General features: G+C 40.4%; 4 protein-coding genes across 9 annotated transcripts; 3 read left to right on the top strand and 1 right to left on the bottom strand.

Moving 5' to 3' along the window:
• The first annotated feature begins 5254 nt into the window (after window positions 1-5254).
• Window positions 5255-6611, top strand: sfrp2 (secreted frizzled-related protein 2). The gene is made up of 3 exons (XM_073477737.1): window positions 5255-5756; window positions 5997-6077; window positions 6307-6611. Exons 1-3 carry the CDS (start codon window positions 5255-5257, stop codon window positions 6609-6611), a joined length of 888 nt encoding a protein of 295 aa, XP_073333838.1.
• Window positions 6612-12259: 5648 nt separating this feature from the next.
• tnip2 (TNFAIP3 interacting protein 2) lies at window positions 12260-16118 on the top strand. 2 transcript variants are annotated; one of them, XM_073463333.1, is made up of 6 exons: window positions 12260-13154; window positions 13654-13956; window positions 14088-14177; window positions 14366-14629; window positions 14757-14873; window positions 14968-16118. In XM_073463333.1, exons 1-6 carry the CDS (start codon window positions 12837-12839, stop codon window positions 15262-15264), a joined length of 1389 nt encoding a protein of 462 aa, XP_073319434.1. In that variant the 5' UTR covers window positions 12260-12836; the 3' UTR covers window positions 15265-16118. The 2 variants fall into 2 exon arrangements, with proteins under 2 accessions (XP_073319434.1, XP_073319443.1); XM_073463342.1 differs by having other exon boundaries at window positions 12760-13154; window positions 14971-15365.
• Window positions 16119-22556: 6438 nt separating this feature from the next.
• Window positions 22557-42545, bottom strand: fam193a (family with sequence similarity 193 member A). 2 transcript variants are annotated; one of them, XM_073464423.1, is made up of 23 exons: window positions 42195-42545; window positions 40483-40557; window positions 38315-38557; window positions 35602-35777; window positions 35349-35516; window positions 34355-34601; window positions 33739-33863; window positions 33369-33516; window positions 33178-33252; window positions 32994-33068; window positions 32794-32906; window positions 31723-31965; window positions 31434-31590; window positions 31114-31260; window positions 29755-30033; window positions 28299-28521; window positions 27848-28210; window positions 26288-26567; window positions 25975-26158; window positions 25446-25685; window positions 24364-25261; window positions 23094-23175; window positions 22557-22748 (listed from the first exon to the last, which is right to left on the bottom strand). In XM_073464423.1, exons 1-23 carry the CDS (start codon window positions 42414-42416, stop codon window positions 22655-22657), a joined length of 4857 nt encoding a protein of 1618 aa, XP_073320524.1. In that variant the 5' UTR covers window positions 42417-42545; the 3' UTR covers window positions 22557-22654. The 2 variants fall into 2 exon arrangements, with proteins under 2 accessions (XP_073320524.1, XP_073320530.1); XM_073464429.1 differs by having other exon boundaries at window positions 27896-28210; window positions 42195-42512.
• Window positions 42546-42948: 403 nt separating this feature from the next.
• Window positions 42949-58285, top strand: arfip1 (ADP-ribosylation factor interacting protein 1 (arfaptin 1)). Of its 4 annotated transcripts, XM_073464387.1 has the most exons (10): window positions 42949-43171; window positions 44836-45224; window positions 49993-50094; window positions 51650-51758; window positions 52361-52462; window positions 53713-53825; window positions 54135-54356; window positions 54926-55083; window positions 55330-55504; window positions 55599-58285. In XM_073464387.1, exons 2-10 carry the CDS (start codon window positions 44838-44840, stop codon window positions 55752-55754), a joined length of 1524 nt encoding a protein of 507 aa, XP_073320488.1. In that variant the 5' UTR covers window positions 42949-43171; window positions 44836-44837; the 3' UTR covers window positions 55755-58285. The 4 variants fall into 4 exon arrangements, with proteins under 4 accessions (XP_073320488.1, XP_073320504.1, XP_073320496.1 ...); XM_073464403.1 differs by lacking the exon at window positions 44836-45224; XM_073464395.1 differs by lacking the exon at window positions 52361-52462.
• The last annotated feature ends 9136 nt before the right edge of the window (window positions 58286-67421 follow it).

The following is a 67421-nucleotide window of genomic DNA, read 5'->3' as shown; positions in this document are numbered from 1 at the left end:
TCATTATAAGCCATTGGAGTACCAGCTTGACATTTTATTTTGGGAAATATATCTTTTCTCGCCTAGACAGGTCTGGCTGCACCCGTTATCATTCTGCTCCAGGGGAGAAATGCTGCTCTGGCTTGTTTGTATTTCCTTAAATCAATCACATAAAGGATGCAGCAACTGTGCCCTGCAAAATAATGTCAGGGGGAACCTGTTTTGCAAGTGGGAAGGCGAGCACAGGCTTAAAATGGCTAAATCCCCACAAAAGAAAAGATTACAGTTCCTAGTTTAGCTCGGTATATATGAATCTACAGCCAGCAACCTGCAGCTTAGCTTAGCACAGAGAGACTGCAAACACAGGGAATCAATCCCATTTCCAATTTTTACCCCGTCCCTTGTTTTTGAGCTCTTGAACCCTCGCTTCATATTTGTCCACTGCTGTGTACAGTGCTCACATCTCTGGTTGTCCTGAAGTCTGGTAGAGTCGCCTACGTGTCCCACAGCTGCTCTGAAGCCCCATACTGAGTCAATTAGACCTGTACAATAGGAACATCAATTACGCCAAGCAGGCACGATCTATATGACTCTGGAGCTCTAATGAGATTAATTCCTCTTGGTTGGGATAAATTCCTTCCCAAACGTCAATGTAGAAGGAGTGATTGAAGTTAACAAGCTCATTAGTGCACTTCAGGACAATGTTCAGAGCTGAATAGTTGATTCTCAGTTGGCAGTCAAGGGGCCGTGGATGATAAGAATAACGACGAGTGGTCCTAGTAGTGAAGACTCTGGATCTTTTTTCTTTCTGGGCCACTAGATAATCGTTATTTGATCAGGCAAGTTAATGCCAGAGAACACACTTTTTGTAAAGGTGGGACAAATTGCATTTAATGTATTTTATGTCGTAGAGCAAAACATTTAAATATCGTAAGCCTGCAGTAACCGCAGACCTCATTTCAGGCATTTAACAGAAAACTAATTCAAAACCTCATCGACTTTGAGGCGAGGGAACCGGATGTGCAAAAATGCAAACTGATTTCTGTGTTTTAGGACTGCAGACTACACCGCTCTATACTACTGCACTAGAGGGTCTAGAGGGTCACTTTAAGAAGTGATGCTAGAGGGGTAACAACAGCGTCACACTGAGAATCATGGGGCCACGATGAGTTAGAACGAGCTGGTTTTAAATAGTTTTTGGTCATCAGCGGAGGTCTGACACAGAGGCTTTGACTACACAGACGATACTTGTTATGAGGATCACTTCATTGTTGGTTCTGGTCTTTTCATGGAATTTGTTGAAAATAAGAAAAATATCGAATACGACCAGACCAATCCTTTAATCTCTTCTGATCAGATTTTATTTCGTCCAAATCCCAAGATCTTGTATGGAGCTGGGTAGCTTGTCTGCGTAACAACATGGTTGGTTTGGTTTACATTATAGCGGTCCTGATGGCTTTGATGCTCCTCACACTGAGAGATGAGTCTTCGTGAGCATTCAATAAATTGATTCCTTCAACATTTTCTCTATCTTTTGAACCTGCACAACACATTTTGTGATCGTTTCTGACTGCAGCCGAGCCCTTGATTCTTTATGAAAAAGATGAAGGGAAAGGGTAATGGGTTGAGGGGTAGTGGAAGAATGAAGGGTTACTGGGCCACAGATGGACGACTAGGTCCGACAAGCTGTGTCTCATTTTCACACAGAGCTGTAATGAGAACCCACTGGGGTGACTTCAAGCACAGGCCTGGGATCAGCTTACCTCTATCGCAAGCCTTTGACCTTAACTGTCTGTGAAACCATATTGTTAATACAGACTGCTCAGAAGAACTGAAACCTCGTGCCTGCTATTTATACCGTTTATAGCCTTTGTTCTCGGCATTTTAAAAAACAAGCTGAGGTGTCTGAGAAGTTTCACTCTGACTACTTCACCACGTGTTTTGTGTCGATGTAATGCCTCAATGTATGTCCCATAGGAGTGCATCGTGAGCCTGTTTACAGCTGACCACATTCAGTCGCCCAGCAAAAGGTTAGCCTGTGACCTGCCACACCGCAGGTACAGTTTAGCCAGCTGACCTACTGCTCGGCTTAAGAGTCCAGTTGCAGGTTAACAGGGGGCTCGAGCCCTTAAATGGCCTTATAAGTGTTTCTACAGAGACCTGAATAGAATTAACACACTTTGAAGGACAGCGGATGAGAGGGGGAGCGTTGCCCTATAAAAGCCAGTTAAACCTTTGACACAGAATGAAGAACTAGTTAGGATCCTGCTCCAGAGCTCTTTGACAACACTCTGAACGAGGCCAATCTGGTGCAGAAAGAAAAATATCGTCCAGCAACATGACTTCACGAAATCGAATATATGAAAGCACACATTCCTGGTAGATTACTTTTATATTTAATGCCTCATCTCTCACACTTTGCACAGAATTGTACAGCTCTTTCATTTAAATAATGGACATATTGTATTTATTATATAATTTATTGTACATTGTCTATTTATGCTTCTTTACTTGCAGTTCTTGTTTTTTAATCTTTCTGTATATTTTTCTACTTGCTTTGTTTTTTGTTTTCGCTAAACCACCAAGACAAATATGTGTATATCTACTTGGCAGTAAACCTGAGTCTGATGCCTCAAATGTTGCAAAATTGCAGCTTTTGAGAACTTTTCAGTTGTATAATTCTGTCTCAGAGTATTATAATATTATGTTTTTGGCATCTGACAATCCTTCAAACACATGGATCTGTTACTCAAACTGGACTTCCTGGATTATATTTCATGCCTCAGTGCTACCTGAAGCAACACAGCCACACCAACGCAGGCGCTCGCATTATTTTAAAGCTCTGAATGCCAGTTTAATAAGCAGGTCACAGGTTATGTCAAGTCGAGTCCTTAAGCCGAAGGCAAATCAAGTCCCAAGACAAAAAATGTTAAAATACATTAGCGTCTGACTTAAACTTGTACTGTGATGGTGGCAGAAGTTTCAGAGACATATTAGTCATAACCTCTGTAGATCAATCAAAACTGTCTGCATGACGAGACAAAACTTGTAAGTGAGAAAACATGTTTGTAATTTGGGTGAACTGAGCCTTTAAATATAAAGAAAAATCCTCCAAAGTCATCCTGGAAGAAACACCACTGTCAGCGGTTACAGTTACCACATGTACCCTGAGTGATATATATTTCTGTGGATTCACGAGGCAGTACGAGACATCTAATTCAAACTCCTTTGTTCAGGAGTGTAAAACACTTTCTGTATCTTCAGAAGCTGAACAATTCATAAAACATTATTTATACACGTCAGGTTCACCAAATCATTTATAGACTCTGTCTTGTTTTCGTTCGGAAAGAAAAACATGTGAAGGGGGACCTCTTGCCAAAACATTCTCTTTGTTCAGTTCTGCTAGAAAAAAAAACTGGCGCGCGTAGAGCTATAAACTTTCATGGCAGGTTTAATTCAGAGCAAATATACCGAGTCAAATTCTTTTTCCTACGACTTAAAACAGGTGACTCACCACCTTTGTGAATGATTGAAGGAGCTGCTGAGTGGAGGAGGGAGGAGGGACTGAGGGACTGAGTTGTGACAGGAATCAACACACTGCAACGATTGCCGATGAAAACGTATCTGACGTGACTGAAGCCGACACGTTCATGGACGAGGTAATGTTTTAAACTTTTATCTGCGTTTTGTTTAGTCACGGTTCGCCAACTTCCTCCCTCCCTCTCTGACTCTCTCCTGGGAGTTATAGCGACAGGGGACTGAATGAAACGCACTGGAATAAAGTGACAGATTTGATTATTTGAAACATTTTGGATAGTTTAAGTAAACAACAACAATAACATCAACAAAATATGCATGAAAGATGTAGTTGGTTTTAGACATTTTAATGCCAAAATCTCACATATTATATCTTTAAAGGATCTGATATTTAATGTACTTAAGTATCAAAAGTACAAGTAAATATATATATGAATAATATATATATGTTTACATTATGTACAGTAAATATTGTATTATAGGGGTCAACTGATTATTGCCCTGGTTGATTATCAGATCCATTATCAGAATCAGCTGTTTTTTTAAATCTGATTGCTGATAAAATAAATTTAAAGGTGCAATTTGAAAGAAAAGTTTATTTTTTAGTCTCATTCCCAACTCATCAAATAATGACACTAGGATTGTTGGACAGCCACCATCCCAAAGCATCATTGTTTGACGAGTTGGGAATGAGACTTAAAAATAAACTTTTTTTTACACATAGCACCTTTAAAAAATGCACTACTTTGGCTCTGATGCAGCATGCAATCTGCAAAGTAATTAGTAACTAAGGTTATCAAATAAATGTAGTAGGCAGTAAATGAGTAAATGTACTTAGTTACTTTCCATCACTTTCCAAAAGTATCTGAATATCTAAACCACAAGGAGGAAGTGGTAAAATATGTCTCTGTGATTTGTGTGAACTGACCCTTCAAGCTCGAAAAATTCCACAAACATCACATCCAAGATTTAAGTGTTCACTGATTTCAGTGGAGCAGGAGGAAGGTCACCCCTGAGAAGAACCACACCGCTGTCTGCAGACCAGACTGGAGCTCATGGGGGTCTGAGAGCGGACAGGAGCCAGAGCTGCAGAGCAGGAGGAGGCAGATTGGGTTTCACCCCTGGGTGTGCTGGCTGGAGGTCTGCTTCTCACACCAGGGCGAACAATATTTCACCGTGTGGTACGAACCTGCAGACCTGCCCAGAGGATTTCAACACTAAAACTCCTAATGATGGAAAATTAACGCTTCACTGAACTGAGCTAAATGCCCCTACTGACTACATTTCCAAACTATTTACAGCGTGGGTCTAAAAACAGCAACTGAGGGGATCACTCAGGATATGTTTCTGTTGATCTGGGCGTAATGAGGAAACCCTGTCAGACACGTTTTGTTTTTATTTCCACGAAGGGCAGGAGGATGAAATAGAGAGGGAAGCTGTTAGGAAAACGACTGGTGATAAAATACTATGAGCTATAATTAGAAATCAAAAAAGCCTGTCAGACCCAGAGGAGCAACAAGTGAGGAGTCAGATTTGGGTTCACCTGATATGAGGAAACCAAGCGCTGAGTGGAGACGCGGTCTTTACGCACAGACTCCTCCCACACATGCCTGGAAGAAAACCTCTTGTACAGTAGGATCTGGCCACTGGAAGAAGATCCATCCACGCTGACTGATGCTAGACAGCCTCTGACTGATTTTTACGCGTTTAGAATTTGCAGCTTTTACGCGCACACAAAATGAGAGCCTTTATTCCGACAGTGACAGTGCTGTGGGTGATGACATTACCCTGCATGGAAGCTATCCACGGATTGTACAACTTTGGCCAGCATGAATTATTCTACAAAAAGAACAACTGCAAGCCGATTCCTGCAAACCTCCTCCTGTGCCACGACATCGAGTACACAGAGATGCGCCTCCCGAACCTGCTCGGACACGAAACCATGAATGAGGTTCTGCAGCAGGCTTCGTCTTGGATCCCGCTGGTGCAGAAGCAGTGTCACCCCGACACGAGAAAGTTCCTCTGCTCCCTTTTCGCTCCCGTCTGTCTGGACGATCTGGACGAGCCCATACAGCCGTGCAGGTCTCTGTGCGAGAGCGTTAAGAACGGCTGCGCGCCCGTGATGTCCGCGTTTGGCTTCCCCTGGCCGAAGATGTTGGACTGCGAGCGTTTCCCACTCGACAATGACCTGTGCATCCCACCTGCAGGCATCGAGAGCTTCGCGCCAGTCACCAAAGAGGGTTAAGTTTTGTTAAACTTTAAATTTACCATCGCCAAATCTTGTGCGTAAATGGAAAATTAGATTCTTGGCGCATGAATAATATGTGTGAATAGCTTGATTTTTCAGTAATCTGTCCATAATTTGCACCACAATCCACACCTGCCTATGTTGTGTCCCACCTATTCTGCACAGTACATAAAACTGTGTGTTGAATTATGGAAGATTATGTAACATTTACCATGTCTAACTTCTTCTTTAGTGCCCAGAGTGTGCGATGCTTGCAAGGAAACAGATGAAAACGACAACGAAATTGTAGACAACCTGTGTAAGAATGACTTTGGTAAGTCCACCCACCTATTTTATTAAAGCATTAGTTTCCAAAGGTGGAGCTCAGGGGCTCCGAGAGGTCATGACCCTTCAAGTTCCAGGAGGAGAAATTGTGACCAGGATTTCCCTCCTCACTTTAATCATTTATATCACTAAAACAACTGCATATACATAGTTCATAAGCTTCTCAGCTGGTTTTCATTAATACATGTCAACAAATTTTCCCCTCTTCTTGCACCAAGCTCTGAAGATCAAAGTCAAGGAGATCTCCTACATCAACGGCGACACCAAGATAGTGCCAGAGACCAAGAGCAAGACCATCTACAAGCTGAACGGCGTGACGGAGCGTGACCTGAGGAAGACGGTGCTGTGGCTGAAGGACGGCCTGCAGTGCATCTGCGAGGAGATGAACGACATCAACGCTGCCTACCTGGTCATGGGCCAGAAGATGGACGGCAATCTGGTCATCACCTCGCTGAAGCGCTGGCAGAAGGGACAGCGAGAGTTCAAGAGGATTTCCCGCAGCATCCGCAAGCTGCAGTGCTAGGAAGGAAAAAAAGAAAAAGCACTGCATGTGTCGCTGTCGGAGGAAAAGTTTAGTTTAGCTCGTTTCAATTATCCCAGTCAAGTTGTCACACAAGTTGCAGTTATGATTCATAGATTCCTTTCAGCAAAAATGTGTCTCTGACCTTAGAAAACACAAATTCCTCCGTTTTCAAATGGTTTATAGTCAAAAATGTGCATTATCTTGAAAAATAGGAAATATACAACATATCTTGAGCTGGCTAAAGCATTTGTTTGACTCTACAATTATTATTTTCATGGATGTTCATCTTCTAAAAGGTGTTACACTCCGATACACTCGAGCTACATTCGTCAAAAAGGCCACCATTTTTTTAAAAACACGTTTTTAAGTTGCTAAACAACACAGATTGTCCATTTCTTCTGAGCAGGGCACACATTTATGTCTGGCAGACACAGAAGAAAGCAAAAAAAAAAAAAATGACTTAAAGGGTAACTCCACCAATTTCACACATTAAGGTGAGTTTAGAGGTCTTGGGGAGTACGGCTACATATGAAAAAAGTAGTATAAATCCTACTTTGACTCCAGAGGAAGCTGCATGTAATCTGATAAATTGCCTCCAGTGGTGTCACTCCGTGGCTAAGTTGCATTGTGGGTAATATAGGCACCAGGTTTTGTAAAGCAGTCCACTGGGCTTGTATTGCACTACTATTTGGACTCGGTTTGAAAATCAATGCAGCAGAACCACAGATACTGCCTTTTTATTCCACGCATTCCTCTTACTTTTGAAAACCTGGTGTCTACTTTACCCACAATGCAGTTTGGCCATCGAGTGACATTACTGGAGGCACTTTATCAAGACAGGCAGGTAAACACACTTTAATGTGAAAAATTGGTGGAGTTACCCTTTAAATCGTAGCAATGTGAGATTTTATGAAGTTCATCCATTGACTCCCATTCATTTTGCACTTAGTGAGCTCTGGGCGCCCCCTAGTGGTCAGTTTTAAAGTGGTGCGTCATCGCTGTCACCTCATTCATTGCAGTTGATTGCACTCAGAGGGTGTCCAACGTGTGAAGAAATCACTAATTACATGGTTAGAGTGAAAACTGGCAGAGCTTTGAATCCAGGATTAAAAACAGTTGACTCTTAAAAATCATTGACAGATGTGGCCTGCTGTTTAATCCTACGATGGGGGTGAATTTGAGTCATTTTCCTTTTCTCATCTGGTGTTCCCTAGGCTCTGTTTCTGCAGTGATCTGCTTCATAATATAAAAATTAAACTGTTTTTCATGGGCATTCCTCAAACAATGTTAAATCATCCACAGGTGTTTGAGACGACTCAAAACTCCTGCAGGGAACAAAATACAGACGGAGTGCTCAAGGTAGGAGTGGATGATTAAAGTCCTCAAGTTAAATAAAAAGAGCTCTGGTAAGATTTTTTTAGGGGAGTCAAAAATAAAGTATTTGCATTAAAAAACTCTTTTCTATCATAATTCTACAGAAACAAAAATCTAATTCATATTGTGTGGTGCATTTTGAGTGAAGTTGTGATCCCCGTGTGCGTAGTGTGAAGTTCAACGACAAAATAGTATTCGTGTTTTTTTTAATTCATACCGTTTTCTCAAGCAAAAATGAGAGATAGCTGGCTATATTCTCTTCCTGTTCCACATTTTAATATTCTTGGATCTTTTTTGTACTTGAGCCACTGCATACTTTTCTACCACAGTATGATTTAACAAACAAATATTTTTCTACTCCAGACTTTTCATACTTCATTTAAACTTTTTATGTTCCATCTTCATCCTGTTGTTTGTTGAGTAACACGAGTTGTTTTTTTTTTTATTATTATTTAGGTATTTACGTTGAATATCTGAGTTTTGGGTTGGTAGTGTTGATTTGATGAGCAGTAACTTGTTAAGCGCAAATAATCATGTGTTGTATGTGTGCAATGTAAAATATTTTTTTTGAAGTATTACCGTGTAAATATCAAATACTGTCTTTTATTCTTGTATAAAGTTTTCAGCGATTAAAAGCTGCCAACGACATGTTTTGAAATGACTCATTTTATTAGTGTGTGTGTGTGTCTGTGTGTGTCAGGAAACCAATAAACCTACAGTATGTATTGATAAACGGCACCATCTAGTGGAATTAAATGGTAAAATCTGGTCATGGTAAGAATTGGAAGCATATGAGACTTTTTTTTGGTGTGTCTAGTAATATTTAAATGTATTTACAAATACTTGCTGTATTATTCCAATAATAGTCATTAATGTTTTTTGCAACACATCAGATCTGTATTTTGTTTTTGTGTACACAATGTTCCCCCTGTTATTAAACCTAAGTGAAGCTTATAATGCTAAATGAATCTGGGCCTGTAAGCCTTGTGTCACTTAAATGAAAACATGTAAAAAAGAAAAAGGAAAAAAAAAGCCTGTACTTTTATACCAGCTGTTGTACATTTTGCCGACACACTTCTGAGAAACACATGGCACTTTTTGTTCCTGATACCACTTTGTTTTTCAGTACTGGGATTACTGAGGGAAATTCTTGTACTGCTCACAAGCTGTGGGTATGAGTGAGTCCTGAGGCTTTGAAAATATTCCAACAGGTCATTTTATCCAGGAAAAAGATGTCAAAAACTTCACCGGTAAACTTTGAAAGAGTTTATATTTCTCCTTTTTAAATCATCCAATTCAATCTAACTCAGAAAACCTCAAAAAAGATGGGGTCTAGACTAGCTTTATATGAAAAGTGGCATGAGGATAACTTTTGTTGTGTTTAATAACAATTTAATAACATAAAATCTTTATTTACCTTTTACTTAATACCAAAAGCTCCATAAAGCTCCACACTGACAGATTTGAAAACATTAAACTGAGTCTGCCTATTTTTTTTAAGTCTATAAAACGTCAGAAAAATAGTGAAAAAGTTTGCCTGAGGTGAAAGTGTTGTCTTCAAATTGTGTGTTTTGTGTAACCAACAGTTCAAAACTCAAATATTTAAATTATTCAGATTCATAAATGTTGAGAGATGCAGCAAATTCTCACATAAGATGCTGGAACCAGCACATGTGTACCACGTTATTGTTTTATAGATAACCTAAAATGGATTGTGGGCACCTCCATCAATTTTACACATTAAAGTGTGTTAACAGGTCTGCATATGTGGAAAAAGTAGTGTAAAACCTTTTGTGGCTCTAGAGGAAGCTTTGTGTGGCTACATTGCATTGTGGGTAATGTAGGCACCAGGTTTTGAAAAGCAGTCTACTGGTCTGGCATTGCACTGATATCAGAACCAGAGATATCACCTTTTTTATTCCACGTGTTCTTCCTTTTCAAATTCTGGTGCCTACATTTCCCACAATGCATCTTAGCTACTGAGTGACATCACTGGAGGCAATTTATCAGATTACATGCAGCTTCCCCTCGAGACGCAAGAGGCTTTATACTACTTTTTTCCACACATGCAGTCGTACTCCACAAGCAAACTTTAATGTGTTAAAATTGGTGGAGTTACCCTTTAATCAGCTGCTTGCGTTACTACTGACAGGTCTACCCATCAACTCATTGTGTTGTCTTGAAGTAGCCGAATGCAGTAAAATGTGTCTGGGTGGTTTCACCTCAGTCTCCCAGTTGCCGTACTACCTGGATGGCTGACATTACATGCCAAAGTACTCAGGGTACCTACAGTGAGACCTCCCACGAGGAAGGGTCGTTACACTCAGGTATACCTCAGTTGTGACTTCTGAACAGAACTGAAAGTGAATAATGACTGATGAATTAACATACTCACAATGCCACCCTGACCACACCTCATCCTACATACTTCACACTATACTAACACGCTTCACACCTTGAGTCATGTGACTGTCACGTGTGACTGACCTCAATGACTCACCTCCACAGCCCTCATGTGACATTATAGTGTGAATGACCCAGAAATACCTGGGACTCCCCACCGGCCAGTAGAGCTGAGAGTGCCTAAAAAGTTTTTAAGTGTACACCTCCTGTCTAGACAGTAGTTTCATTCTGACCCGGTGCTGGTCTCGTGCTTGTAGTCCAGGTTTTCTAATGCTAATAGGTTATAACATTAAAAGTCAGCGCCACAGCTGCTTATAATTAATCGGTGACATCTATAAGTTTCAACGCTGACACGGACTGTTCCTCATAACGAGTACTTTTACTTTTCTTTGCTTTCTTAAGTAATATTTCAAGTGTCAGACTTTTACTTTTTACTGTATTTTTACACTGTTGTATTGAAACTTTTACTTAGTACAGTACCTGAATAGCCTTCTTCCATCATTGTACTGTGTGTATATATAGATCTTAGATATTTTCCAGTGATGGAAAGTAACTAAGTAGATTTACTCTAGTACTGCACTTAAGTAGTTGTGAGGAACTAGTACTTTACTTATTTATAGTATTTTTACGTTTTCTGCTACTTTATACTTCAAATGTTGTACTTTAACATGTATTAGTTACTAGTTACTTTGCAGATTGCATGCTGCATTAGAGCAAAAGTAGCACATTTTTTCATTTTTTTTCATTATTGACCATCGATTAAAAAAAACCCACTGAAATCTGAAAAAAATCTGAAAAATGCTGAATATTATAATAATTTAGTATAACTCACACTTTTGATACTTAAGTACATTTATTGCCAGAAAATTACTTTTGATACTACGTATATTTAAACATTAGATATTTTAAGACATTACCAAAGTAATATTTTAACACTATATGTTTACTTTTACTTAACTATGACTTTTGGGGACTCTTTAAAACACTCATGTCAACATTGACGGGGGCTATTCTTAATATTGAGCACTTTTAACTTTTCTTTCCTTTTTTTGTAGTTAAGTAATATTGTGAATTCCAGCCTTTTACTTGTAACAGAGTATTTTTATACACTGTTGTATTGATACTTTTACTTAAGTACAGCAGCACAATACTCCTTCCATCACTCTACTGCATACACAGTGCATCTTTATATCTTTATATTTATTTATATCTTGAATTAACTGATTAAATTATGGATTAGCCTATAAATTTAACATCTTCGCACAGGGAAAATCATACTTAAACCAATGCTTATTTCCCTTGTGAAATACCAGCATAATCTTCCAGAATATAATCACTATACAGTATGATATCATGGTTATTTATATATATATATTAATGAGAAAGCTGATATCCGGTAAATTTCAAGAACAATGAGATCACGGTCCCAGCGGATATATTTCTAATTCCAACATTTCAGAAAGCAGAAATGTCCCATACGATTATTAAGAGCCACACAATGGTCAGTCACAGTATGAATCATGAATCAGCTGCAATAGACTCAACACACTCACTGGTTTGGCCACAACTGCGCAATCCAGGCTGCGCAACACAACTCAATTACATCATGAAGAAGAGACGTTTATGGTGCCTTCAGAGCGATGGGAAAAACTGAAACCGTGTGAGCGACATCAACACAAATGACTGGAGTGTATGGGGAATTTGCTGACACTCACCGGCACTGATGTGACGTTTAGGGGGCGGGATGCGTGGAAAACCTTGTAAACTACCGCTGGGAAAATTAATGCCCTTGAATTAAGTATTGTTTGTGATTACTTGCAAAAATATTAGCTAATACTTTAAGGGGGGGGACTTCATGTCTAAGGTTAGGGTTTTTTTTTTTTAAGCTAGTTTCTGTTGAACTTTGGAGTGGAAGAAACAGTGCTGTCATGTCAAAGTCATGTGCCCCAATTTCTAAAAATAAAACAAATTAAAACACTGTTTGTGCGCTACTGCTAATCAAAAGCACAAGCACAAAGCTCTCTGCGATGAGAGAGAGTTGCGAGTTTACGACCGCTATGAACGCACCACCTTTACTTTTTTTTCAGCTGTCGGTGGCAGCAAGCTTAAAAAAGTTAGTGAGCCTCAATTAAACATTTGTGTTTTCTGTGTTTTCTTCAACATTCGTGCCAATAGGCTATAAAACCCCAATTACCTCCCAATGACGGTCGACGGTGAATCTTTAAAAGCGAGCAGAGCTCATTTTGACGAAGCTCAAAAAAGTCCGCGGGGAAGTTCCCTAGGAAATCCCCTGTTCGGGGATATTATTCTCGAGGCTGGTGCACACAGTTGACCTCCTCGGCGCATTTCTAAAAGACACACGGCCGGGAGCAGAGGCGTCAAATGCTGGATTATTAGAGAAAAGACGAATCCTTCCTTTTTTTTTTTAAACACAACAAAAGCCTCGCAATGGATAACGTCAGTATAAACACGGATAACGACGCGCTGAGAGACAAGGTCCGGAGCTACAGCACGCTCAACTCTCTGTATCATGAGACGCAGCAGGAAATCGACCTCCTCAACAAGCAGATCTACGTGAAAGACAATATCATTGCAGATTTAAAGGCGAGGCTGGGGAGGTATGAGAGGATCTACATGTCGCTGGGGGATAAAGAGTCTGTGGTCATCGGGCCGTCCAAGTCTCTGCTGGAGAGCTTGTGTAAAGAGATATGCAAACTGAAACAGAAGAGGAATGACATGGAGTTCAAGGCGTCTCGACAGGCAGAGGTAAATAACGCAGGAAAATGGTGTGAATAATGTTGTTCCGTGCAGATGAGCGATGGAGGAAAGAAGTGTGACATCTCTGTCCGTATGTCTACTTTTAATAACAAACTTTAAACTAGCTTAAACCATTAAATCCACATTGCAATGTTCCACTTTCTCTGTCACAGTCTGTCTTCTGGGGGTGTAAAAAATAGTGTTTTTACATATAAATATATAGTGGATTTATTTAAATTCATTGCTGGACAGGATCACAAATAGATGCATGATTAAAAGACAATAAAAACGCTACTCAGAATTAGTAGCTGAATTTCTATTTTGTGTTTTGTGAATGTTTTTGCACATATATGCACCCATATCCCGATACCCCTAACTCATTTTGAGTAATGAGTAGCAATAATAAGACTCACACATTTTTTTTTCTACGTGTATCCTTAATACATCAATGCACTATAAATAAGATGACCTATAACAAACTCATGTGATCATCTGATTCATCTCTCAGGAGATCCAGAGGCTGACTGTGCAGCTCCGAGAGAAGGAGCTGGAGCTGGAGACCGTCAGGTGTCAGCCGGACCACGAGAAGGACCAGGAGATCCAGAGGCTGCGGTCGGCCCTGGAGGAGAGGAAGCGGTCCGAGGCCACCAGAGCCGTCCTCTGCACATCCCTGGCGGAGGAGGCTGACCAGCTGCGCAGCCAGCTCGGCGCAACGGTGAAGGTGTGCCAGGAGCTGCTGGCCAGGCTGGAGAAAGAGAAGGAAGGGGGAGACGAAGTGGAGGTTGTGGTTCAGCAGCAAAATGCTAAGGAGGTGTGTGAGGATGTGTTTTTGTGTACTTGGGGCTTCATGGGTTGACCGGTGCATTACACATTTAACTGCAGTGTCGGTACATATTCTTTTGGAGGGCTCTGTTGTAACTTTACTTCCACCCTTGTCTTCAGTTGTCAGAGTCTGCTGATGTAAGTGGTGTGAACACCCAAATCTGTCGACTTCAGGAGGAGAATCAACAGCTAAAGCAGCGAGTGGCATATGTAAGTCCTCACCTAGAACAGGTTTACAAGTTGTGTTCATAAAGAAATGTGTATTTTTTGCCTTAAAATCAACCTGGCACAAGAAAAAAACAAATATTTAGACAAGATATTGAGGTGATTTTGTTTAAGAAAATATATTCAAATGCCTTTTTTACACCTTAAACCTTTGTTGTGGTTGCTCCTTTTAGGTTCAAGGTCTGAATTCTCAGTGGCAGAAGTATGATGCCAGCAGGGAGGACTATATCAGAGGTTTATGTCAGAGGCTGAAGGAGACCTCTGGGCCAGGCATGATGCCTGTGCTGGGCTCTGTAAGCACTGGGTTGCTTCATCATGAGATCTCCAGGCTCAACGGCTTACTCGACGAGAAGATGACCGAGTGTGGGCGGCTGGATAGAGAAGTGGAGGACATTAGGAGGCAAGACCGGGAGCGAATCCAGACTCTGGAGCAGCAGGTTGGTGCTACATGGAGGTTGCAGTAGATCCCTGTAGTCTGCTGCGTTTAATCTTGAGATTGCTTTTGTATAACTTGAGCGTAAACAGGATCAAGACGACTAAAGGTTTCTTCTTTTCATCCCTTAGGTGCTCATCTATGCAGAGGACTTTAAGTCTGAGCGTGCAGACAGAGAGCGAGCACAGGGCCAGATCGAAGACCTGAAGGAGCAGGTTCATCAGTTAAAACGGCAGCTACACAAACAGGTGAGACGACAACCAATAAATCAGGTGGATAAGAGCAGCTTTGGGCACATACACTTGCTTGTGCAGTCCTAACAGTGTATGAATGTGACTTCAGCAGGGAGCAAGCAGAGAGAGCAGAGAAGTGGTTCCCATGTGTCGTGTGCACATAGGACACAGGATCTCCTCGAGGCGACATAAGGACTCTTCAGAGCCTCTACTGATGACCACAGCTGAGATGCAGAAACAGCCTGCAGCTGCAGCGGCAACAACAACAACGACAACAACACCGAGCCCCGCCTGGAACGAATGCCCAGGCCTGTCGGAGCTACAGTGCCCGCGGTGCCTCGCCACGTTCAACGACAGGGACGCTGCAGAGTACCTGAACCATTGCGAGGAGTGCGCCAAACTATGAACGGAACAACACTCATTTGGAGAAGACACTTATCTCTCGCTGACAGTAACTCAACACTGAGGAGCAGCACTACACGACAGAAAAACAACTTGAGTGGAGTTTCCAATTCGGAGAGGCTTGACAACAAATGAAACGACTGACTTAAGATGATTGGACACGGTGAAGCAAAACTGTACAACCCAAAGTTCCCCTGTCGCAAGAGAAATGAATTCATCAGGCTAGTCTAGTATAACAAAAAAAAAATCCAGTGTGTGGTTCTTAGTGTTCTCCTGTTGCAATACAGGAGGTTGTTGTGGTGGAGAAGTGGATGCCAATGCAATATATCAAATATAATATACCTCAATGTGTCAAATTACAAACCTATTGCACTTTTTTGACATTTAGCCAAAAATTAATCGTACGATTAAGAGATTCATGACGCATAAGCTTCTTATTTTTGGATCTAGACATCTTAGTTGATAATGTGGTGCTATTAGTTGTTTTTGATTGAACTTTACGTAGTTCTGGTCTGTAAATTATATATTCTTAATAACAGATTTAAAATATATAACTATTCTATTAATATTTATTCTCTTTGCATAGTGATAGGAAGAGGCAAATTATTTTTAGTGCAATGTTTTGTTGCCTTTTTTCTATAAAGCCATGAAATACTTTGTTTTTTTCTGTAAACTTTTTGGGATCAAAAATGTAAAATACATTACAACTGGAGAAAATGTTTGAGATCCACTTCTTTTTGAAACTGTGTTTTTAAAGATTGCATCCCAACTGACGAAATGCTTATTTTTTTTGGAGATCTTTGGTGCTGTTTCTCTTGAGCTGGCACATTATTTTTGTAATAAAAGACTGTTCAGCCTCACTTTATCTTATGGTGATTTATACAGCTTTAAATATGTTTTATAACTGCGTGGTGTATTTTGCTTCTTGAGTCTGCAGCCTGGAGCTGTAACCACAGATCACAGCCTAACCACGAAAATGTTGGCACTACTTAATCTAAGTCTGTGTGCATGTCTTTTTTGTGTGTTTGTGTGTGTCCATCTGTGTCACGTGTATGTGCTTGTGCGCGGTGGAAAACCCCTTCCCAGTGTTGCCTGAATGGGCACGCTGTACTGTGACAAACCATATTCCCAGCTGTTGTGTGGCTGAAGCAAACACTACAGGGGTACTGAGAAGACCAAGTGAAAGATGGTAGCTCAAGTTACATCCCAACGACCCTCAATAACCGCCTGCTGATCACTTGGGGGACCTAAACATTGTGCAGTCAGTCGTGAAGTATCGTTTTGACACAAACGGGCCAACAGTGCTGTGTGGTGAATCAGTTGTCATGGATCTGGTGCAGTAAGAACAGGAAGCTGGACATCCCCTGTTTAAAAGGAAGTAGGCAGTTGCAGTGCATAGAAAAGACGCAGCTTAACTGTGTTCACCGCGACTGAGTGAGCAGCATTGTTATTTTAATCAGATAAAGGTTCATTTAAAGCAAAGCCTCTGGAATTTTGTGAAGACACAACACATGAAACTAAAAGAACAGACATTATTCTTATCAATGAAAAGTTGAATCCATTAGAAATGATTAGATACTCTCAGGGGGTTTGCTTTTAAATCCCATTAAGATAAGGATGTTCAAAAATGGATTATTTGCTTTCTTAAGGGTCAGTTGAGAAGATTGATACCACTCTTGAAGACGTAGGGTAAAAACCAAGCTAATGCGAGCAGTTGTTTATCTTAGCCTAGCTTAGCACAAACACTTAACCAAGTGTAAAAAGCAGAATTCAGAGAAATAGTCCAGGAAATAGCCCCCGTAAAACTTCAAATTGAGGTTTTCTATTACACTTTGTTTTCTGTACAGATTAAACACAAGATGATAAGTAAACTGAATGAGCTACGTTAGCTGCACCGCTAGCTTATGGGCCGCCACTGGAAACTTCACATTTACTGCACAAAATAAGTGTTATCAGTCTTCTCATCTATTTTATTGTTATTTTGTTGTTGTCAGAAACGCCCATAAAATTCAAACTGTTTATTTTTTTTTTTTTGTAAATTAAACTTTTTGTACTGCTCAATCACAAGATATACGTTCATTAGTGATTGGACAGAGCTATGCTAGCTAAGCTTACTAATAGGATGGGCTATATAAGTGCTATCAATCTTCTCATCTAAGTTTTTGCTTGAAACCCTCATATAAGAGCAAGTTGTTTTGTTTTTTTTAACACTTACTCTTTACACTTATTATGTTAATTGGTGATTGGACAGAGCTAGGCTAGCTGTTTAGCTAGCCTATCAGCTGCTAGTAGTAGCTTTGGATTTACCCTGCACACATGAGTAGTATCAGTCTTCTCATCTAACTTTCAGCCAGAAACCACAATAAAATGTCAAATTGTCATTTTTTATCACACGTTGGCATAGATAGTGTACAGATTAAGCACACAAGATATAGGCTACTTTATTTCGTGATTGGACAGTGTGAGGCTAGCAAATGTCGAATCGTCTGTTTGATTTTTTTTAGTACACTTTTGGTTTTGTACAGATTAAATACACAACATATAAATTAAGGACAGAGGTTAGCTGTTAAGCTAGTTTATGCACCCAAGTCCCCAAGCCTACAAATCAGCCTTCAGCTTCAACCTTCAGGCAGCGTCACATGTTAAGTTACTCATCAGCTAACAGGGGGAGATATTGTAGCCGAATTAGTTTCCACACATGTATTTCATTTACATAACACCAGCCTGGCCCCAATTCATTTGCCTACAGAATGATTGGTTCCAATTTTGTGCTTTAAAGGGCAACTTGAGTATCTCGTCTGTAAGCCAACCACATACAGACTGGTAGAAATACACACAGGCCCAAAAAAGGCCACGAGTTGTCTGCTGGGGATTCTCCCCCCGCCAGCACACACCTACGCATACAACAGGGTCTATAAGTGACTGAACTTCCACACACACAAAACGCTCTACCCACCGATCTGAGAGTGGAAAAAATAGGTCACAAATCCCCACCTGAGTGTCTGGGAACTTTTTCTAAGAAAGAAAAGAATTAATGAGAAAAGTCAGGTGACAGCGGTAGACCAGTTCCTGTTTAAAATAAAACAGGTTTCAAAGCATCAGGATGTACCGACGTAGCTGTCATATACTTTTAACAAAGAGGGAAAACTTCAGCCTGACACTTATCCCGACAAACACAGAATGGATAGATGCAGCCTTTAATCTTGTGTGTATCCTAAAAGAATGGGAATTTCCCGCCATCGTGGAGGGAATTCCCAAAAAAAGCAGACGAGTTTATTTGAAAATGTGAGTGCTGTCGACTTGAGCAGATCGTTTTGATTTAAAGTATGTCGGTGGAGGTAGTTGGTATTAATGTTGTTGTTTTTTCAAGGCTTTTCTCTAAGGAAGTCCAAGGTTTCGGCCACCAAAAAAACACTATTGTGGCAAAGTGTAGCCAGGAAACAAGAGGGGGGGGATTCCCTCTTTAGAAGTGTATGTGATCCTGAAGTGCTCCAGGCAAGTTGACAATGAAAAGATCAGCATTCTGATTACAAGCTACAAGGCAGCCGTGATCCCTTTTAATAATCCTATTGGCGCTCGCCCTTGTCATTGTCAGACTGCTCTAAGTGCACCATTGTGTTCCCCTTCATCATCGACCGAGACCATATTTACAGCAAAGGTCGAATCAACAAAGTGTTTTCAAAGGAAACATGATGGAAATGTGTTTAAAGTAACTTTTTATAGACAAAAAGTGCCTTTTATCTGCTCCAATGTTCATGTTTTATTTAGATCACGGCCCACATTGGTCTCAGACATTTCTGCTCGGTGTTTTTGACTCGTCTACGTTCGCGTAGTTTTGTGGGGCATTTGCTCAAATGTGGTAGATCTGATCTTACATCACTGGTGACTGAGAGCGAGCACGTAGAGCTACAAACAGCCCGGCAGTCATTCATACCTGAAATATATTCTGAGTCATATCTGGCTCGGGTGGCTCTCACAAAAACCAAAACCTTTTGCTCCTTTCTACATTTTTACCGCAATTCTCTCATTCATCAAATTTGTAAGAGTGGTAATTTTTCATAGTAAAATCCCGCGGTTTTAAGAAATAAGTGGAAAAAGTTAAGAGGAAGCAGCCACTGTGAACTTTACTGTAACTCACTTCCTCTTCACATTAGCTGTCTGGCTCTGGATGGAAGATATGAACATATTGTACATTTTTTTGAAAGTCCAGTGCTGCTTAAAACTCCAGTGTGTCTGGCACCTCTTTAGGCTTATTTCTTTGTTAAATAAGGGTACAAACTTTCATGGATCTTTTGTGGTTGTGGGTTTGATTCTGGGTTTTTTTTTGTATAACAGTGCCGTCTAAGAAAAACGCTGTTTAGTCTTCAACATATTTGTTTCTAAAAAAAACTTACTGGATGATCTCCCAACATCTTAATGTGCATTTTTGTTAGTATACATCCATATTTCCAAAACAGATAGTAGTAAAATTACAACCCCAACAATCATTGATATCTTACAAAAGTTTATTAAGATTTAATTCAAACCAACTGGTGGAAATAACACCAAGTGAAAGCTTTTACTGCTGTTGATGTACCCAGTGTCCTGTCAGTGCGGCTCAGTCAAAGGTATGTATTAAGTCATCTACATAGATAAGCCAAAGCATGACCTCATTTCGCGCTTGCTTTACCCTGAGGGAATGTACTTGATTTCATAACAGCTTGAAATCAATTTTCCCTCAAGTTTCATGTGCATATATGAAATGGGGCTACATGTAAATGCCTGAAGTAGCCCAATGGCAGCTACCTATGTGGCTTTTAAGTACCTCACATTTGAAACTGAACCTCAGGATCTACATGACTCAGTAACAGTGTCCCTCTACACTGATTATGACTGTCAATTAGTGCATTTCCCAAAAGGAACACGTATTTCAGGGTGTGACTCACCCTGCAACCTCGTCTCGCCGCAGACGTGCAGAGAAGCAACAATGGGTAAAATTCCTGTTTTGGAGGAAGCGGTACATGTTCTTCACCTGCCTCATATGGACAATTATCATGTTGAAGTGAACGGCCTTTAAGGGAAGTTGGGTCTTCTCGATTTTGCTTTCAATAACTTACTCGTACTACGAGGAACTTTTAACTGGTTATGAAACACTCTCGCTTTACTGCTGCTTCTGTATGACCTACATAAGTAAACGAGACCAGAGGCCGAGACTGGATGTCATTGTACTTATTCTTAATGCACGTCACTGGGTCGGATCAGTCAAAATTTAGACAATTTCTATGGCAGGGTGCTGAGGAAAGAAGCTTCTCTACAGTTTGGTCGTACGTCTCATCAATATCATTATAAATGGCTGTTTTTACATAAGAAAAATGGTATTGAATCTTTCACTTCATTTCAATACGAACGCATGTGCTAGCAGATCGAGATCTTTACCACAGTAGGCCATGATGCTCGTACCACTTTTGTCCACAGGGGCTGCCAGAATCAACAAAAAACTAAAGGTCCTTGCAGCTGCTTTAAACTCAAATCTAGCAGGAGTTGGTTAGCTTAGCTTAGCTAGCACAAAGACTGGAAAAACAGAGTAACTGCAAGTGTAGTCTATGCTTACTCATTTCTGGCCATTATCAGGATAGCAAAATATGGATCCCACGTATCACGTGAACCCTTTTCAGCCAGTCATGCTCGGTGTAGGCTTTGATCATGAATGTGATTCACAAGCAACTTATAAGTGGAGCTTGAACTTTCTCACAAAGGCTTGTTGTGGTCGAGCTGTTTTGAATGCACCAATAAGCCCGGTCATTTATTTTAAATGTGTGTCCCGTAAAATTACACATTTACATCCATTTTTTCCTTGTGGTTATGACTCAAGTAAGGTAATTTCCCCCCAAATGCGATAATTTTATGCCTCTGCTGCAATGAGTTAACATTTCCCATCAGGTAACGCTGCCTCTGAAGGCACCTCAACAAGCGATATTTTGTTTGTTTGATCTGTAAAAAAAGATGCCATGTAAACAAGTCTTTTTGCTAAGCTAACTGGCTGCTAGCTCATCTGAAACTCCCCTAAAAACGTGAAGGGCCCTCTCCAGAGCCAGTGTTTGGATTGTCCATTCAGGGCTACTGTAGAAACATGGCGGACCACTCCTCTTTAGATATAAAAGGCTCATTCTAAGGTAATGAAAACAGAAGGATTCTTAGTTCCAGTTGATTATATACACAGTAATGAAAACAAAATTATTAATATTATATTACATTTCTGCTAATAGATCTTCCTAACTCCCGCACCTTGAAAGAAAAGATATGAGTGGCACTGATCTTCTCACAAAACTCTCCCCTGAAAGTGAACACGCTTAGTTCCCCAAAAAATGTTGAACTATTTCTTCACATGTATGTGTGTAGTTTTAGGTGTCCATGTCCTTTATTGGCAATTTCTACTGCATGTAGGAAATAAGGTTTGACACAAGACACATAATCCTGCCATACTACTGTATTCCATCTTTCAAAAAAGAAAGACAAGATTTAATATTACTTAACAATATGTTAAAAGTAGCCAGTTTGGCTGCAGTGTTAATACAATATACACTCTATAACAGATTGATAGTGTGAGTATTGTTCTTTTTCAATTTCATTCTGAAAGTATTCTGATACAAGCTGGCTACAGGTCAAAAAGAAAGAAAACAAAAACTGTAACTGGAACACTTTTACTCAACAGTTTGTTAAACAGTACTTAAAAACCAAAAAAGAACATTGTCAAGTATTACGCTTTCCTCCTTTCTGTGAAATAGGGTGGAGGAGGAGGAGGAGGAGGAGGAGGAGGAGGTGGTGGTGGTGGGTGGGTTGGGGGCAGGGAGTGGAGACCAGCTGACCAAGCCCATTCCCTTGTCAATCATGTGGATGAGATGCCGTGCTAGGAACGGGGAAACGATGGGATAGTAAGCCACAATATCTCAAATACAGCTTTTAATTCATTACATTTCTCATTTTTTTGTAGTTTCCTTTGTCTTTTTTTTTGGGAAGGAAACCATCCAGACATAGTAAGCATCTTTTGACTACAGGTAAAGCCAGTATAAGAAAATAATTTCATACCATGGCTTTTTCGGTCAAGAGAAATGCCCAACTCAGACTAAAAGCACACAAGCACGCAAGGAAAATTAATCAGATGTAAAGTAGCATTTTGTGATTCTTTTTGTGTCATTTCATTTCATTTTTGTTTTAGTTCTGCAGGTGGATCAGTCCAGATGGGTCTGTGTTGGAACCACACAGTGACAAGAACAAAGCAAGGCAGCGTGGGTGTGATTTGGGCACAGCAGGAGAAAAGTTCTGGGAGGACAACAGGGATGGGTGGGGGGAGACCGCGTGGGTTGGTATAGCTGTTAAGGTACTGATTGTGTCCTGACAGTCACTCACTAACACCCTCAGTGTGCAGCAAACGTTGCTTTCTTCAAACTAAAGTTTGACCAGTTGATGGAAAGACGTTGGCGGGTCTGCCGGGCAGAATCCAAGCAAAACCTGCAGAGAAGAAATACAAACACATTCAGCTTCTGGAGAGCCGTACTACCTCTGTTTTAAATCTTTTAAAAAGGTACCCCAAAGAAAGAACAAACGGCAACAAAGAACAAAGTTTTGGAGATTTTAAAACCTACAGTCTTTACTACGGCTAACGGACGCTTCTTTGTTGCCATGGGAACTGTGCTTCACCACATGCATTTTTATGTGTATAATGTACAAGCAATACAAGCTAAATGTATGAAAACATCACTCAATAGTGCCACTAGTTGTCCAAATCTCCACAGGGTACCTCTAAGAGAAAAGATTTCAGAACTATCTCGTCAGTATTTGGCAATATATACGTACCTTTTGAAATATTCAACCTCCCTCTCTGTTTCATCCATTTCAGTGCTATCCAGGTCGATGTCTTTGGGCAAGAATACGTCGTCTGAAACAAAATAACATACAGCCATTTTACTGCAGGGCTCAACGTTAATGATTTTTTTCACTTGTGGGTCAGATGTCTACTTGCTCGAGGCACATTTTTACTTGCCCTGATAAAAATAGTTTTAGATAGTAAGGGTTCATCAAATAACAACAGAGACTGAAGTTATATTTAATGTTTATTCCTATCTGACTTGCTCTCAAACTTCAGAATACATGTGAGATACATAGTTGGACTTTTACGCCACCCAACCAAGCTCCTATTCCCAGGATAATATCAATGTTTGCTTATGCTTCAGCTCATAAACTTCTAGTTCTAGATCAATACTGAGCATGTGCAACTGTCAACTGAGCGAGTTGCTAGATTTACTATTACCCAATGTGACATTTCCTTATTCCTTATTGTTGAGCACTGTAATAGCTCCCATTTCAAACAGATTTATTATTTTGTAGGTGTATCATGAAATTAGTCTTTTAGAGGAACTTAGACACGTACAGTATGTCGGTCTCTTGCATCTCTGAAACTACCACTAGGTGGTTTTTCAACTTCAAGTCAAGTTTTGCTGTCCTCCCACCCGTTGCACCCGTTGTACGTTCAGATGTGTTTGTGTTTTTAGGAAAAACAGAAGGTTGACCTATAAGTCTTTCGAAAGGATGCAGATTTGATTAACAGATTGTTACGTATGTTGTCTGTTCCCTTCCCAAGCCATTTTTTGGTTTGTGTTCAGTGGGTTGAACGGCCAAGTGAAGCTGAGGATGTTTTGAGTTGGAAGTATTACGACCAGTTTCACAAAAAAGCTTTGGTACAGCCACATTTTAAGAGCCGGAGTTCAATACCATTTTTTGTGTCATAAACTCAAGCTACAATAAGGAACTTCCCATACTACCTGTGAATGGCACTGAGAAATAAGTGAGTGCAGCAAACTGCAGTGCACACTTTCACAAACCACGCTGTGATGACGCGGTTATACCACAGAATACCCAAGAGACAAGTGAAGGACTAGATCAGGCAGTCCCTGGTCAGAGGGTTCGGTTTGAGACTCACTTCCCTCATCTAGCATCACTTCTGTGGAAGCACACCAGCTATTTCAGCAGTAAAGCTGGTCAAGAATGAGACTAAGACGAAACTATTGGAAAGATACAGTACTGTCTTGTGGTTAACACACACCTCAACCATCAAATAAATACCAACCTATTGAGCTGTTCATCTTGTCCCCCTTCTTCTTCTTGTTCTTCTTGGTCTTGCCTTTGGGCTGCGGGGACTCTGCACTGGGAGGTTTGCCATTCTGCTGGCTCTGCTCAGACTGGCAGGTTGGAGGGGGAGACGGGGAAGGGTTTGACACAGGTGGACTTCTCCTGTCTTCCTTCATTTGGGTCAGCGGTTGCTGCTGCTGCCTTTTTCCACTGGCGCTTCTGATATTACTCCTGTCCTCCCTCCTTGGTTCGGTGGTCGGGAGAGGAGCCAGGGCCTCAGCAGGCCTGATCCGTGTTGCTTTGGTGTCTGTTGTAGTGATAGGGGTGGTGCCATTAGCTAGCTTTACCGTCACATCTGAGCTCTTGGGTAACTCTGGAGCTTTCTTTACAGCAGCCTCACAAGTGGCCACTTTAACAGACTGCTTGGCCTTAATTTTACTGTTGGCCTCAAGCTGAGGTGTAGAAGTGCCATTGTGGAGGGTGGCTGGAGAGTTGGGGACGTTGGTCTCGGTTGAAAACCCCTTCTCACTTGTGTGTTTTGGGCTGTGCAGTGCGTTGGGCCGGGGTGCGGGGTCGAATCGGGGCTCTTTCTGGTGGGGGAGGCGGATGAGGGTTTGAAGCAGCTGTGACTTTCCATTCTGTAAGTTATCTAGGACGTTCTGAGCTGTCTGTTTGAGGGGCTGTGGGTTGTTTTGAGGGGGAGCGGTGTTTTCCTTTGCTTTCTCTTTCTTTTTCTTCTTGGCAGCACGATGTTGCTGCAGCTCCTGCAGCCGGAGCAGTTCCTTTTGAAGCGCTGCCTCTTCCTCTTCCTGCCGCTGTCGCCGTTGCTGCTCTTCCAATAGCTGCAGCTCCTCCCTTTCGCGGGCCTCCGCCTCCAGACGGGCCTTCTCCTCCATCTGAAGCAGACAGAGACAAACACTTTCAGCATTCAGCACTTACTAGTTGTGGGGTTAGGGTTAGGGTTAGGGCTAAACACCTGTGTATTAAGTACTAGCAGAGTTGTGGTATATCTATATCAATCACTGGAGGCTATTTCGATGATTTTAAAAAGATTTCTCAACAGATTAGAAGGAACGGTACCTTCTTTTGTTTATGCCTGGCCCGTTTGGCTGCCTTAGAACTGGAGGCAGGTTTGCTGTCGGCACTGTTGATGAACTGCAACAGGTCCTCCACCCGCCTGTGGTCCTCCACCCCTCCATCTCGTTCTATTATTGGTTGGTGCTCCTCACGTTTAGGCTGCTCCTCCTTACGCTTTGTCAGACGCAAGCGCAGCTTCTCCCGCATCTCTGCATAGTTTCGACTGGTAGGAGCAGCTGGGGGCTGGAAAAAAAGGGAATGAAGCAATCAATAAGGATACGATGGCTAAATTGTTACACTAAGCACATAAAGAAATTAAATGATACACTAGACATACTTCTGTTTCTTGGTTTACATTAACTACCAGGAATCAAAACCATATGTCTATTAAAATCAACTTATTACATCAATCTTAATCTAATCTGAATGTAAAGTAAACTGAAAGGAACTAGTAATTAGCATCCGCCACAAAGACATGTTAATTTGAGTTGAACATGCCAATTCCAGCGAGTGATAAATGCGTGTCTCTTACCCCGCCATGCCCAAAGAACTCGCAGTAGCAGCAGTCACAGTACTTTCCTTCTTTCTGGTTGGTGGAAGTGGAGGTGGAGGAGCTGTGCTCGGAGCAGCTGTCCTCGTCCTGACTCTCCTCTCCATCGTACGGCTGGTCGTATGCCCCGTTCCCCTCACAGCGATGGCCTTCGCAGTCCGGATCACTGAAAAGAATGATGCTTAAAACTAGTCCCTAGAAATACTTTTGTCATCACAAACAACAGCATCTTCTTTCTAAACTGTCACTGACATTACATTTCATTAATGGGTGTAGAAAATCGTAGTGGTCTCACCTGCAGACACTAGGTGGGGCACTGATAGGACCATCTGCTGAGGAGGCGGGAGGCTCGGCAGGCGGGAGGCACAAACCTTGGTGCGCCTCGAAGTCTGGAGCTGGAGCGGCCATCTTTGGAAAGGGCTGGGATCCCATTGTGGGGAGGTGTGTGGTGGGGGCTGGAGGCAGGGTGGGGCCCGAGAGTGGAGGGAGGGAAGTCAGTCCTGTAGGGCCGTTTCTAGGGGTGGCTGGAGCGGGTTGCCTATGGTCCTCTTTACCTAGATTGTGAAATACATCGTCTAGAGGAGACAAAGATGTATTGGATGAGATCTTTGATTAGTTCTTTGTACTAAAACTAACTCTTTAAAACATGCAGGTATTCACAGAGCTGGCACTCATATTTTTAAGAATAAGATTCACTTAAAGTCGAGCTGAAATTCTTCTTCTTCTTTTTAAATCTGTGTATATATCCTTAGTATGTCTTTGGACTTGAAATTGGTAACTTTGCAAAAAGGAGAAATTCAAGTTTTATCTATTTTTTGGTAGTACTAGCACTTCCTACTTCAGCTTTACAGAACATCTTTGAGACTTAATACAAAAACTGAAAATAAATGAATTATTTCCAGTTTTTCAGTCACTGTTAACTGAGGTTTAAGCAACAAAACTACTTGGTTAGGTTAGGTTTAGAGAAAAGATAATTATTTTGGTTAAAATAAACTTTCTCATAACATAAGCAACAATAAGTTAGAAAGGGTTTTTGGCAGAAATCCCTCAAGGAAAACTTCTTCCGTGTGCAGTAGTTAACCTAGTTTGCTAGTCTGCCAGGCTAATTAAAAGCATTTGATGATGTAAAAAGGGTCAGATGTCTTAAATCAACAACGGTGCATGAGCAATGCTACATGGGCTACACACTATGATGTCCTTCAGTCTGTAGCACAGCACACAAGTTTATATTTTCTCTCCTTACAATGATAAAACGCCCTGCTAAAGGCCTGAAAGATGCCATTTCCACAAATATGTCCAAACTGTTTCAATGGTCTTTTGAAAGATGGAAAATTTTGCACAATAGCTGCAACATAATTATTGTTTATATTTAAGCAATCTTACACAAGAGGGTGTGCTTTACTGTCATTAGTGCCCTATTAGTGCATTAACTGTCCTGTAAGGGGAATTCCTTTCCTTAAGTCACATAAGCAGGCCTGGTATAAATGCCTTTATAGACACTTAACACTGAAAATGGCATCACGCATCCCTCCCACATCCTATCCATTCTAGGACTGAATAGTCCAGGTGGTTCCTATTTAACAAACCCAGAAAAAAACTATTACCACAGAGTAACTGAATGATTATCTTACTGCAATGCTGCTGATGAATAGTGGAACCAACATGACTGAAGAAGAATACAGTCTTGTAACTCACTTTTAAAGTTAAACAGCACAACATTTCCTTGATGAGTTCAACAATGCATGTAACACGCTGTACTAACTCATAACTAGGGGACCCATAATCTACTTATGAAGAAAAACAAATAAACAATCATCAGTACAAACCTAACCACTGCTCCTACATCCTAGATTACCTAAAGAGTTGGGTCTTTTAGATGCTAGGTGGATGGGTGGGTTATTACTTGACTGGACAGTGGTGGCAGTGCAGGACACAGAGGACGTGGAGGCGGATGTGGCCATCACCACTCGGTTGGTCTCCATGAAGGCATCCTGGAAATTGTAGAGACACTTCTTCTTGGCACCACTCTTCTTCTGCTCTTTGGCTTCCGAAGAGGAGCACGATGACGACGATGAAGAGGATGAAGACGATGACAATGACGAGGAAGTGGAGCAGGAAGGGGGCAGAGGGGTGGGCAGCGAGGGGTGTTCCCCTTGGGGGCCGATAGATGATGTTGGAGGGAGGGGCACGTCAGCGAGGGGTGGTCCAAGCATGTCACCTGTTGAGAAATGACACGAGGCGAGTCATGATTTTAACTCTTTCACTTGAGATTCGTTGGTCGTTTCTGCTACGCCAAAGTGGCTCACCTGGCAGGGACTCTGGCAACAGCACAGACGGATTCCAGCTCTTCATCACGGCAGCGTCCCACAGGTTCTCGAACTTGAGTGAGAGGCACTGCAGCGAGCTGTTCCAGTCACCTGCTCCACCCGCACCGCCAAAACAATTCTGGTAAACGTGCTCCGGTAACGATGGGCTGAACGCTGGCTGTTTGGCTGCAGAGTGGTTTGATGCAGGGTTCGGGGGCAGAGGCTTAAGGGAAAAAGACAGGAGTTAGAAAATAAATCATGCCATTAACACAATCTCAATCCTACTAGTTATAGCCCATGTGCGTCCTGCCGATGAGAGTACAACAAATGAAGTGTAAACAATAAACACATCGTTCCCTAGTTTGCTCCTCTGTCTTCTCTCAGCTACTCTATGCTGGACCATCAACCGCCCAGTAACCCGTCTTTCGCCTGGCTGTTGGTCTTATGTTTTACAATTTATACTACGATACAGCACTTAGAATTTTACAACTTATATTTATCTTTTCAACAAAATTTGTACATATTCTGATTCTTTTTGGTAATTTCCTTTCTGTGACCTGTCCTCTTCCAGGTCACCATTGTGGCGAGGAGACCCAAATCCATTGTTACAATACAAGGTCAGCCAATAATAATTATAATAATAATAATAATAATAATAATAATAATAATCAAAATGTTCTATTAGATTCCAAGGACCTCTTCGTTGGAACAGTTTATTAGAAACCACACCAGCTAAAATTATTTAAAGAAGAATACCATTCATTTTTTGTTAGGCCAATTAAGCAGTGTGACAGTCATAATTTTATTCTCTATTCAGTTTTTTTTTTTTTTTACACCTTAGAAACGATGTTTTGTCTTTAGCTGTGTCATATATTTGTTTTTACTCCTTAATTTGTTTGTCTTTATGTTGAATGTTTCACATTTTTTTTACTCTACCTGCACGTTTCTTTCCAAAGTTGTTTTTTTTACTTCCTAATCATTATATACTGTATGTATTTCTTTCTTTTTCATCTATTATGTATTTTCTAAAAGATTTCTTCCATTTTACCCCTTGGTATAAGGGTTTTTTTCTGGGGTAGTTTTCCTTACTCAAATTGAGGGTCTAAGGAAAGACGGTGTCATCCACTTGTAAAACCCCCTGAGGCATTGTGACTTGACTCGATGAGTCTGGGAGTATGAGATGAACTGTTTTAAAGACAGCATACACACAGGTTTTGGATTGCTTTAGACTTCTGACAATGGGTTAACTCTGACCTCTTGTGGCAGTGAATGTAAAAATGACAGTGAAACTAAATGAAACTAGAATACAACTAAGCTCAGTATTGTTCCTGGAACCTTAAAAAAATCCCCAGTGATAAGGAAATGAATCAATTTTCCCTTAAAGAGACGCTCACAGCTATACTTTTACACACTGTAAAAAGCCTTGCGACTGTATGGGCTCAAGAATTATCCTCACCTTGTTGTGTGTGAGTGGAGGACTGGGAGGGTAGAGTGTGGGGTGCAGCAGGGGCCGGGAGAAGTTGTGTAGGGGCAGGTGGCCGTGGATGTGGGGGTAGAGGTGGAGGGCGGGGTGGGCGGGGGGAGTCTTGCTGTCTGTGAAGAACTGGTGTCCGGCAGTGGGAGGAGGTGCAGCATGGAGCCGACTGGGGGGCAAGCATGTGGCAGGGCCCAGGGTGGAGGAGCTGGGGTCCTGGTTGCACACGTGGCACTCGCAGGCATGCTGGACCTGTTCTATCTGAGAGTAGTGACACAAATTCAAAACATGTTACCCAATTTAACTCTGGGGTGTATGATCATCTGCCTTGCACTTTATCATTTCCCCTATTTTCAGGGTTTTGACCAGAACAGATAATTGTAGACGTCACCTTGGAAATTATGTGGACCTATTTTCTAACCTTTAATTGACAAAATATGAATCAGTAATGAAAGTTTGTGTTAGTTGCAGCCTTACAGTCAAAGACCAGGGGACTGTTTGACCTTTTTTAATATTGGTACCATTATGATAGCCGAGTTTCAGTATGAATACCTCACTTGATAAATATAGACTTGTTTTTCTACCAACCCATTTTTTTCCTTTTATTAAGATAAGCTCTCAAATGTTAACCGTCAAACTTTGCCTCAATTAAAGCACTTGAATTTTACTTTTAAAAGGCTGTGAAATATCAGATTATGCTTTAAAGTACCGAAACCAAAAGTGTCAAGACTCTCTAAGCCTTTATCATCACATCTCAATTGTTAGTGTAAAGTTTATAGCAAAAAATAAAGCTTAGAGAATTATCTTACACCAACAGCAATCAATCCATTTACCAGCAGTTCATATTATCTTTGATTGCATGTTTTGAACATGATTATTTAATCCTTGCTAATTCTGACACCAGCAGAGAATAGACAAATATGATTACAGGATCATTTCATTTCAAATATTAAAAGATTGTTGGTTTATGTGATTGTGTAGATGAAACACCAGAATATTTTGAAGCTCAAGGATTATATTCAAATTCAAGCATATATCGATTATATGATATATATATGATTAAATCAAGCAGAATAAATAAAGAAGAGGTTCTGGACAAGGTTGAGAGATTTGTTACTCAGCCCAAATAGCTACTTCTTTCAAAAAGCTCCCTAAACCAAAATGTCCCTTTTCTTGATTATCATATAAAATGATCTTGTGAAATGTGAACAGTGCTGTGATTGCTGTCATTCCTTTTTTCAGCAATTACAGGTGCATGTTCACCGTGTATGAGCAATAGATTCATTCACAAGATTTTCAACCAGTTTTGACAAAGTAAGCTCATTAAAAGTGTTTGAACACCTGTTGGTGGCTGTAAGAAGGTGGAGGACTGTTGGTCTTTCCTGAGGAAAGCTCCTCCTGCTGCCCTCGGGGCTCCCTGCCAACATCACCGTCAGCTTCCTCCTCGTCACCCTCCGATGAACTGCTGCTGCTGGTAATGTGAGGAGACTGAAACAGACGTGTTGAACAAAGAAGACAAGATTAGGAAACAGTCAAGGAACAGTAGACAAAACAGTTCCCCTACTACCAGTAACCCACTAATAATGAACTCCAGATACATCATCCAGAAACTCGGCAGGGAAATTCACAAGTAATCTAAAATACCTCAGTGCAGAACTTACCCCTGCCTTTAGTGCCACGTTCTCAGCTTCCCCGTTGATGTCATTATGGAGGCCGTTCACAGCAGCAGTCACAACACTGTTATCCTCATAACCACTCATGGGGTAGATGTCCCCGAACTTACTGGACAACGGAGGCACTTCGTCATCATCACTAATACTAGCAGTAAACAGAAATGAGTGGTCAGGTTAGGGGGAAGTTAACAAAGGGAAATTGTTGTTTATGGGAAGAGGTGTGTAATTACGACCATCTGACACACAATATCATATCATATGCCTCAAAGTGACTTACAAAGTGTTGGGATCCCCCTCAGGCAGGATGAGCCTGGGATGCTGCTGAATGGTGATGGGAGAACTAGAGTTGGAGCCAGACGCTGAACTGCCGGAGGAGAGGCTGGGAGGGTGCACCTCAGCCAGGTAGTCACGGGGAGGTTCCCCTTGCAGGGGCAGTTTGATGTGGAGGTCCTCGGCGATTGGAGAGTCCATGATGCCGCATGTCAGGATGTGGGAGAGACTGCAGTCATCACATGTACACCTGTTGGTCGGAGTGGGTGATAAGAACGAAATTCATATAACAATAATTATCACAGCATTATGTGAATATTGATATGATATAAAGTCTTCAAAATGACATTGAAGACAGTTATAATTCTACAAAATCTGATAAATTCTTTATTTCTCATTCTTAATTGGATGCTCATTAGCTTCCACAAAAAGGCTGCTTGTCTTCCTGGGGGTCTTATTAACCAGAGGTGCACAATTAGTTGAAATATCATCAAAAGCGGACTATCCAGATCAAAAGAAGCTGCAATTTGTTGATAAAATGACAAATCTTGTTTTCCAGACCTAAGACAACATGTTTTGGTTCAGACTGCAAAAAATGGCGAATCAAGATAATAATACATTTTATTATAAACTTAACAAATCACAAAAACTACAAATTAAAAATTCTACAATCAATTTAAAAAACCTACAATACCCCATAATGGAAACAAACGGCTCATTCTCATCTATGTTAGGTGTCTCGATTAAAGACAGAAGTTGGGAGCAACAACTAAATTTAGATTTTTGTCATAATTACAGATGGAACCATACATGTATCACAAATACCAGCTTCAAAATGTTCTCAGACATTAGCTCACTTATATGAGGCATGGGCATAACATTTAGGGAGGGATGAATTCCCTGACAACACAAAGTTGGTGAATGAAATCTTTAAACAAAAACCATCTGACATAAGGAAATCATAACAACCCTGATCATAGATCAATGAGTATATAAGAATAATAATAATTAAATCAATTTGGAAGCTTCAAAAGTGAAAGTGACACCAAATCCCAGCCCAGAAAATGATATAACTCACCTTCTTCGATAATTGCAGTTTGGACAGTCTGGAATACTCAGACGAGATGAGAGCATCCTCATCGTGTCTGTGAAGTTGTTATCTCCAGTTGGGGACTTCTTACTGTTGGGTAACTATAAAGAAAACAGCAAAAAACTGCTGTGAAGCACAGAAATGCACATTTTAATCTGTCGTGATGGCTCTGTGTTCTTGTTGTGTACCTGTTCTTCTATAAATCTTCTCTGCTTAAAGAACTCCCAGTCCTCCTTCAGCATCCGCTGCTTTGTCTTCAAAGTCTGGAAATGGGCAGGAAAGGAAAAGAACATGAACTTCCATAAATGATATACATTTGAAGATAAGATGAAAAGGCTGACTTTGTGTGGATATAACATTTAAATGTCTTACGTTTTTGCTAATCAAGGACTTGTGTGGCTCTGTTCTTTGGTTGGTGAGACCCTGACCCTCCACCTTAAAAAGCAGCTGTAAAAGAGTCACAACCTGACAGCTTTAATTACTGCTCCTTTGACAAGTACCAAAATTTTATACAAGTACTGTGATTTCCTGGATCAGTGTCTGTTTGTCTTGGATGTGTTTACCTGTTCATCTACATAGTCGTCAATCCTCTTCTCACACTCCTGCCATTCAGCAGCCACCGAAGCCATCTCCTGCTGCAGCTGCTGGTAGCTTTCTAACAAGGTCCTGTACATATCTTCATTGTATGAATCATGGGAGGCTGTGCCATGTCTAAAAATAAGGGTGCAGGATAAAAGACAAGCACAAGCTATTAAAGACACTTGTAGACTCTTAAGAAAGAAATTTGTTGAATTTGTGTTCACGAACAGGTCTTTGAATTTCTAAACTTGTGTGTGCAACATTGGTTTAACTCAGCTCTAAATTAGCAGATTAAGTAATAGTGATGGATGAATATCCCATATCTTTCTTTTAACGAGTAAAACTATATCTTACTTCAGCTGTGCAACCAGTGCAGGTAAACTGCTGTGCAAGATCGGTTCAGAGAACACCAGATTCTCAAAAAGGTGCTTGTTGTGCAGCTCCCACGTCACCTGGAATTTCTGGAGGTGCTCATTCTCCTGAGAAAACAACAAATACAGTAAGACGGGCTGTGACAGGATGTCTGCATGTGTCAGACATTTAAATGTAATGCCTTCAAGATCTTTCAAAGATAATTTTTAACCCAATTTTGAACACATTGCTGGATCTTTTTCTTATTCAAGCATTTAAGGTAAGTATACAGGTACGCAGTATATATGTAATCCCATAGGCTCTATGTGGGAATATGGTTATTAGTGTAAATTAGGTTAATCTGCATTATGCCAACAGGTAAATTCAATTATAAAAGTAAAAATACAGTATTAAGTACTTATTTTGACAAAAAGACATTCAAAGATGAATAAATGAAAATATATACAATGTTTGTGGCAATTAAGATCTCACAAATTGAAATGTAAGACACATGACTTAAAGCATTAAATCTATAAGACTGAATTGAACACATTTTAAGTTGTAGGATAGCTAACACAGTATCTCTTTGCAAATCTCACTACACCAAACGTAAACTGACCAGGGTGAGCAGGAAACTGCTGATGGTGCGTGCAGCTTGACAGAGGGCGCTGTACTCCTCCAGCAGCAGGGAGATGAACTGGTAGGCCTGAGGAGGACCCTGCGCTGCAGCCACGGTCCCCGCTGGTCCTGTTGTCTTGGGACCTGTCGACAGGTGCTTCAGAAGCCGCACCTTCATTTCCAAGACGTATTCACGAGCCTGCTGCTCCAACCGTTGATACAGCTGGAACGGGTCCTTCTCACAGAGTCTACAGGAGGAAAATAAAAAGACTAATCTTAAGCAAACAGTATCTCAATCAATCGATCAATACGATGAAACAAAAGACATAGGTTGATGACACTGAAGTAGTGTGGGATCATGGGAGTGCCGATCCATTGCAGATGAAAATCTTTGTGATGTGACTCAGGCAGATATGTTAACAGACAAGGTAACATTATAGAGTTTTATTCATGATGTTTGGTCATATTTTCCAACTTCTTACATCACTCTCTGATGTTTTTTTAAATTTTTTTATTACTGTTTTCTCTGGGTTTGAACATTGCAGGAAACATTTAGGATACTGTAAGTACACAGCTCAAAATATATTAAAAGAAGGTCTATTCATTTGTTGACATTTTAAAGCAGAAGTGTTACATATCTTAAAATAAAGTGAGACTGGACATGTTGGTCTAAATGAAAAAACAGCTAAAAATATATAACGTATAAGGAAATTCCTCCAAACAAGACTGGTTTTCTCTCCATAATCTTGCCCTTCTATAGATCAAATATTCTCTCAGTGAGTCATGGCACAGCTGTTCCTGTTTCAACAGGAAATGCATCACATCAAGGAAATAAAGACGGCATTGTAAGGGGCTTTTAACCTAACTGATGACAGCAGCGAGGGTAGTAGTTTCAATTTGGTGACATCATTGCTTTCGAAGGCCTTTTACTGCATCCACATTGGCGTTTACAGTTCAATAGAGACCCCTAGTGGACAAAGACAAAGTAGTTCTACCTGTCGACCAGCTCCTTCATGCCCTCCTTGTCTCTCTCGAGGGGCTGATCGTGGTCATCTGCTAGTGGTGTTCCTGTCTGACGGTAGATGCAGCGCACCAGGTATCGAACCTCCGACCAGTGGTTCTGCAGCTGCTGTGACTCATTCTCTGACTCGGCAGAGATCTCCCTGTTAACCAGGACATATATTAATAAAGATCACACCTAAAGACTAAATAATGAATCTACCTCAGTGGTAATAGGTCTGAACTGACCGTCGCTCGTTGCAGGCTTCACAGCTGCACACTGTATCAGCAGGCATCGGTGCGGTGAGGTCCGGGGCAGGGAGCATGGGTAGTGTAGGCACAGCAGTGGTCAGTCTGTCCCCTGTGGCTGCCTCCTGGCCCAGGTTTCCGTTACCCACAGGCATGTGCAAAAGGAAATCTTGGCTCTGTGGGAAATATGAAAAACAGCTAAAGATACACAACAATTTTTATACTTTCCTCAAGATGCAACTGAGCAAATATAACGAAGTATCAATTGTGTCATTGATGTTAATCACTTTTTGATATCTAAAGTCATTAAAACATCACATGACGGGAACACATTGGGCATGTCAGGAGGATTGTGCAGTAAGCATTAAATATAACATATAATGCAAATGTAGATTGACTGTTTGTATTTAGGAATATTTTATGATTAATTCTTGCCTATGGAACCAAACTCTTCAGTAATAAAGAATAATATCTTTATCAAGCAAGAACTGCAGGATTCAGAGGTCTGGATATTGTTTTATCCAGCAATAAATTTCTCCTAACTCACTGTGGCAGCTGCAAGGCCAAGAAAGAAGACGTGTTATGAGCTGATGACAGAAGAAGTCCAGGTACAGTTTGTTTGGATCAGCCAATCCAAGGAATAAGTCTTGTCCCCATTTAAGAATCTTTGCTACGACAGGAAATGACACTGCATAAGTGTTTTCTTACTTAAATCACATGCTGGGGTTTTAAGGTTAGCAGTTGGTCACAAAAAACCTCTGTGAACCAAGATAGGAGGCTTGCTGGTTTCAGATCTATCCATTGCCAAGCTATTGGGGCTATAATTAAGTGTTAAATTTCTGTTCAGGCACACATTCTGCAGCTGCATCACGATAAAAGCTTCCCAGTGGTTTGGCTCTGTTTACCACAGGTCTGTGATATTGTGAGTCAGCATTGTACCCCTCTGCCTTGAGGATGAAATGGAACAATACATATATGGAGGAAACCAAACCCAAGCCAAATAGAAAAGGCCAAGGCACCCACACCCACAACTAAGGAAACTAAACCCCCCTGCATACCCAACAAGCCTGATCACCAGAGCATGATCAATAGAATAGAACTACTTGAGGTATTGATCGCAGGAGTTTTTTGTCACCCAATTACAATGATCAATTCACATCAAAAGGTCTCAAAAAGAAACAGTAAAGGGTTAATCAAGAGTCCTCGATGCAACCGTGATACTGTTTGACTGTGGGAACAACAGGACTGCTTGCTTGCAGGGATAGCGGGAGTCATTCCTTTTCACACCTGAACTATGTTTAACATGGCATTACGTAGAAAAGCATTGTTCAAGCACATATATGTTCAACAGCAACTAAAGTTTTCTCAACTTTTGGTCATTAGAAGGCCATCTCAAAGGCTTATTTTGCATTGTGCTAAAATAAAAAAAACAAAAAAAACAATTAGTCTACAACAATGCACAGTGTCGACTAGTGGTTTTGATAGTCATTATTCTGTGAAACCCCTGGTAGCAGCAAAAAGTACGTAAAATGAAATGAAATTTAGTAATCTGCTACAATCGTTGGTGTTTTAAATTCCCTAACCTAATGTCCTAATCTGATGGTTGGGTAATGATACAGGAATTTCACGTAATTAGGAGACAAGTCACCAATGTGCAAACAGCAAAATGAGCAGGAATTAACCAATAATTGTAGTTGCTGAAGATGACTGCACATTATTTCTGACAAGAGTTTACTTGAGGTTCAGGTCACACATGCAAAACAAAACTGCAGCACAGCACAGTAAAGTGACAGCAGATATACGGAAACAGTAAAGACAATCAGTTTCAGGCTCTGCTCAAAAATGAATGGTGAAATATGAAACTATTTCCTTAGAGTCTAAACTATAAATAACTATTATCCTACTCATGTGTGTTTTACTCTTAATCACACCAGACATAGAAACAAAGACTTAGTGATAAAAGGAAATGAATGTTGAGTCCCAACAAGAGTTGTTACCAGCCTTATTAATTACAGCCAATGATCACACCCTTATAAACACAACCCAGTGGAAGAAAAGTTACTTTGTATTTCAGTTGGGGGAAAAAAAAACAACGGTGTGGAATCACAAGATTTTTCCACTTTTAAGTTGGTGTTCAGCACATAGCTAAGCCGTCTAATGTACAAGAAGCTCTTTATATGAAGAGGCATCAGTCTAACACATCATGGCATTTCACAACGTACGCCCGAGAGAATATTTACACTCTGATGTGTAAAGAAAATGCAACTTCTACAAAAGTTAGGAAAATACTTGAAAGAAACTGAAAAGAGCTAAATTATAGAGTATATTATTGGAAGTATTTCATCTGCTGCATCACTTATTTTTGACCTAGATACTATTTTCTAGCTATATTTCAAGGTGAACCCAAGCTAAAATATTAAATGATAGTCTGTCCTTTGTAACATCTTTTTACAGTAACAGCTGTTGCTTCTGGTTGCTCCATCTGTTCTAGCTTTTCTGGCTGAACAAGAACTACACCATCCTCTGCAAGACTGACCACAGCTGTGCGAGTTAAATTGAAGATATGTGGCATCAATGCAGACACAGACATGGTTTGGAAGCGGTGGAATCATGCAAAGAACCAAAAGACTTAAAAGTCCTTTCACTACAGCCACAAACTTCAACAACGTCCTTCCCCACCATTTCAGAAAAACTTAATACGCTCGTGACTTACCCCCAACGACTGCTCCAGAGCAGTGTGTCGGTCCTCCTTCTCCACTGTGCGCCTGCAGTCGGAGCACACCCACAGAGGCAGCTGCAGGGCACTGGGCGTCTTGTTGGGTTGCGACGTACCGTTCTGGCCTGTGATCCCTGCCTCTGAAGGCACGGCACCGTCTTTACGCTCACATCGGCACAAGAGGCAGCGATCACCGGCTGTGTAGGGAGCCCGCTGGTTTAAGCCGAACGTGAATGGAGTCTGTGGTGAGGAAGTAGAGAGAGAAATATACCATAAGGTACAGAGACACTTAGCATCTTATAGGTTGTTGTGGAAGAAAAACTGATTTTTTAGAAAAAATTGGTAAGTCCACATTGCCTTCAAGATTGAGCAGTCTGCTATACAGTATATGTTCCCATTGCACTCTGGGTACACCAGCTGTCTGAACCGCCCCACTGGACTCCATTAAAAACTCTGGAACCTTTTCTTAATGCACACCCTTGTCAGTGAGTGAACCACAGAGTGGTACAGACACATAATTAGCAGCCAGAAGATTCAATTCATGATGTCCAAATTGGCAGTGTTTGTCAGTAAGCAAAATGGCTTTCATGATTTCAAAAAGTAGGTTGCTTTAGCATCTATTTCAGCAACATTTTATAGGTGTACCAGTAGTTCACAGGAGACTCTGAATCTGTGGGTGCTCTGGGTTATTCAACTTCACCCACTCCCAGCAGTGGCGCTTTATGACTACACTAAAAAGCTGAACAGTTAACGAATAATTTCAATCCGAAAGTCTTTGCCTGTTTATTTTGTATATGGTCAGATGGAGCGTAACAACAGAAATAGTTCATGGTTTGATTCATTCAATTTGATACATTTCTGATATAACAAAAAAAAGCAGTTTCAAACAATGCTCCACACATTTCGATTTCCAATTCACTACAACCATCAATTTTGCAAGAATATGACATTTGCCTTGTAATCAAGCGATGGAGTTTTGTCGGACCCATTTAGAGCGATATCTTATCAGCATAATACAAAAGCAGTGTTTAATAAGATGACAAAAACAACCAGGTGTGGAGACAAAAACATTAGATAGCCCAGGTAAAGAGCCACATGACAGATTTTGAACAACAATGGGGTGAAATGATTGGATTCACCGGGCGTGCTAAATAAAATGTCTTTTTCTGAATAATAAGCACAAAAACACTGGTGAGGCTTTACTGATTAGATACTTGTGTAAATGTGTAAACAGGACAACATATTTGACTCTATTCAGTAACACACGTGTTATCAATCATGTGACTATCAATCAGATGGATTCAATTTTGGCAAGATACAGAGATTTTTCTGTGATATGGGGCACAGTTCCTCTCTATTATTCAAATGAGTTTAATTTGACTGTATGCCTTTCCTGCATACATTCAAATAAAACTCAGTAATTGATTGATTGATGCTGTGATATCATGTTAAGCTGGTGTTCTGTGTCAGTGGATTATTCCAATAGGACAATTTAAAGTTTGGTTTCAAGAGCATGTTTTGATGACAGTCACTTCAAATACGGCTGAATGCCGACAGAAAGCTGAATTTGCACTATAACACTGCTGAAAACAAAACAAAAAAGGGCTGCCGACAGTGAAATTACGCCTGTAAGTGATCACTCACATTACGATGAGACTGAATACAGTTATCTGAGCATCGTGATGTCCCGCTGTTGCAGGAGCACACAACTGTGTTCGGAGCTTGTCAGAACTGAATATGCTTGATATTTGTCACAGTTGTGTCACTCCAAACTTTGGAGAGTAAATGCAGTAAAATAAAGACTAAATCAAGCCATCTTGTAGAGTCCACCTCCTTCTAGTGTGCCTAAAGTTCACTGCAGGGCTTCAACTCATGATTATTTTCAGTGTCGATTAATCTGTCGATTACTTTCTCAAATAATCGATGAGCTGTTTGGTTTATAAAATGTCAGAAAATTATGAAAAATGTTGATCACTTTATTTCTGAAAAAATGGCTCAAACCAATTTATCGATTATCAAAATAATTTAATAGTTCACTATGTAAACTAATTGATTAGTCGTCCCAGCGCGTGTGGGTGTAAATTAGTGTGTAAATTACGTTAGGCAGAAGAGACGGACAGAGAAATTCACACAGTGACCTTAGATGAACTTCTGAGACACTTTACCTGAAGGACTCCGGAGAAGTCAGCATTCACTGGTCCTTCTGTAAACTGTGGTGTTACACTGTTGTTGACTTTGACCTGAGGGATACAAAAAACTCAGTGTTAACATAGATCTGACCAAGTATGTGTTTTATTAATTACAGTTAGTAAAACTTGAATTAAGACAGTCTATAAGAGTGAGTCTGGTGGTCTAGATTGATAATTTTGTTTATGACGTCTGACTGGATGAAGTAAACATTTCAATCCTAACATCGTGAAGTAGAAGGTTGTATTTTCTGAGTTTTTGACCTGTGTGTGTTTGGCGCACAATCACGGAAGAAAATTAGAAGGAATTACTATCAGGCCTGCCCAGGCGAGGCAGGTAGACCGTTGTTTACTATATAAACATCATGTAATCTAATGAGTCAGTTCATCCAAATTATAATAAAACAATTTCCCACTTTCGCCTTATATCATGTTATTCTCCACCTGAACTGACGATTAACATTCATGACAGATAAAACGTAAATAGCGTGCAGACAGCTGTGTTAAAACTACTGCAAATGAATGCCGTGTCACCTTATTAGACACACTAATGAGTATCAATACAAGTAGACAAATGCTGAAACCACAGCTTACACAATTTTTAAACATTTTATCACGCAGTCTCCGAGTCTGTTATTTTCCCATGATAAATACGGGAAGTAATTCTCATGAATTGAAAGATTTCTCTAAATGAAGAGGTCCCAACATCCAAGGAGGTTATTATTTTGTTAGGATGTTGGCTGTTTGGCATATATCAGACATTCACACATCTGCTAGACTTTTGATTACCTTGTGGTATTATACTACACATTAAATACACACAGAATAACAGAAAAGAGACATTTCACTAACACGCAGAATTATAGGCAACATCTGAGATCACTGTGACCCGAAAAGCTTACCTGCTAACTTTTGAGCTGACATCTGTGAGTTGAAAACATTCAGTTTCACAGAAACTAGCTAACATCTTGTGGTGTCAATGCCAATTATTATTTAAGTGCCAACTTAACGCGTATAACTAATTTACCTTGGATTACTGAAGGCAGTCGGGTGGTTTAGCCTATCTTTTGGCAAATACAATGCAGTTTAACTCGGATAAACCTTTATAAGCACGATAATTGTAAGGTCAGCTTGTAAAAAACACACCGAGGCCCGACGGGGTTGAAGTTGTTAGTACTGTTAGCATTAGCTAGCATTAATGTTTATCTGTGTAATAGCAGCCTGTGGCCAACAGTGTTTACCCGAATAGTACTCGCGAATAATCTTGGCTTGACCAATGTAATCTCCACCTACCTGGGATGTATTAGCTCAAAATAAGGCTTCGTGGTGTTTAAAATTGTTGCCGATTCAGCTGCGATCTCTTAACATAAGCTAACGATGGTAGTCACAGCGTTTGGCCAGGGCACAGGCAACCTAATGTTTACGGCAGTCCCATACAATATAACAAGTCCCGTTCAACTACACAGCCATGGCTAACGATTTGCTAGCTAGCACGGTATTCGACAAAGTAAAACAACCGGCATTGGCAGTAATTAAGCCAGTTAATTTCTAGCTACGTTGCATAGGTTAGTTAGCTAGCTGCCTTCCTCGCATCAGTGTCGGGCCCAAAGCAGATTTGTGTCGTTGATAACGCTGCTAGCTAGTCGCCCCCGTTTTGACATCTACCGGTTCAAGGTGTGTGACACTCTTACCTCTCCGTTTATGCCCGTGATGGACCCCATATTCCCGTTGCCTGTGCTGCCAGGTGTTAAAAAGCTGACGACAGAGGCAGGTGTTGCTGTTCCCGCACAGCCCAGGGCCGAGGCAACCCCGGCCTTGCCACCGCTGGTATTGCAGACAGCACTGCAGCTACTGCCACCGCCCCGCTTGTTCTTCCTGCGTTTAGCCCCTCGTTTAGCATCGGTTGGACTCATTTTTTCCACGACAGAAGCGAGACAACTTGCCGTCCAGACTTGGCAGGGTCTCAGGTGGAATGCCGGGCGCAATCGCTCGGGTATAGATCCGGGATAGCGATTTTAGAGACTCCCAAAACGACAGACACTCAGTTCCATCAAAGTGCAAGCCGACTTCATAGGTTCCAATATGGCTTCTAGCTGGACTGCCTCAGCCAGGCTTCGGTTTGCGTCGCGACGCAACTGTGCGTCGCGCACGCCGGGGCTTGTGGGAAACGGAGTTTTTTTGAGTCACATCGCACTGTAGCAAGCTAAAGGGAGAAAGATGTGGTTGCGCTGAGATAAACGTCAACGACGAAGGCTTGACCAGCATAATAGTCGATTAATTATCGTATTTTAACCTGAAACTTGTCTTGACGTATTTACCCGGTTAAAGAAAAATATTAAATGAGCTTATTTGAGACAGTCGACACAAGCTGCAAGCAACACATTTTGACAGCAGGGGGAGAGCGCACGCCGCGAATGATGCGGTCTGCTTCTGATGACAGCCGAGGGCCCCGCACACTGGATCTGTCTTTCCGGGGTTCAAACAGCGAGAGTACTGTGCTCGAGGAGAGCCAAGGACCACCGATGATCGTTTGGTAGCACATCTAATGCAACGTTTGCATTAACAGTTCAGAGAAACGTCCAGTGCGACACGACACTAAAGGATTTCAGTGAGCAACTACAGCGGCTAACAATTCACAAGCTAAACACTTAGCCACGGCCGCAGACAGGTAATGTAAACTAAAGTTTTTGTTCACAGCCATTCCCTTGTGGCTTCTAGTTGCATACGTGGCAAAACAGCGAGATGTTAACAACTTTAAGTGCCTTTTTATTGAAGTTTTTCACAAGTTCGTCATCTGTGCTATCTGCTGTGTAGCTACGTTAGCTAACAACACGTCAAGTTAAATTAGTGGATGCTAGCTAAGCTAACTGAGCAGGAGGTAAAACTACAGAAGGGTTTGTTCAATGCCTGCTTTCCAAGTACATTATGTGTACTTAGCCTTAACAATTACATTAATGTTACAGTGTATGGTGTCTCGTTAGCAGCATTATAACGTGTTTTATCACTTTTTGGACACCCTAGTCACGTGATTGTGCCGCAACAGGTAATTTACCTAACCTAACCTTGCCATGCCAGTTCAGGTGTTGTGTGATGTCACAGAGAAAAACTCTGACAATGGCTGTAATGTTTGGCTATCAGGTGTACAAGTAATGGCATCCACGTAGTACAAAAAGCTGTCTCGGTCATCACTACTGTATGTAAGTGGGTCATATTGTCTGAACCTGCAAACCTGGAAATGCACACCTGAAACGTTGCCAATGCCAGGAGTTCACAATATCTGTATCCTATCCGAGGATTGCTGTAGTGTCTCAAGTGACTGCTGATGTTGTTGTCATTAATGGAAGATGGTTGCACAGTAAAGTAAAAAAAAATAAAAAATACAACAGCAGGTCAAAGGCTTTACAAAGCGAAATAATCAATCAAAGATGGGAGCTGAAAATGACATATTTGCTTGATTTGTAGGACATGAAGCAGAATTAAATTTGCTCATCATTTGTCTGTATTGATATGTGTATGGATGTTTATTTGGGTGTGTCCGGGTGCATGTACTGTATGCATGCATCTATGTTTCATAGGCAGCGTTAATGTATACAGTGTGGAAACAAATGTCCACTTTCGGATCAATAAGGTCTAATATGTAATAGGTATAATTGTTTATATTAATGTTATTGATCCAGACTATAGACTACAGCCCGATGGTTGGCCGGTATTGACCTATCACACTTAAATTGGTATCGGCATATATGTTGTCTGATATGCACAGATAGAAAAACTTTTGTTGAAGAGGCTATAATGCAAAGAAAGATGCTTGGGGTAATTTAAAATTATGATATTCTGAGTAAAGTTTAGTTTTTCAGTGCACTGCTGGCAATAGAGTTTTGGTTAAACTGTAAAATACCCTGCCTTCATGACAAATCTTTGTCATGTGTCAAGTGTTTGATAACCACACTTGCAAAAAATACCAGTATCAGATTTTTTTTACTCCTTGATCTCAGTATTGGCCCAAAAAATCAAGTATTGGTCAGGCTCTAATTTAGACGTTTATTCAAAATAATGTGTTTTAATATATTTTCCTTATGTTGCACAAAATGAACATGAAGATATGTCAACTCCATAGTCACAACTTAGGGGGAAAAGTAAAAAAAAAAGAAATATTTATCAAGCAAATATTGTCAGTGATTTATCTCCTTCTGACACCTGAGATGTGAATTCAATAACAGGAACATTAACATGCAGGCACAAACTGGGCATAGGTTGTAGTTCACTTCTGTATTGTAACACTCAGCTAGCTTGTTAGGACCCATTCATACCCTCCTATCTGTTTGTTTTCAGGTATGTCTGAAGTTAGTCTTGAGGCTGAATCGAGGAACACCTCAGCCGAGGACCCTCAGATGGATTGTGAGGAGGAGGCTGACAAAGCAGAGGAGAGTTTGAGTGAGGATGTAAAACAGGAGAGTGTAGACAACAGCAGGGAAGTAGAGGACAGAGACGAAGTGCTCTATGACATTGATATTGACAGTGCTGAAGAAAATGCAGAAAACAGTGGCGAGGGTGTTCAGGAGGAGGATGAGGGTGTTCAGAGTGAGAGTGTGGTGACGCACAGTGACAGTGATGCTGCACACGTGTCTGACAGTGTAGACAATGGCCGGCACGAGACAAATCACCATGTTGAGACAGCTGAAACACCAGAGGAAAGTGGAGATTCGCACACTGAAACAAAGGTGATATTTATGTTCACTTTGGACAATCTTCTTCTAGCAAATCCTTACTCTGCTCTTGGTCTTGTCGCTGATTTGATCTTTATTTGGTGGTGGTCTCTTTCCTACGTAATTGAATTTCGTTGTGATGGCTTATCTGATATAATCAACAACATCAACCTGAGCTACAGCTGTGAAGTGATTGTGTTTGTTTCTCGCTTTTATGTGGGTAGATGTGTTTCAGATTTCTTCCTGCTTTGTTTGAGGTTTTGGAAATATAAAGCTGGTGTAGCTGTTGCTCTTTGTTGATGTTGCAGCTAGTGGCTTTCTCTCTTTTCTTGTATCTGAGGTGCCCTCTGTGTTTGGGGATGATCAAGGCATCTTTCGTTTTCTCTGCTTTCTATCAGTGCTGGTTCATCTCAAAGTGATTGTTGAGAATTATGTATCATCATACTGTTCATTACTATACAATGTCATTTAAAGTGTAAGTCAGTAAGTATACACTTCTTTACATTTTTGCCTTCTTTGGTGGACACTGACTCTGTGTGTGTAAGTGAGCATGATGTGTAAATTATGCTATTTCTTCACAATGTTTCCCTGTGACAATGTTTATGAGTTGGTTGTACACAGAGCTCTACATGCTGTCAGTCACATGGCTGGGTAAGTGAAACAGATTTGGACTCCTGACTGCACATTCTCAGGCAGTCCCACAGCTCTTGTGCTGCTGGAATGTGTGACACGTCAGACTGTTGATTCACGTTCTGTTTCAGGGCTCAGTGCCAGTACTGCACGTCAGATCGCCAGAATTTAAGATCAAAACTCCTCCCTTCCCTCATTGAGTATCCCTTAAAGCAGCACAGTTGTAACACAATTAAGACAATTTTTCCATCCTTTTTGCAGCTTAAACCTGACGTTGTGCAACATGGTTTGTGTCGTGTTCTTCTTTCGTTTGAGAGGCATAGATGATGCTTTCCTCTTTCCTGCTCGCAGCTAATTGGACAATTAGCTCATTGTTGTTATTCCTCCCTGCCTCCCACGTCATGTTAGCTCGTATCCAGGATACTGAACTGAAAGGATCAGCACAGGGTGACATGCCACACCTTGCCTCTTCTTATGCCTGATTAATCTGCAGCTACTTTACTACTCTCAGTGCTCCAGCAGGCTGACACTATTAACGGACTTCCTCGCAGAGCGATTACAGATCGTTTTGGTTCTGAGACCACTGATTATCACTGGGCCAATGGCAGAATCTGCGTCATAAGAGTTTGCAATTTAAGAAGAAAACTCTTAAATCAAGATACATGGATAATTCTGCTACATCCGCAGCCAAATAACACAAACAGTGCTGGTCAGCAAATTCTGTTAGCCGGTTTTTATTTTTCACCCTTTTTTGTAATGTAATCAGAGACGTACCTCTACCAGACAACCCGTTTTAACTTGATGTCAGAGAGGACTGCCAGACAGGACAGGAGTCCATCTTATCTGCAGTCGGTGGTTAGACAAGCCTAGCAGTGCATGTCTGTGCTGCCCGCCTGCATGCGGGCATCATATGGCCTTTAAGTATTTATGTGTCTGTGTCACATGACACAACACTCAGTTAAGTCTTTGTCACACATGCCGACAGAAATCATTTTATAAAGCTTCACTTTGGTCTGTTTAATATTATGTTCTGCTTAACATACCAGAAATCTCAAGATATGGCTTCTCGCTTTTGGAATGACATGTTGTGACTTTCGAAAAGACAAACATTCCAACTTGTTTACATCAAGCGTTCTTCTCAAAGACAGGGTTTAACTCTTTATAAACTCACATACAGTATGAGATCACTCAAACAAACTTTATTTATACAGCACCTTTCAAACAAATAAAAATGCAGTTCAACGTGCTTCACAAGTTTTAAGAAAACAATGGATTTAGAGATGAATGAACACAAGAACAGCAATAAAATATGGGTAGTTAAAATAATAAAAGATGAAGAATAAGAGGATATACAAGCAAAAAAAACTTTTTTTTAAATTTATATTATTATATAATACTACAGTCACACTTTAAAAAGTTGATACAATAAAATATAATAATAATGATTAACAGTAAAATGTTAATAGCAGAATAAATAGCTGAAAATTGTAGTATAAACACTAAAATATAAATTTGAAGACACAACATGAAAGACAGACTGAATAGAAATGAGAGACGGATACAGTATAATTACCCAGGACCGACTGGAAAGACTTTAATTTACAAAATGAATTCAACCCAAACATTCTAACTTTGATATACAATGTTTTATTAATGTAAACCCATGATTTAAAGTCACTGTTGTTGCTTACACAGTGAAACGAGTCAGTCTGTCTGACCAGACACAGATCTTGTTACCTGGTGATCTGGTAGCTATTTGCATTATTTAGACACTGGTCAAGGTCTACCTATAGTTGAAGGCTGATGTTCAAAGATGCAGATACAGATTTGTTGATTTATAATATGTTCTCTTGAGGGTACCTGCCACCTTTTGTCGGGCATTTCACTCATGAACATTAACCAATTTTAGATTGTTAAACCTTGTAAAGCTCTATAGCAGTTAGCCCAGTGTCCTAGTTCCATAGTCCACAGTGAGTAAGCCACAGCATTTTTTCTAAAAATAGCACAGATATATCTTCCGCCTACACTTACAGGCAGCAAGTTTATTACAACTTAAGCAAATGTGATGTTGCCACAAACTGTTGTCTCCACCCTGTGGCTTGCTGCGAGCCAACAAGTGAATGCGCAGCATAGCAAGCCAATGTGTCACTGTCATTTTAATCCACAGGCACGATTAAGAGAGACCATGATTTATATGTGGTCATAAAGATTATAAGGGGTCAGCCCACGTGGTTGTTAGTTTTATTCAAGGCCAAGGAGAATTTTGTTCCATGCATGTTCCTGCTTCACTGGATTTTCCAAGATGAACCACAAAATGAGCAGTTATAAGCCGCGACACACAGGGTTTAACATGTTCTGAAATAATTGATGTCACTGTGAAATATAAAGCCTCGTGTTTGTTATTAAATGCTGACATGACCGTGGTAATGAGAAACCAGATGTTGTCTGACCAAAGCATTGCTATGGAGAACAGCAGATGTTCGAGATAACCAGCTGATTTCCCTTCATTTCCTATTTCTAAGTCATTAGTCATATGCACTAAACCCTCACAATAAATAATATCATGTGTTAACAATACTCCACCAACCAAGAATTTATTTTTTGTGACCACATTTTTATTGGTCTACCTTTCTCCTCCCTTTGTTTATTATGATATAGATCTTTCGCATGAAAATCAATCGTAGCGAAACATTGTGTTGACATTACATAACCCGGTAACACTGTATGATAACCATCGCTAATGAATGGTAAATTCATAGTTAATGAAACTTTAGTTAATAGTTTTTACACTGTTAACGGACAAAGAAATGCTTTATAAACCATTTATTAAGCAGTTGTAAAGGTTTATAAACATCAGTAGCAGTGTTGTCAGGATACTGGAATTTATAACTTTGATACAATACCTTGAAAAATATAGATATTTGATATGATGTTCAATACTATGTAGAAACCTAATGAGGGTATAACATTTAAGATAAAAAAAAAAGAATAAATATAACAATACTTGTTTACTTTGAGTTCAGCACAACAGCATCGAAGTTCATTTACTGAATGAGGCAGTTTATGGGGCACTGTATTGGTGTGTGTGTGTGTGTGTGTGTGTGTGTCTGCGTGTGTTAATTCGCTGTTGATAAGAAAATATAGATTTTTTGTATTAGATAGAACAGCTTTGAGAGATGACAGGAAAAAGGGATGAGAGAGAGAGAGAGAGAGAGAGAGAGAGGGGACGACGTGCAGCAATGGCCACAGGTCCGATCATCATCCGATGATGATAACTTAACCCGGCCTCACCCCCTCCCTTCCATCACTATTGTTAACTTTCTTCCCAGTGATCTGAGTTCTTCTTTCTGTATACTGTAGCCATACCATCATTATTGGATCATATATAGTGATCATTTCCCCTCTATTTTTGTGTTCATTTCTCCACCTTTTAATATCGCAAAAGCTTGTGTCACTCGTGGCATTCACAGTATATCTTGAAAATCCAGTATGTACAGTATGTAATGTAATCCTACTGGTGTAGGGTTACAGATGGTGTAATCTTACTGGTTACATATTCCCACCTGCTGTGTTGTAAAATAGAGGAGTGTTCAAACTTGAATGTCAGTTGTTGCACAAGCACTTCCTGGTATCCTGGTAAATACTGTAATGCAGCAATATAACTGACTCAAGTTCAGTCACACTAAGCTTTTCATCCTGCCCTGCAAGAAATCATTAAAAAAAGGTGGTCTGATCAGAACATAGGCGTCGTGTGACTCTCAAACTCTTGCTGGGGTAGAACAATTGGATGAAGTCAGTGTCATCATAATCTTTTTTTGTTTTATCGGTACAGTGTCTGTCACATTGTTTCTAATGTTAAATAACCAAAATAGTGTCATTAAATCAAAAACAGAAATGTACATCAGTGTTGTTCACCCTGATATCACAGTATCAGGTCATCACAATGTGATTCCACAGGTAATGATCAGTATTGAATCATGGCCCAGGTCACTTAAGTCCACTATGTCTGTGTCCACAAGATGGCAGCCCACAACTGTTGTGTCCCACTAGTGGATCCTGAGTCCTCTTTTGTCAGTGGACTTCTCTGTCTTTGAAGTTGTGTTGGGAAAGCTTCTCAAGAATAACCTGCTTCATTTCACCCTCCTCATTACAGGAAAGCACAATGGCTGAGGAGTCCCATAGAAGCTCAGCCGCTGAGATCCCAGTCACCAGCAACGGAGAACTGGATCAGAGCCCTGAGACGGTTTTCCAGAGGGTAAGGGCTCGTTCAGAGACTTGAGAACAGCATCTCTCAAAACTATACAAGCGTCTGAGACAATGTAAATGAGTCTCCTGGCTGGCTTCCCAGAGAAAACAATGAATAGGTCTTCAAAAGATGGTGTCTTATACAACAACACTACCTCTTGTTATGATGTCTGTGTCTTTGATTGACACTTCAAGCAAAATATCCTATATCAAACTGGCTCAACATAAAAGAATAAAAACTCTACTTCTGGATAAATATTAACAGGGCAAACAAATATAGGAAATGTATGTCTTCCAAGGGCTGCAACATTAATTCTCATTATCAATTTAAACATTATTATCTTAATTAAATTGTGAAATAACACAACACGGTGAGAAATGCCTTTTATGGTTCCCCATAGCTTAAGGAAACGTACTGAAATTCATTACGATTCAATGATTTGTTGCAGTTCTAGAAAATAGGTTTCTGTTCTGTCTGTGTAGCAGTGACATCCTCAGACAGTCGAGGTGAGGTCCTTCTGAAGTGAAGTCATTAAGAAGGAGACCTCAGGGTGCCCTCTCCTTTTCTCTCATCCGTCTGACTCTTGAGCTGGCAGAGCCTCCAGATGGGATGCTGTTTACTCCTAATAGCTCACAGCCACACTGGCAGTCTGTGCAGGGAAGACACCACAGCCACAGGCACATATGCTGATTCAAACATTTCAAGTGTCAACAACTATTTCAGGCAAAGGATTTACTGTATCTTGTCTAGTTTTCTGTCCTTCTGTGATCATTTGTGTCAGACCTGACTTGAATGTAAATTGATGCGTTCACAGCTATGCAGTGCTACACATAGCTGCAGTGCATTACTTTAGGTTTGTGATGAGGTAGCTTTACTTTAATCAGTAGGGTGACATAAATGGTATTACATTTTTGCTGCTGTATAATCAACTATTTTTTGCAATAAACAATTTATAACAATACATCAGCAGCAACCACGCCAAAGTTATGATTCAGTTGTTTTAAATTCTGCTGAAAACGGTAAAAATAAATCATATTGCAATTTTTTTTCACCTATATTGCAACTGCGATATGACTCACGATTAGTGGGAATGATTATTTTTGCAATTTTTAATTCTCATCACACTTTAAAATCTACTATCTTTGTCCTTTCCCTCTCTGCTGTTTTATGCTCATGTAAACTTTCAGTTTGAAATGATATTTATGTTACAGGAAATTCATCACTGAGAGCTGCTAAATAATGAGAAAATGCCAGCAGAGACCCAGTGTGGAGAGCATGTTCATTTTAACAAAACATGTCTTTCACCTGATTTACAGTACCTGGCTTAAAGGGAAGTTATTATGGCTTTTATTATGAAGTTGATCTAAATGTAGTGCACTTTTTAAATATTTTCCTTCGTTGTGAGTAGTTCACTTTCACACAGGTTAACTGGTTAGGTGCAGTGTTTTGGTGAACCCCGAATGTGGATCGCACATACAGAAAGTGCAGAAACTTTCTTGCCATGGCTGCCCTTCTGCTTGGAAGCTGTTAGCCTAATATAAATCCGGTTTGATTTTTTTCATAGGACTCTTACCCCAGTGTCCCTGGGGCCCTAAACCTTTCAGAGTCCAGTGTCAGCTCCAGCAACTATGCTTCAACAACAGAGGGCATCATTGAATCCGGACCATACAAAGGTAAAACACTTCACTCCCCATCTCTACTGTTGCTCTCCTTGTTTTGTGTCTGCAGTGTTTCCTCACTCATAAGAGTTTTGTGATGGAGCAGCTCATTGAAAAACATCATTAGGGGTTGTCATCTTGTCCCAATATTTGATTGCTTTGCAGCTTTCGTTGCTCACGAGCAGTCGTTCTCTCCATGTACTCTCAGTGCTCCTTTTTTGGTTTATAATCTCTGTGAAATTTGAAAGGCAGACATTTGAATTTGTAAAGGTGGACATCCAATTGAATTAAATGAGTTTCCTCTGATCTCCAGGTTGTGACCCTCCTTTCCTTTTCATCATCATGCCCTTGTTACAAATGCAAATAAAAAACCTCCTCATAGAGGAGTGAGCTGTTGTAGCCCGTTCACCACAATGTTGCCATGGCTATTTTCCATGTTAATTACACTGGATGAGGTAGGCTTTTGTTCAGTAACACATTGATCCTACAACATGGAGAGAGGCACCGTTATTTAAAAAAACGCACAGGAAATAAAAAATCAGTAAGAAATTCCCCCTTACACTTGTGTTGGCGGGATGGTGACATACTAATGAATGATAACTCTGAATATCTCCCAGGGTCAGCAAGCCTGCCCACGTCTCCCGTGGCACCTGTAGCTCCCAGCTCGGCTGTTGCTAGCCGCCTGGCACGCTCTTCCAGCGATAGTCAGGCTGAGAAAGGTACCGGCAGCGATGGAGTATGAATCAGATTATACTGAATCGTCACCATTTGCACACTGAATTAACCGCAGTCTTTTGTACCCTTCTTGGTTTTCATCAGTTTCTTACCTGCTACTTGTTCCCACAGGCTGTGCTCCATTCAGAATCAAACCTTTGTTCTTCTCCTTTCTTGTATGTCGGCTCTCCAAACTTAACCTCTCAATGAGTCTGGGCTTATTGAAGTAGTTTCCTGCTTTGCAGTGGCTAATTATAAGCGTTTACATAGGCTACTCCTTTGAGTAATTTTCCTGAGATCTAGATGTCAAGACTTCTAGATCTGATGCAACCTCTTGATGCCTAAAGCATTCGCTTGGCTTGGAAAGAAAATTTCTTTCACATCTAATCTCAGTGGGTTTTCCTGCTTGCAACCTTTGTCCTTGCAAAAGTTGGCACCCATAGTCTCTTCTATGGAGTCACGACACTGACAAGATGAAGGTTGCCAGCGAGTCAAAAATCGAACTGAATACATGAGTAGATATATTTTTGGTTTAAAAAATAATTAGAATAGAGTGAAAAAAGAAATATACATGTTATACTTTTAACCTCTATTCAGTTGGTGGTGAAAAAACATTAAAAGCTTTGTTTTTTCATTTGCTACCAATCAGTTGAATAAGATGCTTAAAATTTTCTGTCAACATCATGAGAAAAGAGACATAAAGACATTAAGTCATCTTTTTTATGTCCTCAATAAAGATGACGCAATAAAGTCCATTACATATTTCCATTGTGGTCCTGTTTCTTGGCTACCTTTGTTAGCATTAGCTTGTTGGCTAAAAGTATAACATTTTTCTTTAAATACTCAAAGTTAATTATTTAACAACATTAATTGATGTATTCAGCTCTATTTTTGACTTGTCTGTTAATCTTTAAATACAGTTTCGGGGCTCAATATCTTTCAACATTTCCCCTCTTTGTCCAAACCACAATAAAGCACTTTTCATCACTCTTACTGTGACTATTAGCATTTAAAAAAGTGGTAAGTCATGACTAATTGTATTTGAATGTTCATTTTGATTCGAATAATCATAGATGTCATCAGCCTCCTCTACTGCCTCGGTGTATTGTCTGTGAGTCACTGTTGAAATGACAATCTCATCACACTGTTTGATAATTAATCTTGAATTATACCTCCCTAATTTTCACCACAGCTCTCTAGCCTGCAATCCCAATAACTTAATCACTTACTAAGTGAATGACTTTTAATTGTCCAGGCGCGATGAAAGCACAGCCAAAGAGTGGAGCGGTGGTCCTTTCAGATGACTTAAAGAATCCAGCCATGGAAAAACTGGACCTTGTGAGAAAGTGGAGCATCAACACATATAAAGTAATTCTCTCTGTCCTTGATTTATTTTTATGTCCCTCCTCTACCCTGCTCCATCTCTCAGCCTTTTGTCCTGCTCTTTGTCTTCTCTCAGTTATTAGGATGTTGGCAGAAGAGTGAACTATTCCCCAAACTCACCCAGACAAATGATTAAAAATGTCTCTTGCTTTAAACTTTTTATTTTGGCTCCACTCTGTCTGACTGTTTCTTCTACAACAAAAACAGTAGAAACTCCCAGAAGTCTTTTTTTTTTAAAAGTGGACTTATTTAACTCTTATCACAGTGTGTTAATAAGCCTGCTGTCCTCTGCAGTGTACCAGGCAGATCCTGTCAGAGAAGCTGGGTCGGGGCTCCAGGACTGTGGACATGGAGCTGGAGGCTCAAATCGAAGTCCTCCGCGACAACAAGAGAAAGTACCAACATGTAATCAAGCTGGCTCAGACGCTGGCCAATCAGCTGACCCAGATGATGCAGACGCAGAGGCAGCTGGGCGACGCCTTCGCCGACCTCAGCCTCAAGTCACCAGAACTCCATGTGAGTCCATCTGTATCATTTATACATCAATTGATTTGGTAGGATGAATACCTGATAAGTGTTTTAGCAAAGATTCATAAAGTAACGTAGAATATCTGTTGACTCGGGGGTCATCTGCTCAAAAAACTGTTTTCTGAGACTTCACTTTCATCCTTTTTAGTTTAATGTTTGTCTCTGTGTATTGTTTGTTTTACTAAGGCATCACAAACCCCCTAAACTAGGAAGTTGACGGTTTAAAAGGCAATAGAGAGTCATGCATAATTAAAGATTAAGTCTTCATCTACTTCCTTCAAGTCCGCTCATTGTGTTACAGGATTTATTGATGTTGTTGTTCCATGTTTGCATATACAATACACTTGTACTTCTGTGAATGTTGTGTTGATTTCTGAGGATTTAGTCTTTACATTCATTACATTTTTTGTGTTTTAATTGATGCAAATGGAAACAAAATTGATTGATTTGCTCCTATAGTTTTAACAGTTACTATTACTGTGTATATGTTTGCAAAATTTACTGGACAACATGCCAAATAACCAAGACAATCAAAATGTGTTACCTTTGTTCTTTAGGAGGAGTTTGGTTACAATGCTGACACCCAAAAGCTTTTGGCCAAAAATGGAGAGACACTGCTGGGTGCAATCAACTTCTTCATCTGCAGTGTTGAGACACTCGTGGACAAAACGATCGAAGACACCATGCTTAATATCAAGCAGTATGAATTTGCCAGGTAGGTAATGCGTGATCATTTTGTGTGTTTACTGTGCCTTTTGCACCATCTCCGGACTACAAACTATCTAAGATTAACTATTCGTAGAAAATGTTTCAAACCTGAATGGATCTTTGTGAGACCAAAAATGTCTAAGTGACCGCCATGTTTAGTACGCGTTTTCAAAAACAGAAACAGCACCCATCATAACGTGTACACTCACATACAACATATTCTAATACTGTTAAAATAATGACACGCTTCTAGGGTTGAGTATGACGCGTACCGTACAGACTTGGAGGAACTGAATCTGGGGCCACGTGACGCCACCACCATGCCCAAGATCGAGCTGTCCCAGCAGCAGTTCCAGGTCCACCGCGAGAAGTACGAGAGGATGCGAAACGACGTCTCCGTCAAGCTGAAGTTCCTGGAAGAGAACAAGGTGGGCCAACGGCTGGTTCTGCTCTAAATACCTGCACCAATATATTGGCCTTCAGCTCATCATCTCTTTGTTTTGTTTTCCTGCTCCCAAATAGGTAAAGGTATTGCATAACCAGCTCATCCTGTTCCACAATGCCATAGCTGCGTACTACGCTGGAAACCAACAGCAGCTGGAACAGACACTCAAGCAGTTCCACATCAAGTTGAAAATGCCAGGTGGGGACAGTCCATCCTGGCTGGAAGAGCACTAATCACTCCCTATGAAGCCCTCGTGGCAAGTTCTACAGAAACTACAGGAAACCCTTCCCCCTTTAAACTCTACTGTCACTGCCTTTCAAACTTTCAGAATTGTAAATCTTTTAACTCAATACATGAATCGAAAAAAAAACAAAAAAAACTTCCACAATCCGTTTTACTGTTGATGTTGAATCAACCTTTTTGTCTTGCAGTTCTTTCAAATCATAGGAAATGCACTTTTGTACTGTTTGACAAATCTGTTGAGCAGGAGTTGCTGCAGTAAACACATCTGGAAACTGTAAATGGCCTTTTGTATTCCAGCATATGAATGTTGTATCTCACATGGCGGACATCTTGGCTCTGTAAGGGCAGCTATGGGATAAAAAAAAAAAAAACTTCCATTTTGCTCACCTTGTTTGAATTACTCTTGTCAGCTGACTGAGATAGAATGGAAACCTTATGAAAGTGTAATCAGGAAGCTTCGGGAGACTCTGATCATGAATTCTCTGATGATTTGACTTTTCACCTGTACTGATAAACTGGAGAAAAACAGCATTCAGATTTCTGGATCATGCAAACTGGTCACTTTTACCAGCAAACTCTGATTAAAAAAGTAGTTTGACATTTTCAGAAATATGCTTATTTGCTTTCTTGCTGAGAGTTCAACACCGCTGTCGTATCTGTCTGTTCCATACAAGACCAATCACAATAACTGCTGGGTAGAAAACCCCTGCATCACGCAATAGGCTCTAATTGCCTTCCCTTGTTATTATGTTATTTCCAAGTGTATAAATCTTATTCATCTAAATTGCATGTTCGATGCGTCATATCTCATTAATAACAACTCTTTCGCCCATTAGGTAACTGAAATGACAGCTTGCGTTTGCTCCAAACTAGCAATTAGTCTCAGATGTCACTGCTGGGTAGAAGATGCTAGCAAAGCAACACAGTACATGAAATAAGCACAACAGAAACATCAGGTCTTTAGACCTTGGAGTTGAATTTCTCACTGCAAATCAATCGCCAGTTGTCTATCAAAAAGTGAGTTGTTGTTTGCAGGACATTATGGTGATTGGTCTTTATGGCTGCAGCCATTTGCTGTTAGCTTAGCATAGCATAAAAGGCCGGAAACCAGAAAACCACTGGCTTTGTCCAAAGGTAAAATATTCTGCCTACCAGCACCTCTAAACATCACTAATACAAAAACCAAAGTGTAAAAACTAAATCAAGCTGTCGTTTTTACTAGAGGTTATGTGCCCCAGAACAGAGTCAGGCTGGCTGTTTCCAGCTGTTGACCAGTGTGCATTACTTAACATTGTAATTACAGGGTTTGACTATTATGTCAAATTGGCTTCAAAGCCTGGCGCTCCCTCTGGGGGCTTGAGCTGCAGGCTGAAGATGAGGGCAGTATAGATCTTCTCATCTAACTCTCTGCAAGAAAACAAATAAGCCTTTTTTTTCTGCATTGTCCAACCATGTCTTTAAAATTATGTTTTAAAAGTCATATTGATGGCTGTTCACAACAAATATTGCATGTTGTGATATGATTGTGTTGACTACTTTTAATCAATATTGCCCTCTTGTTTTTTTTAAGCATTTCCCAAATTGTCTACATTCATGGCATATGGTATGACTGAATGGGTTAAAGTGTTGATTCTGTTAAATTCCAGAGAAAATGAAGGACCAGCCTTATGTGACTAAATGTGCCTTGATTTCTTGAATTTGTTCTCCTCTTCCCCTCCGTGTAACGATTTCCGGTCAGGCACTCGGGACCAACTCTTGAATTAAGAGAATGGACCAAACACAGACTCACACATACACAAACTCTGTTTCCAGGAGGACGTACAGTTAGTCTGTACAACTGTACATGATAAAACACACCACACGACAAAAAAATGATAGTTGTACTTGAAGAATACTCAGTAACTTCAGAAAGTCTAAATATATTTTCAGACTTCTCAAAGATATTTATCCATATTGCACATATGCACATTTATGCATTTGAGACTAATTACAAAAAACTTGTAAAAACTGTATGAAATGTAAAGGTGAAAACCAAAATGCGATTAACTTGAGAAACTTGTTGTCTTTTTGTAAATTTGAAAGACCAGCATCTTTTTGTCTGAGCTGCTAACAGTCTCTTTCATCGGGCTATATAAAAGTATATTTTTCAAAAGAGGACATATACTGAACGCTGGTATTGATAACCAGCCGTCACGTCTTCACTTGTTGATTTGTACTTTTCCTATGGCTCACCATAGCAGTTTGAGAGTGTGAATCTTGTACAACAATCTATTGTTTCCCTGAAATAGATGGATATATATTTGTAATTTTCTCTATTTTACCTTGAGTATGTAGTCTTTGACCAATGCTGCCACTCGGCTTTGTTTTTCCTGAAGACCTACAGAATGATGTGCTAGTACTAGTATGTGCTAGCGGATCTCTACCTTTTTATAATAATGAAACATTAACAAGTGTTGAATTAAGAAAGGATTCTGAATGTTGTGTAATCTCTTTGGGAAAATAAAAGTTTTCTTTTCTTTAAGCATGTTCAGAGGGTTTATTTGTCTTTGAGTTTTATTGAAGGCAGCTTGTATGAAAAGTCACCACCAGGGGCCAACAAAGACGTATGATGCAAGATAAAGTCTTATTGGCTACAGCATAAAAGATACAGACAAGCAAAGAAAAGCGTCTGTCACGCCCCGTGAGATTTTATAATTGTATTTCCAGTAAACCCGCTCTGCAGTTATCCTGCAATGATTATATTCTGTTGACATATGAATTCAAATTGGCTTCTGTTTACTCAACTCCAGGTGCTTTTTTAGATTTTTTATAATCACAACCCCACCACACCCACAGGTATACATTTGACAGGATCTGGTTAATCCTCAGAAAAGCCCTGAGGATGTTGATCACAGCCTCAGTGTTGTTTTATCTTCGTGGCTCCTCAGAACATCACGCTGAACAAATACATTTGTTTTAAAGCACCAGGACAGAGACAAGACATCATGTCAAATAAAGATATTTAACTGTACTTGTACTGTACAATGCACACATGTATACAAATTCAAAGTAAGAGAGAAAGCAAGAATATACGAGAAGATATTTTTGCAATTACATCTGAAATGCATTACGTCATCAAGCTGAAACAAGGTTGTTTTTTAATAAAAAGTTGACAAGAGTCAGTTCTGACTGAAGAAGCCTCTTGAAACAAGTCCAGTTGCCTACGATACAGCACTTAAAACCTTTAAATACCAGTTTGTTTACATGACGCCACTGTTTTTTTAAATGAAAAAAATAAAATCTTATGTGTTTGGCAAAAATACAGGTCAATTGCCCTATGTGGTGAAAAATAGTAAACAATTACAAAAACTCACCCAGGTCCACAGAATGAAAGCCTGATAAGGTGGGATACATGATTTATGCTGGGATTAAAATAATTGGTGTTAACGGGGTATGAATGGTTCAAGTTTTAGCTGTCTGTCTGTGATATAGACGGGGTATTATAAACACATTATCAGATCAGAATCAGAAAGACTTTATCGATCCCAGAGGGGAAATTGCTTGCGTTACAGCTGCTCCCATTCAAAAGTCTAAGAAATATGCAGAAAAATAAAAACTATATATAAGCAAGAATGATAAAGAAATGTACATTCTACTAGAAATATATCTATATATACAGTGTAATAGATATATTTCTAGTAGAATGTACATTTCTTATATTTTTATTCTATTTTTTATTATTGTTGCTGATATATAGTTTTTATTTTTAGAGCTCAGGTTGAAATTTAAACACATTTGCCAAAATGTATAAAATATGCATTGATACAGCCAAAATGATCCAAAAATGAAAGTTAAAAAACATTAACTGCATCATCAGTTGCATGAGAACAGTTGTATAAAATGGAAACACACATGTACTTAATTACAGTACTTGAGAAAATGTACTGTATTACTCCCCAGTCGATGAAGTGCACTCGGTTACCTGAGCCCACCTGAGCCTGTGTTGCAGCCTTGTGATTGCACCAGTGGTCACAAGCTGCGTGTGGCGCGCGCGGGCGCAGGGTCCACGTGAACGCGCCTGTTCCACCTGCCCAATCACGTCCCGAGGAGGCTCAGCTCACACACACACACCGCCGTCTGCTGCTGCTGCTGCTGCCGCTGCGGGGTGACTCTGGACTGTTTGTACCGCAGCTCGAGCCGGACAGCAGCAGCTCACCTGATAACACAGATTTTCTCCTCTGAAAAGTATCGACCACTAACTCTGTGAACGGCGTCGGAGCGAGCAAGCGTGTCCCGACGAGCCCTCTCATCCTCTCCCCCCCCTCCGGTAAGTCAGGCAGGACGGCACCGCCGCATCATGCTGTGTGTGGATGTGAAATATGTACCGAGCTGCTGCTGCTGCTGCTGCTGTAACTCTGCTGTGAGAAGTCATTGTACCGTGAGAGAGCAGGCTGTGTGTTCATGTTAGCAGGGCAGAAAAGGATTTAACCACCCTGCTGCTGTTTCTATCTGTAAGGTGACAGCTGAAGGTGTCCTGCAATGCAGTTAAGGTCCAAAATTACATCATTATGAAGATTTAGTGTAGTTTGAGGCCTGAAGCTGTTGCTCTGCTGTTGCTCTGGGCAGTGTAAACACCGAGCAAACAGGAGTTTTTCTCAGTATTTTGAATATTTTATTCAATAATATACTTTATATCCTGTGACTATTGCCACAAGAGAGCCCAAAATGTAAGTTAATACACAATAAATTAAGAATTTGTATGTTTACTTAAGTGTTTTTTCCAAAAAACTTCATTTTTATTTAAGCAACCATTCTGTAATGTAAAATGAATAGTAGACATGCAGCCTATAATATCCCCTTAAGCTCCAGAGTACTTTTTATAGGCACTGTAGTTACACAGTATGTAGAGTAGTTATTTAATGTTGGAGTAAAACATGTGTGCTCATAGTTGGATTTTTGAGTGTGATTAAAGCTTTCATATTGTGTTAAATTGGTAGTTTGCCTACTTAAATAATCTATACATATTGTATTTTGGCTGGATATAGTTTGAAATCTTCCAGTATTACTGCTGTTATTGTACGATTGAGTGGTTAATCGAACTTTTCCTACAAAATCCTTGTTTTATTTCACAAAAGTAGACAAAGTTGCTACGATTTAAAGTGTCTGTTCACAGCCAGTCATACAGGAACATCGCCAAAGTAAAACAGGTAAACTGGAAAAACTTTGATTTCATTCAGATACGAAAACATTTATATACATACAAATTTTTTTGCTTAATATAACCATATTTTCCTCGTTGTTTTATTTAACAAAAGCAGCCAAAGTTCTCAAATTTAAAATGTCTATTCACAGCCAGTCACACAAGAAGTTTCCCTAAATAAACCGGTTAAAAATTTGCAAAACTTTGATTATATTCAGGATTATCTGAGCGAAGAATAAGTAAACAAAACCACAGATCTGACCAGACATTTTAATAATTTTTCATGCCATATGGTGCTGCTGATGGATATTGGTTGCTAGCTCAATTTTCGCTCTTTTCTTAAGTTTAAGTGATAACAGCAGTAAGAAGCAGTGTTTGCTGGTTGTTGTGGATCCACTCACAGAACTCACCGCCCCATCCTCAGCCCTTTGAGCTCAACATGTATGGCTTTACAGCTCTGCCCCTGTTGGTTTTGTTCTGCACCTCAGACCCCGGCTTCCTTGGCTTTTGTACACTATTATACATGCTGGGGATGAATTAGAGGGCAATCCATTCAAGTGTGGGGAACAATACCCCCGTGGAAAAAAAAGAGTTTCTCCCCGGGTCAGGTCAAGGGAGAGGGCGGTGTCACCCCCCGGTTGCTGTGGAAGCCGAGAGTAACACGGAAAACTCAATTCTCTGACGTCATCCGGAGGAGGAAGGTGTTTGGGGGGTGTTGATTTATCTCTGTGGGAGCATGGAGGGGCTGAATAGTTGTGGCCAACTTGGGTTGTTTCGAGTGGTCTTTATGGCCCCAAAATCTGCCCCCGTCTTTTAAATTCAATTTTAGTCTGCAATGACAAACGGCGAAAAAATAAAAAACACGACAAAAGAGGGAGGACATTAAAGGGTCCTTGTTTGCACTCCCCAAACCCCCACCCCTGTTACCACCCAGGTCTCTCAGCTATAAACCGTCTGATAAAGAAAAACTAAAAAACTTAAAGGAAAAGTTCGCCCTATCATCATCTACTCACCCCATGCTGACGGACAGTCGGGTGCAGTTTTGTGGTCAACAAAACATTTCTGGAGCTTCACAGTCAAACAGCATTGCGGCAACGGTCGAAGTAGACGGTGAGCGGTTTTACAACGCAAAAAAAAAAAAGCGTAAAAACAAGTGTAAAATGGCTCCATACAGCCTGTCCAAGTCTCCAGAATCCCTGAGATCCCAAACTGATTTGAAAAGACTTGTTCACATCCTTTTTTAAAGCTGAAATCTTCACTACAGCCGATTTGAGGGCTGATGCCATCCCACTTGTTAGCAAAATGTCCAAAATGCATCCCACTTAATTAAAATGTAATCAACCGTAATGATCATGAATTATATCGCGATTGCAATATAATTCATGATCATTATGGATGATTACATTTTATATTGTCATCAAAAACAGTAGTAAAATCATGATGATGTAGCATTTCTCTCAGCCTCTCCCAAAGAAACATGTTTCATTACATCTGGAGAACAAGCTTCATAGACCAGATCATCTCTGCAGCACTACAACATTTCATTAAAACACTGTTCTGTGACACAATTTACCTTCAGAAAATAACTGCAGTTGTTGCGATTTGGATATTGCACTTAGTCATATTGTGATTTCGATTATTTTGCGATTAAATGTGCAGCCCTAATTCTATATTGTGTAAAACAGACACCGATATCGATATATTGGTTGATACGCACACATTTTTTGCACAGATACCTGAAATGTGGTTATCAAACACTTGTGACAAAGACATGCGACAGCGGCAGGATATATTACTGTTCAACAATAAACTTTATTGTCCACAATAACAAAACTAAATGGGATTTTCTGGGTTATAAAGCTTTAATTTCGGCGCATATTGGCCAACATATATGCCGATACTAATATATCTGTGACCGGCTAAGTTTTTAGGCTTTAGGCTTCAGAAAACTTTGATTATGCTGGATGAGCTGTCTGGGCCTGTGTTGCTTCTTACATTTTAAACAAGTCTTCATCTACTTAAGTTGTTTAGAAGAAAGCTGCAACGCTGTTTCGCTGAGAAGCCCCAGAAATGTTTTCTGCCAAAGAAAATATATATAAAATTCCTGTCTAAAATAACAACACATACTCATATATTCACATCTATTCCTCGGATGTTGTCTTAATGATAGTTGTCTTTGAGTCTGTAATGTGATCCGTGCACATGCGCTGCCTATACGTAGTGTGTCACAGGTATTAAAGTGTATTCTAATGAAGGCTGCTGTGTCTCTGGGCCCTCGGGCGAACTCTTTTCCCCACCGCCATGTAAACATGTTTGCATTTCCCCCATGTTTCCCTGCTGTTGTCTCTACGGTGACTGGAACGCTGGCTTTATTCATCACAATAACCTGCGCCTGATTCAGGAAGTTTTCACTCAATCATACGGTACGTGCTTTATTAATGCCCGAAACGTGCTGTGATTAATCTGTAAGCTTCTGTGGCCGACGTTGGTTTGATGCTGCACAGGGCTGTGAAAGCCAAGAAGTACAGCGAGATTTGCCTAAAGCTTAACTTTGGCATCCGGCTCAGATTGCTGAAGCAACAATTGGGGAGCAGAGCCAGAAGTGATAGAGACGCAGCGGTCTGCTGCAGGCCAGACACTGATCACCTGTTTAACAAAAGAACAAACAGAAGACGATTCAAAGCTCTGCAGATGTCTCCTCTCATCCCTCCTTCTTGTCATTACCTCCTATGACTGGGTTTTGTTTCACCTGGTTTACTTTTTCTCAGGGAGTGCAATGTCTCTGTATCTTTTAGTAGGAGATTCAGTGTTTGTTTTGTGATCCGAAGTGTGAAAATGCTCTCTGGGGTAGGTTTGAAACTGCTGTGTCATTGTGTGGGATAGCGTGGTTCCTATTAGAAGTGGGTCTGAACGTACTGTATATGTAATTTCATTGTTAACTCTCCCTCTGGCTCTTCAGCAGCCAAATGCTTCACTGTTATCACCAGCCGTCTGTCATTTGATGCTGGGTAGGCCTACAGTATGTGATGTTAAGTCAGTTTGTCAGAGCAGCTTTAAAGACATCCATTCTGCTGCCAGTTAGTCAGGTACACCTAGCTGAAACAAGTGCATCCTACAGTAGCAGTCTTTATGATCATTTTTGGAGGATGTAGTTTGTGGCACTGTTTGTTTGTTTTGCGTTATACTGACAGGTGTTCGTTTAATATTTAGTGGACAATCTGACCTCCTATCAATTGTCAATCACACATTCTCTGAGACGTTGCTGAGAGAGACCCAAGTTTCAATTTTGCTGTCGTGAATAAGTAAAGAAACCAGAAAATATTCACATCCAGTCAGTCAGATATGGAGATTTTGACTTTTCTAAAAAAAAACACAAACCAATCAATGGATTCATTGATGGACAATATATTATTACTGTATCGTTACCCCAATATGAGACGATGTATTGTCTTAGATTTTGTTTATCACCTTGTCGTGATACGGCATTAGTGTTGTATTTTCCTGCTTTTAAAGGCGTTACAGTAAAGTGATGTAATGTTCTGAACTTAGCAGACTGTTCTACTTGTTCTAATACTTCTCTTTACCCACTGAGTCATTATATCCGCATTAATGATGAGTGCCAACAGTCATGTCCACTTTAAAACCCTCTTTTTTCATTATCTCTGCACAGAGAAGCATTGTGTGATAGCCTGCAGACTGCTGAGGGAGAAATGATGTCTAACTAGGCATTTTTTTAAGAAAACTGTGCAAGTGTAGCATTACTTTCCGTTGACAGAATGAGGAAATTATTGATGATGAGGGACATACCGGAATTAAAAGATGTAGAGCGCCAAAACACAGGTACTGCCAACACTGTCACAAATCATACTATAGCTTACATCAGCTCTGAATCATAGAGTAAAGCACCATGTAATAAACACCGTTCTGTGCCTGGAGATGGAAAAAAAAAGAAATACCTTGGCTGCAAAACCCCTGTACCTGTCTTGTAACTGCACTTCACTGCACCTCCTCCTGTCACACAAGCACCTGCAGAGTTAGAGAACGAAGGGTTTAGTAATGACCGTGTGCATCCCCCAAGCTTAGCATAAATCTGCTAATAACAGCCCGTGTCTCGAACGAGGTTTTCAGATTTTAAAGATTAAAGCTGACAGTTTGCAGAGCATGCACGCCTGCCGTGTCAATGACTGTTTGAACAGGCTTCAGACGGGTTCAGCTAAGACTAATATGAATGACTATCTCAGCTGTAACACAGGTTATATCACGCCTGTCAGCTCACCTGTAAATGGAGAGGGAATTCATCTAATCACAACCAACAGTAAAGCCTTTTTAAATCTGATTCAAGCAAACAAGAAATCTGTGATTATCCTCTTAACAACTGACGGAGCAGAAAAATGTTTTGAACATCTTGAACATTAGAGTTTTGTTGATAAACAGCTGATATTTTAGGATCTGAAACAGGACTGATACGATCCCACACAGCATGAAATAAGTCGTAACTATAATGACTCATCAATCACACGCTTACTTCTAAGAGCGTTTCCAATTCTGCTGAAATAATTAGTTGATTTAATGATAAGTTGCAGCTTTTCTCTGTTTTACGTTGTTTTAAACTGAATATCTTTGGGTTTGGGGCTGTTTGTCAGACAAAACAAGCGACATGAAGACGTCATCTTGAGCTCTGGCCCCATTATAAATGACACTTCAGCTAAAGTGACGAAAGAACACATTCCCAATTACTGCCTGTAAATGTATATATGACTTTACAATCCACTTGAGCTTCAATCCACTTGATGTATTTCTAATGTATCGTAGACACCATTGACACAGGACTGGGTGTTCCTAGGACAAGAGCTGGGTCAGTGGATGATACAGAAGGATGCAACTCGGTTTCATGACTCATGAACAGGACTCAAAGTGTAGCAGCAGAACACAATGCCATAATTGTTTGACGTGATCATTAATCAAAACTGCCACAAATATCCAGCCAAGTGTTTTGTACTTTCCAGTCTGTACTACATAACCCAGAAACCCACATTGCTAACTCTCAGGTTCAGCCACACTGGTGGCACAAGCTGGAGATTTGCTCTCATACCAACTTGATTAGAAAATACAAATTATTATCCAGTTGTCCACAACAATAAAAACTACCTACTGGGTGACTTATTTAAAGATTTCAATCCTCAAGTATTCTTCGCTCAGTTACAGAAAAAACAAGTTAATTGGGGTTGTGAGGTTAATAATCAGGGTGGTTATTAAACTTTATGAATTAAAAAGACACTCCTGTCACCTCCAGCTGACAACTTCCTTCTCCTCACACTGAATGGGTCTGTGATGCAGAGAGAGAGATGGACGGGAGATTGCGGTCTATTTAAAGTAACGTTTGTAGATTGTGGGCCAGTTTTGAGTCGAGGCAAAGGAACATCAGGGACAGTTTTTAGGTGGATTTAATTGCCGTGCTAAAAATTGAGCAGGACCTCAGCTGTTTATTTAAGGAGACAGTTCTCAGTTTGTAGGGAATACTTTTCATGTTTGTTCCTATTTCCTGCAGCTTAACATCAACAAAGTTAGATTAACTAGATGTAAGGTTGGTAAAATGAGAATAATAGAGAACATGCTAAGCTGACATTTAGCAGATAAACATGATGGAAAGATCCATGTTCGTCAATATTGCAGGTTTACTTTCACATTGCATGACGTGCCAGGAACTGTACCTTGGCCTCGTTAAGAGTTATGTTCCTCACTCTAGACAAATAACACCATGTAATAATCTCCTTAAAACGATTTTGCAGCTTTGCGAGTGAAGTGAACTGTTGAGTTTTGTTCAAGCCACGTTAATCCTCCATGCAAGGCCCACTGTGCGACACATGGCTGTGTGTCTTGGAGGTTGTTGGACTGTATGTGCAACAAATGTTTTGAAGCTACGTGTCACATAAAGTACTGTTTTAATCAGTGTCCTCTTTGGGCTTTTTTTTCACTAAATAAATTAGGGCTGGTGAAAGGGAAAAAAGAAGTGGCACGAACTCTGTCAACCTTTTGAACAAAAGTTAAAAGATCAGCAGACATGTCGGAGCTGAGTCGAGGAAATAAAGGAGACTCCTCCTGTGTTGAGGATTATCTGATTTGACAGCCTGTGGACAGAGTCTTGACATGTTCATTGATGTATTCGCTCATCCGGAGGCCAAATCGTGATCGCTTTGTGTTGAGGGAGTAGGGCTGAAAGCTTGAGTGTTTTAACTCATTGATCCTTCAAAGTTGATTATCAGATGAGCTAATTAAGCATTTTGGACCTCACATACAGGGTATCTGCAGGTCTTTACTCAACAAAAGGGCTTCAAAGAGCTGTTACATTGCTGCTGGAACGGCCCGTTCAAGCTGAACGTTTCTGGAGAAAGATAGTTGATTGTTTTGTCTCATTTCTAGGTCGTCAGATACCCTCGATTTGGTGGCATGAAAATCAGGTTTTAGATTTGGACTCTAT

This window comes from Pagrus major, chromosome 1 (assembly GCF_040436345.1).
Source record: "Pagrus major chromosome 1, Pma_NU_1.0".
Taxonomy (NCBI): domain Eukaryota; kingdom Metazoa; phylum Chordata; class Actinopteri; order Spariformes; family Sparidae; genus Pagrus; species Pagrus major.
The sequence above is the reverse complement of the archived record's forward strand: the minus strand, read 5'-3'. Positions and strand labels throughout refer to the sequence as shown.

Coding starts and splice junctions, on each gene's coding strand:
- sfrp2 (XM_073477737.1), top strand. CDS start 5,255: ATGAGAGCCTTTATTCCGACAGTGACAGTGCTGTGGGTGATGACATTA. Junction 5,757..5,996: donor CGCGCCAGTCACCAAAGAGG/GTTAAGTTTTGT, acceptor CTTCTTCTTTAG/TGCCCAGAGTGTGCGATGCT. Junction 6,078..6,306: donor CCTGTGTAAGAATGACTTTG/GTAAGTCCACCC, acceptor TCTTGCACCAAG/CTCTGAAGATCAAAGTCAAG.
- tnip2 (XM_073463333.1), top strand. CDS start 12,837: ATGGATAACGTCAGTATAAACACGGATAACGACGCGCTGAGAGACAAG. Junction 13,957..14,087: donor AGCAGCAAAATGCTAAGGAG/GTGTGTGAGGAT, acceptor CCTTGTCTTCAG/TTGTCAGAGTCTGCTGATGT. Junction 14,630..14,756: donor TCCAGACTCTGGAGCAGCAG/GTTGGTGCTACA, acceptor TTCATCCCTTAG/GTGCTCATCTATGCAGAGGA.
- fam193a (XM_073464423.1), bottom strand. CDS start 42,416: ATGAGTCCAACCGATGCTAAACGAGGGGCTAAACGCAGGAAGAACAAG. Junction 35,517..35,601: donor GAAGCCTGCAACGAGCGACG/GTCAGTTCAGAC, acceptor CCTGGTTAACAG/GGAGATCTCTGCCGAGTCAG. Junction 25,686..25,974: donor AGTTCTTTGGGCATGGCGGG/GTAAGAGACACG, acceptor CTTTTTTTCCAG/CCCCCAGCTGCTCCTACCAG.
- arfip1 (XM_073464387.1), top strand. CDS start 44,838: ATGTCTGAAGTTAGTCTTGAGGCTGAATCGAGGAACACCTCAGCCGAG. Junction 52,463..53,712: donor CGATAGTCAGGCTGAGAAAG/GTACCGGCAGCG, acceptor TTAATTGTCCAG/GCGCGATGAAAGCACAGCCA. Junction 55,084..55,329: donor AAGCAGTATGAATTTGCCAG/GTAGGTAATGCG, acceptor ACACGCTTCTAG/GGTTGAGTATGACGCGTACC.